The 72,089-nt window shown below is 43.9% G+C and overlaps 1 protein-coding gene across 6 annotated transcripts; it reads left to right on the forward strand.

The window, feature by feature from the left end:
- The first annotated feature begins 9,051 nt into the window (after nucleotides 1-9,051).
- LOC147620070 (pentatricopeptide repeat-containing protein At2g33680-like) lies at nucleotides 9,052-45,539 on the forward strand. Of its 6 annotated transcripts, none has more exons than XM_086772229.1 (3): nucleotides 9,052-9,904; nucleotides 41,788-41,966; nucleotides 42,073-45,539. In XM_086772229.1, the coding sequence occupies exons 2-3, from the start codon at nucleotides 41,935-41,937 to the stop codon at nucleotides 45,014-45,016; spliced, it is 2,976 nt and encodes a 991-aa protein (XP_086628355.1). In that variant the 5' UTR covers nucleotides 9,052-9,904; nucleotides 41,788-41,934; the 3' UTR covers nucleotides 45,017-45,539. The 6 variants fall into 6 exon arrangements, with proteins under 6 accessions (XP_086628355.1, XP_086628356.1, XP_086628359.1 ...); XM_086772231.1 differs by lacking the exon at nucleotides 9,052-9,904 and adding an exon at nucleotides 12,054-12,359 and having other exon boundaries at nucleotides 41,788-41,976; XM_086772228.1 differs by lacking the exon at nucleotides 9,052-9,904 and adding an exon at nucleotides 12,054-12,359.
- Nucleotides 45,540-72,089: the final 26,550 nt, after the last annotated feature.

Genomic DNA, 72,089 nt, shown 5'->3' on the forward strand with positions numbered 1-72,089 from the left:
AGGCTTCCTTTCCTGCTACTCGTTCTAGCACGTGTTATGTGAAAGGTAAGGGATAATGATCCTTTCCTGCTACTCGTTCTAGCACGTGTTATGTGAAAGGTAAGGGATAATGATCCTTGATGGTGGTAGCATTGACCTTTTTAAGGTCTACGCACACTCTGACTTTTCCGTTCTTATTGGGTTGACTTTTCCATTCTTCTTGGGCACTATCACAATGGGTGATACCCATTCCATATGCTTGATCTCATAGATGAATCTAGCATCAATCTCTTCGCATACCATCTTGGAGTATTTTGGGTTCATCGGATAAGCCCGTTGTTTGATTGGCCTAGCTCCATCAACCATTGGAATGGTGTGCTAGACTACTTCAGGAGGTACACCTTTCATGTCCGTGTACTTCCCGGTGAAGCAATCCTCAAATTAAATCAATAGAGCAATAAGCTCGGTCTCTTCTTCTGTAGAGAGGTCAATATACACTGGCCTCAGGTCCTCGCTCGGGCCTGCCAAGTTTATCTCCTTGACCTTGGCTTGGACCGTCCATCAGAGGTCCCTGGTTGCCCATTGTCAGACCTTAGAGCCCAATCATATTGGACAAATTGGTCGGCCATATGGAAGGTCTTAAAATGTTTAGGCACCTATTTGGTCTCTTCATCTTTAGCACTTTCTTCAGCCTTTTAGCTTCTTTTTCAGCCAGTGCCAAGGGCTAAGAGGCAAAGCTTCTCTAATTCTGGTTTGGACTCGACAGGCCCTGCTGGCTATGGGATGGTCATGTGGATCAAAAGGGAGCTATTAGCAAACTCCTTTTGCCACATTTCATTGAAGTGGTAATGTGCTTCCACCGCCCCAACATACTTTAGCCAGTGGGTACCTAAATTGTCTAGGAAGACGTATCGTTCCAGCCCAAGGAATCCCTCAAGAGGACTGTGAGTTCTATGGGAGTGTGTGCCCCTTTATGGCTTTGCTCTAATAGCATGTTCAAGTTCTTGGGTGAGTGACGACATTGGGCAGGTATGTTGAACTAAGCATGTATAGAGTTGTAATCTCATGCCCGTCTGCCGCCATAGCAAACCTTGTACCAGTGCACCTTGGCAAAATGTCCAAGGTAGTAAGGATATGCATCCAGTTCTCAGAGTCTTCCGGCTCTTGAAGAGGTGCACACTCTTCACTATCCTTCTCATCTTCCAGTGTCTTCTAACACATCTGACACAGATGGACTGTAGTGGATCACGTTGTTGTGATAGAGTCCTATGCGAATGGTCTGCCCCCACTCATGGAGGGTGTACCTTCCACTCATGGGGGGTGTACCTTCCACGTGCGTAGATTGATCTTGAATGTTTGATCTTTTCTCCAAATGTATATGTGGTCGGTATCCCGATCATGTATCATTTTTTATTCTCTCATGAATGGTCTGCCAAGAATGCAATCATAAGAAACTGGCTGACGTCCAAAGTTCATTACCACACAAAGGTGTGGCGGTAAGTAGTTCAAAGGATCTTAATTTTGAGATCCCTTAGTAGATTGATAGGTCTATCCGTGGCTCCATCAGCAAGTTTGAACAACAATGTGGTGTCATCCAAGGCAGGTGCTTTCCATTTTTCCCTGTATTGTTTTGTAACAATGCTCACTCTTGCTCCTCCAAATCCAAGATTGCTATAACCTGGAGGCTATCAAAGGTTATTGGTAAAGCCGCATTGAGTTCATCTCCTTCAAAGTATTTTCCAAGTTTATTCACTCGAACCGTAGGGGTATCAGTTACCTTATGGGGTATAAGAAATTCTTCTTCCGACTGGTCTAAGAGCTCCCTAGGATATACTTGAGCTTCTTGCGTAGGTCTCAGATTTGAGATCGATGGGCATGGCTCAAGATAGGTTATAGGAGGCTCATCTTCCATTTGTGTTTGGCATTCCTGGACCAACTCTTGGGCTGCCAAGAGTCTCTCTTTTTCCTCTATAGGGTTAGGATATTCAGTGAGCTTTTTTGATAGTTGGCACATGTCGAGGGGTACTCTGGCTCGAGCAGCAAAGCGTAGCAAATCTTCTTCTTAAGATGAAGAAGTTGACGCATGAGTTGTCATGCCATCTTCTGAACCACTTTTGATAATCACCCTGGCACTCACCCTTGCCAATCTTTGTGGGTTTCTTTCTTGAGCGCCTAGTTACTCGTGCTTGTTCAAGGGCACTTACTTGGCCCTGGCCTTGTGAGGTTGATGCCTCCGCTACAATGTGAGTTGCGCCCCTCTGACTATTTTACGGTCTAGTTACAGCATTAAGTGGGACCACTCTGATGAAGCCATCTCTAACACTCAGCAAGTTCAGGCTAGTGTTCAGATTGGCTTTGTGAGCCCTTCCCCTGTTGTTCCAGTTCTTAGCGGACAATCCTTATACATGTGATCAATACCACACCCTACACATAATGAAGTCAAGGCGGGAGCACCTCCAAAGGTACTCACCATCCCTTTCCTGTTGGGACACTCAGCCACTCGGTGAGGTCCCGCACAATCATTGCAATGTATGGGTGGTCGTTTAACCATCCTATTCATGTCTCTGGCACGTAGCATTGGGGCTACTAAGTACACCGGGTATATTTAGTCTCCCTCCATAACATAGCGACTTAAGATTTGAGAGGGTGGGGCTTGTTGGCTCTAGGGTTTCATGTGGGAACTTCCAGAATTTCCCCCTTGTACCCATCTTCAAAGATTTCAGTCAGAGTTAGCTGACGAGCTGGTGCAACTCTTGGCAGTGGGGGTTGACGTGGAAGAACCAGGGGTGGTAAGTGCATTTCGAGCACCCTGCGGATTCTTCTCTAGGCTACTTCTTGGCCTGGTTGAGGTGTGTTATGGAGTGTTGGTGCTGGCAAAGCTAGTGGTTGCTTGGGATTAGCTGGCCAAGCCTGAGGTAGAGCCCAAGCTAAGGCAGCTCTCTGATGATAGTAGTTGGAGACTTCATGATTTCCCCATTTTACACAATAGGTGCAGTAGAGGTTAGGACGAGGTCTTAGATGTGGACACTTCATGCCAGTATGGTTAGCTTGACAGACCGGGCACCATACAAGCTCCCTCTTTGGATAGAGATGGGGTTGACCTCCTTGATCCCGACCTTGGCTGGTTCTCCGTTGTTAGGTCATTTGCTGCATTAAGCAGTGGCCAACTGCTTGACTTGTTGTCCTCCAGATGTGGACTCCTTACCTTTCCCCTCTAACTTAGTGCTAGTGATCTTAAAAGAAGCTTCTGATGTGCCCTCATGAAGTTATCAGGAACGTGTTCCCTTGAAGTTGTCCTCAAAATCCATAGCACTCCTACAACATTGCTCAAAGGAGTCAAAGGAGGTATGGCCCAAGGCATACAATGAGTTGTGTACGAGCATATCATCAAGTCCCTCTAGAAATCTCCTTATTAATCTTTCATCAGAGAACTTATCTCTGGCACTATAGTGTGAGTGGAGATCTCTAACTCTATTGATGTAGTCTCTGATGGTTTCTCCTTCCTTCTGTCTGACGTTATGCAGTTGCTCCATCGGGCTCCATCTGGTGCCTTTTGGTGAGAATATCCTACCTTGAAGGCCTCTTTCAAGGCTTCAAAGGTGGCCTTGTCCTCGGCTTTCAAGGACCTAGACCATTGGCCTGCTTTTCCATCAAGGGTGAGGCCACCCAAAGGCACTCACCTTGACTTGATCATCTACATGGCCAAAGGCTTCGCAAATCTAATTAAACATCTCCCAGTGTGGGATGGAATCTCCATTCCCATAAAACTTAGTGATAATATTTGAGATGTTAGCAGGTTTACTCCGCTCTAATCTTGGTGCACGTGCAGGTTGTACTAGTGTTGGGGGTGTGATGCCTATTTCCATGGCTTATCTCAACATTTGTGGTGTCAGCAGTGCCATGGTTGGATCGGGTGTAGTTTGAGGAAGGGTTGGTGGAGGAGTGGGGCCAAGAGAATAATATACCATTGTAGGCCCTTGCCTGATTAGGTGGGTTAGCATGTACCCCTTGTGGTCCCAGGTGGTACCTAGGGTAAACTCCTTGTGGTGGGCACTACTGATATACAGGCAGACCAAGTTAATGTGAAGGGCCTGGGTAGACCCTTTCTCTTTGGTGTGATGTTTCTGGTCCTTAGGATGATGGACCTGGTCCTACGTTTTGTACAGGTCGTAGGGCCCTATAAGGATCGGCCATACCTGAGATAGGCACAGCTCTCCAGACTAGTGGTTCAGTCTAGGTCTATTGGCTTCCACTTTGCCCTAGTTTTGCTCTAGGGTCTAGAGATAGACTGGGATCGCTTTCTTGGGGTTGGTACATACCTCTCACCCTGGGTTGTGGCTCTTTCAATTGTGTATTTCCCAGGATAAAATTGTGGAGCCTTGAAGCAAGGCTTCTCTACGAATGTGTGGGAGAGGTAGGGGCTTGCTCTTGGACAAATAGTATGTCCATGCACTGAAGTTCAGGCTTCACTATGTGTAATTCTTCTCATGGAGTCCATATGTACACCTTTTCTCATGGGACATTCACTCACCCACCATTTCACTATGTGTACTCTTTCTTACGGGGGAGACATGTAACCATTCACTCATATACATTTTCACTCAAATATTTATAATCATGTATCCTTTCTTTCACATATTCTTTCACTCATGCACTCATTTAGTCATGCAACCTTTCATGGAAATACCATTTCATTGACACATCTACTCGCTCATGTACTCTTTCGTTCACATAACCTTTCACTCACATATCTTTCTCATGGATTGGTACGACAAAATCATTCTCTATATTGATATATATACTTTCACTCACATATCTTTCTCATGGATTGGTACGACAAAATCATTCTCTATATTGATATATATACTTTCACAGGATCGAGCGATAAGAACGTACCCCATTCTAGTCCTAAGCAAGATTCTTTTTTTTACATGGGTTGTAATTCCAATAGTTTTATTTTCTCCACAAGGCTCACCCTAGATTTGTATATCCCCAACCTTCCATATTTAGCTTCCCAATGGCTTCAACAAATATTTATTTGCTAGATTCAATTTATCTTAATATTTTTCTCATAGCATCAGTTTGCAAGCAATAAAGTTTTAAGAAGGAAGGGTGGTGGCCATGCAAATCTTTGAAAGTGATCATATTTGCTGCATTACACTGGCCTAATTTCAAAGGGTGTGATTTATGTGTTTCACAAATAATACTTTCAAGGGGTTTGATTTACGCGTTTCACAAATAATAATTTCCCTTTTGATGTAGAGAAGATTACAAAGTGCAAAGCTTTTCTAAGGTTGTATGCAATTTTCCTATTAGATAAATATGAAGCAAGTGATTCTTGCTAGGCAAGACATTGGTCACTATAGCTTTGGGACAAACATAGACTCTAACATCACACCATGATGAGATAAAGAGTTTTATTAAGAGAAAGCTATGGATCCATTAGGGTACACAAGCTTGATAGAATTGGAGAGTAAGGATGGCATGCTATGTTTTCTTGGAGACACACAAAAAAGTTTTACCATATAGATCATCTACACTATTGTAAAAGAAAAAAAATTCATCAATAAATAAATTACTTTGCCCAATTTGTTTTTTGATTTAAATAAGATTTAAATAAACTATAATGTTCTTATATATATATATTGCAACACAGCGCGGCAGCCTTGGTCACGGATGCTAGTGGCCATGTGTGTTAGAATTAGATCATCGGGCTTTGGTGACTAGACTACTACACACTAAGAGGTCATGTTTGGTCGTTTTATTGGAAAGATACTCGGCTTCCCATACAACACGCACATTATTCAAGATTGGAAAAAAGTATTATACCATGTGACATGGAATGGCCTTGACATGGTGCAAGGGAATTCGTTGAGGGTTGAAAGCATACATTGGACTGCAGCTCTTGCCCGCCTATTAGCTTTCACACAACCAAGGAAAGATTTCTTCTTGGCAAAAAAGGGTATAATTGAGATCCATGATGTGGCAAACCAGGCTCGAAACATTAAGTCCTTCCCTATGGCTTGACATAGTTTTGGATTGGGTATGCATTATAAACCTTTATGGCATGAGATATTTAAGTTGTTGTCCCCTTTTGCGCCAATACCACCGCTTCGTATGCATGACCACCTGGCTGTCTGGAGAGTTTTGGGGGTGCCTTTGGATATTATATCGGCTAAGAATTTATATGTGAGGTTGCAGCACCACCATGGATTACGCATGTATATAATGATATATGGCATAGACTTTGTCTGACCATTGTGCATGACCAATGGTACACTTCCAACATGTGTAATGACATGCTGGGTATCATCACCTGTTTCCACATAGCCTTTTACATCCATAGGCTTCATGTGCTCAAACCATTCACCATGACATGTCATATGGTTTGATGCTCTTGAGTCCATATACCATGGACACTGCATTATTGTAATGCAAGCCAGGATGTTGATTTGTAGACTTTCTCACTTTTCTTTCACTGTTTCTGAGGAACTCTAGTATGGGTCCTTTTTGGACTCACCATTGTACAATGTATATTTCTTCATGGGTTTTCACCTCGCACTAAGGTTTCCCACTAGTAATATATCATTACTATAAAAAAAAAGCATGTGTGTGTGTCTATGTGTTTGTATATACATGTAGACACATACGTATTTGTGCGCACATGTGTCTATGTGCAACTCTCTCACATAGACGTCTCTCTCTCTCACATGCATTCTCTCTATGTCTATGTCACATGCACAGACACAACCCTATCTCACACACATACACGTGTACATGCACTCTCTCTCTTCTCACACCCATCTCATATACACACTCTCTCACACACACAGAAACTCTCTCTCTCTCTCTCTCTCTCTCTCTCTCTCTCTCTCTCTCTCTCTCTCTCACACACACACACACACACACACACACACACACACACACACACACACACATACGCACACTCCACATGCACGTTTATTAATTATGTATTTATATTATATATTTATGTATTACATTATATTATTCACGTTTATTAATTATGTATTTATATTATATATTTATGTATTACATTATATTATTTATATTACATAATCATATAATATATATATGTGTGTGTGTGTGTAATATTATATTATAATATATTAGTATAGATTTATTTAATATCCTTACTTATTATATGTTTACATATTGTTATTATATATATTTATGCTTATTTATTATATATTTCATAATTCTCAAGGGAAGAGGTGGATATGGTCCCCAATACTGCAATGCAATGATTGTAAAGATGGGGGGGAGTTTTATGGAATATGAAGGGGATAACGGATAATAGAAATGTTAGGGTCTTCTAGGGTCATGTTGTAGAGAATAAATTCTCCATTTGGGCCATTCCAGAGAGCACAACATGTTTATTGAAGGTTCTAAGCGGAAAGTCAATTTTGAGAAATGGTTGGTTTTTTTAAAGCTTAGAAAGTAGACATAGTGGGTTAATGACTGCTATCATTAATAGAGCTCTACAGCTTGCTTTAATTACTAATTATCCCAATGGAGGGCCCTGGTGGTTGAGATATAGCATGGGGATCAACACCTCTGGGTTGTGAATGGTTGGCATACTACTAAACTGAGATTATGGGCATGGCTAAGAAAGCTAAATGAATATACCACCCTTGGATACTCATGGGAGACTTCAATATGGACCTCGCTAGGAAAGTTGAATGGACACCACCCTTGGATACTTATGGGAGACATCAATATGGTGGAAGAACATGTGGGTAGATATGGGGTAGCTTTGTGCTGATGGGCTCAAAGAAGAGACAATGGGGAGAACTCACTTTGCAAGAGAGGGCTAGTAGAGCCTAGATGATTGGTGTTCAGAGAGGGGGAGGGGACATACTTATTTTAACATACAATATTCTAACGGTTCTTCTAAAATTTCTTCAAGGATGGACATGACAAACTTTGGAGAGATATGCGATGTAATATCCAGTCTGCCTGTGCATTAGTAGTAGTGTTCCTTGCCAGCGGGCGGATATCCCAAATAACGCACAATCTGTGAAGGCTCAATTATTTGCCCTGGCCATACATGAGCATGCTAAGCTTCAATTTTCATTGGCAAGAGTTTGGATTTCCTAAAATTGACTTTGAGGCCTACCACACATGCGAAGAGGTCAAGTGCTTCTATTATGGACGTAAGATCATCCGGATCATTTCTAGGCAGAAAGAAGGAATCATCTGCATATGCCTGTCTCACAAATTGCTCACCTGATGGCAAAACCAGCCTATGTAAAGTATGCATGGCCGAAAGGTGATCCATATATAAAAGAAGTGGATGTGTGGCAGTAACATATAGTAACACACTCAAGGGACAGCCTTGGCGTACCGATTTGCCTAAGCTCCATGCCTCTGTTAGTTCTCCATCCACAATGCTAGATGCTCGACTATCTTAATAAAGCCAGTAAACAATATTTCTCATTTTGCGACGATCAAAGCCCATACGACACATGGTTTCTACCACAAAGCTCCATTGGATTGTGTCAAAGGGTGTCAAAGGCCTTTTCAATATCTATTTGCATCAGTAGCACATCTTGTTCTGTGTATTTAGCATACTCAATGCCAATGTACACATTCGCAATAATGTCCGTAGTGTGTTTGCGAGCCACAAACCCATATTACGCCAGATGCAAACCCGTATAGAAAGAGACCTTGAGGCGGTTAACCAGCATTTTCGCAACCAATTTGTACGCCAGTGCAATGAGTGTGTGATGGGTCTCCAATCTGTAAAAGACACACACACGCACACACATACACACGCACACATGCACACACATGCACACACATACACATGCATAGACACGCACATATGCATAAGCAATTGAGACGTCTTGAATTCACCTGCTTGTGATGCATGCATACTTGCTGTTGATGTGGGCGAAGCGATGATCGTCCAATCCAGGTGAGTTTTGCTTCTCTCTTGTTAAATTTTTATGCAACTTATGTAACACACCAATTAGTTGAGTATTACATGTTCAACTGGTTAGTTACAACTGGCTAGAGTAGGAGGCTTATTGGATGATAATATGGTTTCATAATGGAAAGGCACTTGCTTGCTTGTTGTGAGGGTAAATTGTATGAACATGCTGTATCCCTGTGGAAAGAGTAACTCACCATGGATTTTCTTGGCGGGCTCTTGCCTGAGTGGTCAGCTTGGTCCTCTCCACCCTACTCAAGCGAGGTCTAGATGTCGCTTGGAAAAAAGAAACTCATCATGGATTTATCCATTTCTTGCAACGCATCGGAAAGTCCTTTTGCATAGTGCCCTTTGAAAAAGAGCTTCACCCATATCACTGTGTACATAGCTTCGACTTGTGTGCCTTCAAATGCTCCATTGGAATCGATTGGCATTGCCACCAAAGGAAGTATTGGCCATTGGGTTCATGTTATATAATGATAGCTTGTAACTGAAATTGGATTGTATAGCCAGCAAAGGAAATAAAGACCATTGAGCTGCATGCTATGCCATGACATCGTGCGTACAGCCAGCATCAAGCATATCAAACCTTCTATTCTCCAATTTGATCGAACACTTCAAGAGCTTGTGCATCATCTGGCATACAGGACCAATGCTTGCAGTTCTCCCAATCTGGACCAGCCTTTGTCATGGATGGGATGCTGTCAGACAGATTCTTTTCATAGGTGTTGCACTAGTAGGGGCATCCGGTTGCATGCTAGAGTAGGAAACTCCAAGGTGCCCACTTATGACCAGGACTCTTGCTATGGTGCACACCTTTCGCAAATGATGGCATCCAGCTGCATGCTAGAGTAGGAATCTCCAAGGTGCCCACTTATGACCAGGACTCTTGCTATGGTGCACACCTTTTGCAAATGATGGCACTTCTTTATAAGTGCTAGTTCAAAATCTACATTCACCAGAGTCTCTCAGGTATTTATTTGCTCACCTGGTTTAAGCAAGGTCTGTCGCCTCACTGGTTGAATTTACTTTTCTAGTTTATCTTTCAGTTTGGAGTAAGTACATGGAGAGGAGAATGTGGTTGAGGATGTCCTTAGGAGTCATCGCCATCTGGTGCAAGTAGAGACATGTTCTAATGAGTTATTTATGCCCATGAAGGAAAAATATGCATCGGGACACGTGGCCCATTGAAACAGTTGCACACCTTCAGAGGTGGGTGGAGGGTCTGACTTGGACAAGCTCACTTGGTGTTATGTACCTAGCACTAACCCTTGGGGTTAGAGACTAATCCCCTAGGATTAGGGGAGCCCTAGGATTAGGGAAAGCAAGTGGATTCAGGTGGCTAAGGTTCAGCTTTAATAAATCCAAGGTTATTGGCTATTTATGTCTAGACTGTTATTTATAGCAACAATAAGCACTATATGAGTGAGTCTTAGGTTATTATTGATTCATTGTGGTCTAGACCTGGACCAAGAGGCTTACTCTTGCCATGGACATTGTGGATGGTGGGGTAATCTTGCCGAGGGCCCCTATGGGCACGCATTGGTGGTATGAGATGCCATGGTTGACCTGGCATGAACTCGTGGGAGTGGAACCTTAGCCCCTGGCTTGGAGGAGGTTTGCAGAGGCGAAACTACGGTTGGGTGGGGAGCTTGCTTGCACCCCTTTTATTTGGTTTCTCTAATCTTGTTTATGCTTGTGTGATCCTTGGGAAGTTGGTATCAGAGTAATCCTAGTCGCAGAGGTGGAAAAAAGCAAGGTTTGCGTGCCGTCGTGTTTTTATCAAGGTTGCCTAAGCCAGGTATCTCTCGGTCACCATAACTAGGTTTTGAATATGCAAGAAGTAGGTACTTTTTTTAGGTTTTTCTTGTAGGATACGGCTCATGTGGATTCTTAGAGAAGGGGGAGAACATGGAGATTTGTATGCATGCATGCGGGTGAGGTCCATAGAGTCGAAGTACAAGCGGAGCTTGTACAACCATTGGTCAAGTGTGCGCTTATTGCACTGGCTGAAAAAGGACTTAGGAGGTTTAATGTCTAATTTCTTAGTTTTTGATGCTTGTAACAAGCGATAAATAACTTTTAAGTCATCGGCTTCTACCTCGGGGGGGGGGGGGGGGGCCATGTCGGTGTCTGGAACTGGTACATCGATTGAAGCCGTTGAACTTGCAGTTTGAGAATGTCAGGATTGCATCTATTGCATGTGATGTAAGAGTCCCTAACGTCTTTTGGAATTGACTTTGCATAGCTACCATCTGGGTGTGCATCTCCTGCTGCCATCGGGTGAGAGCAGGTTCATCTGCAATGATTGGTATATCCACCATGGTAAGAGATGGAACTGGATTGTGCTGCTGCAGCTCTTGTTGGCGTTGTTTTGCTCTAGTGAGAACCATCGCTGGGAGGGCAAGTCGATGTCATGGAGAAAGGTCGGGGTGAGGTTGTCAAGGGGGGAGCAAGAATAGACCACTCGGTGTAGCGGGGGGGAGCGGGAGGGGTCAGCAAGTACCGTGGTCGGCCGGGCTAGACTCTCGGGTACTGGTTTAGGTGTCCGCGAAGAATAATCCGGTGAGGCAGCGCGTATAGTAAACAAGGATGGTGGTCCCTTGGAATAGAGACCAAGATTGTGGAAGAGGATTAGACACACCGGAATGGAGAGGCCCACGTATGGAAACCGACAAAAGAAAGGAATAATGGTGCGGATATTTCTCGGAAGTTGTAACTGTAAAGATCCACACGTCCTACTGGTGAGGCTCTGAGGCAGGTGTAGCTGCTTGTACTCGAAAGATGCGAGGTGGAGGGTCAGGTACAGGAGAAGGCACCGGAGGTGTTGTCGGAGAAGATGTCCGAGGAGGAGAGTCCTGAATGTAAATGAACTCGTAACTCTCTTTGTCCATAAGCTACTGCAAGGAAAGAGGATTTACTGGAAAATGGTAAAATGTGTCCAGTAAATATGAGTAGGTGTCTTCAGCCCATAGAAGGTAATGTTGGCTCCCAAAGAGTGATGTGCCTAGAATGTCGGGTTTCTTGAACACAAAAATAATACTATACATGTTTTTTTTGTATTGGAAGTGTGATTAATTTATGAAAAGATCACACCTGTGGTATAGATGTTGCAGTAAATGTGCCCTTGTTGTAGCGAAGGAATCTTGCTGTGAATACACACGGAGAACGCCGATGGTTTGCCGTTGCTACATATGTTTTTTTTTTGTGTGGAGATCTGGCCGTTTTTGTTCTTTTGTTTTTTTTATATTAAAATGTTATCGAACCTGGAAGGCTTGTGTGAAAGCCTTAAGTGATAAGGCTTTAAAAAAAATTGTTTAATATATATATATTTTTTGTTCAAACGTGTGAAGGGGTGGCGACCTCCTGAAGTGTTGCCGTTTCCACCTAGAGGTGCATGAAAGAAGCTTGCTAGCACATGCCTGATGTGAGTCTCTGCTTCCCATCGTTTTTTTTTCTGTGTATAAAAAAATTAGGGAGAATGACTGATCATGCAAAATTGGGCAAAGGGTTCAAAATTGGATGGGACATTCTCTCTTGCTCTTCCATACAAACCCTGCTATGGCTGATTTTGAAAGAGTGCACAGAGCGGAAGCAGAGTGGCACTAGAATGTGCTGAACAGAGAGTGCAAGAGAGAGAGAGTGCAAGAGAGAGAGAGATATGGAGAGGCCTATGCGACCTTCGCCTGTGTGTGCCTCTGCGAGCTGCCACCTGTGTGACCTTCGCCTATGCGCCTGTGTGGACCTGTGTGACCTGCACGCCTATGACTTGCGACCTATGACCTGTCGAGCTGCAACTTGTCCGTTAGATGTGCGACCTGCTGTGCACCTGCATCCTCTGTCCTGCGACCCCGGTGATCTGCAGCATTTCCCGTCTTCTTCTTCCTTTCATTTCTCTTCTCTGTACATCCCTTTCTGAGTGTGTGTGTGTGTGAGAGAGAGAGAGAGTGTGTGTGTGTGTGTGTGTGTGAGAGAGAGAGAGAGAGAGAGAGAGAGAGAGAGAGATCATGACTGCTGCCCGTGCAGTGCCGCCTACTGCCCTTTGCTGCCTCTGCAGCGCCGGCCGTGTGCCGCCTGTTGCCTGCCCTCACTGTTTGCCTATCCAGCCTCTCGTGGTCTTTGCTGTTCAAGCGCCTACTGTCAGCCCTCCTGTGGTGTGTCCTCCTTTCTTCCAGGTGCGACTGTGTGTGTGTGTGAGTGTGAGTAGTCTTGCAACCTGTTCGCTTCTGGCCTGCAACCTGCTCGCTTTTGTCTTGCGACCTGCTCGCTTCTGTCTTGCGACCTGCTCGCTTCTCACCTGCCCGCTTCTCAACTGCGTACTGCTTGCCTATGTAAGCTTCTCGTGTGTGTGTCCTGATTTGACTGTGTGAACTGCAGATCCAGCCCTTCGTTTCTTTTTGCCTTTTCCCTCTCTTCTACGCGTGTGTGAGTGTGTGTGTGTGTGTGAGTGAGAGAGAGAGAGAGAGAGAGAGAGAGAGAGTCGTATTTCAATCATGGCTTCAGGTTTGGAATTTTGTACATATGCTCGAAAAGAAAGACCTGCAGATGCTAAGCGTCGCCTATTAGAGCCTGCATCACAAGATGATGAACTTACTATGGAAGCTTAGTACGTCTTTGACACCCTTAAGGATGACTTTCAGCAGTCACGACAGGAATGGGGCAAACCGGTTCCAGAGGTCACGTCGTACAAATTGAAATTGCCGTCCCTCGTGAATCCTCTCAGGAAGTTGTCTCAAACTGTAGTTATAATTTTCTTTCCAGGAAGAATCCCAGTGGCCAGTGATGTCGCGCAGTGGATTAAGTCCATCCTTGGAGGATGCTTTGTAGAGGGAGTGTATTTTGCTTCCAAAGGCTTTTATGAGGTGCATTTATCAGATGCTTCGTGCAAGCAGAGGCTTCTTGAATTCTCTCCCCTGTTTTACGCGGGAAGCAGATGGTACATGCTATGCCCTGGTCCCCAAACAAGGATTATCAAAGTCTTATACGTCATCATTGTCCTGTATGGGTTGAGGTTGTTAACTTCCCGGACTACATGCGTGAAGAGTTGCCTGGCCTGGCTGCTTCTTTGGGACAGGTCATTTGTCCTCCATGCCCCATGGGAAACCGTAACAGGTTCTGCATTCTCTGGGACACTAATACACCTACCCCTCCTTCTATTGCAGTGGAAGTTGAGGGAGTACAATTGGGAAAAAAGTATTTTGAATTGAAGTGGGGTGTGTTTGCAGGAGCTTGTTTTGCCTGCCACAAGTTTGGGCATCTAGCCTCTGAATGCCCAATGGTTCTGCATCAGCCCCCTCTCCCAATGCCTTGCCGCCCCAGACACGGGAAAAGAATAGAATTTGTAAGCTAAGACAGCAAATAGAAATGGAGCAAAGAATGCCAAACCAATCAATCAGGTGCAGTCACTTGCTAGAAAAGGAAAAGATAAAGGAAAAGAGAAGATGAAGGAATCTGCGGGGATTGATTAGGATGGTTTTCAACAACCTAAGAAGGTGGTTGTATTGAAGCAACGCCCCCTTCAATCTCGTCAATGGGATGCTTCTTCTCCCTTACCAGGACAGGCTTCTACTTCAGCTCCTGTCCTTCAAAATTGGGTGGGGGTTTTGAAGAAGGGCATCCCCATATGTGATTCAGAAGAAGGGGATAATGCTATGTCTTTCATGGGTCATGATGGAATGCAGCCCATGCAGGCAGAGGCTTTGCCTCTCTGATGTCTTGTTTTTTATATCTGATACTTTGCTGTATATACTTCTTTCATGCCTCAAACACTTAAGTGCTTTACCTACAATGTACAGAGCCTCTGCAATGTCTCAAAGTGGAGGCTTTTATGGAATTATGTACATAAAATGCAGCCAGATATTGTTTGTTTGCAAGAGCATAATCAACACTCCATGGTTGGTCATCATGTTTATTTTGGCGGTTATGATATATATTATGCTGGTACCACTACCTACTCAGGTGTATGCATACTGGTTAGATATGAGCTGGAGCCTCAGTTAGCCTTCAATGACAGCAGTGGCAGATGGATGGTCATACAATGTAATGTCAATGGTGATATTCTTGAGTTTGCATCAGTCTATGCTTCACAGACCTCTGCCATGAGGGCTTCATTATGGGATTCTTTATGCAGATATTCATGGAGATCCAATGCATTCATCTGTGGAGATTTTAATAATTCCCACCACTTCAAGATCTCATATGCTATCATTGGAAAGGCAGAAATGGGACAGCATGCTTCTTTCTGTGCAGGCTGAAGATTTATGGGTGCTTCTCCAAGGGTCAGTGCCTGGATATACTTTTCATCATAATGCACTTACTACATACTGGGCAAGGCTTGACAGATGGTATTTGTTTTACCCTCCACAATTTGCAGATTTTAGCCCTCATCTCCTTATAGATTTCTCATTGGGATTGTCAGATCATGCCCCATTGTGGATGAATTTGCAGCTTGGCATGCCTCTGGATGATTGCCACCCCTCTCCAATAGATTATTGCATGTTAATCAGGCTTATTTCTGACATCACTATTTCCAGCAAATGATCAGACTTGCAATTCATCCCTTGCCTTTGCATGCCCAGGAGGACATGAATTATGCTTGGGACAGCTTTGTCTCTCGTATGCAGAATGTCATTAGGGAGTATGGCAACTGGCATATGACTGAATGGAGGAATGAGGTCAAATGGGCAAAAAGGACAGCACAACAATTGATTGAATTTTCTCAGTTAAGGCCTCTCTCTGATTTAGAAAAGGATTCCCTTTCACATGCTCAGTTTAAATTGACTGTTAATGATCAGAGGAAATTGCACAAATGGCAGATTAGGGCAAGAATGAAGTCCCTCATGGATAAGGGCTACTCATCAAAAGCCTTTTTTCAGGGCTTGCATGCTACTCGAAAGAAAAACTCATGCCTAAGAGTAAGGAAGCTAGATGGCTCTTGGACGCACTCTTTCTCTGATCTCCAAGATGAATGCCAGAATTATTTCCAGAAATTATTCTCCGCTCCTGGTTCCCCATCAAATCAAATGACTGAGGCTAGGACTGAATTTCTCCAATATGTTTCTGGAATAGTGGAAATGGATGAAGATCTTACCTTGGAGAGACCTTTTACTGACACAAAACTTGATAATGCATTGTTCCACCTCAGCAAATACAAGTCCCCTGGCTGGGATGGCCTTACGGTGGAATTTTATATTTCTTTTTGGGATGATTTGAAAGAAGTCCTCTTGCAAATGATCAATATTGCCGGGCAAGAAAATCAGTTGCCGCACTCTTGGAAGCATGGCATAGTTAAACTTGTGCCCAAAAAACATGTGTGACCATATGTCAGATTGGAGGCCTATTTCTTTGATGCCTGTAGTTTACAAACTCATTACCAAAATGATTGTGCATAGGCTTCACAGGATACTGGATGCGGGACTTCATCCTCATCAGTATGGGTTTGTGCCGCGAAGACAAATCCATGACAATATATCCAATGCCTTGATTGCAATTGAATATGCTAAGTATTCGCATCAAGATGTGCTTATATTGCAGGTGGATATTGCTAAGGCATTTGACACTGTTCAATGGGATTTTATCTCTCAAATCATGACCAAGTTGGGCTTTGGTCCCAAGATGGCAAATGCAGTTTACTGGCTTTATTCTGGCTCTACTTCTCAGTGCATTCTTGGGGGTCATCTGTCTCGGTCATGGACATTGGGTCGATAAGCTAGACAGGGCTGTCCTCTTAGTTCTCTCTTATATGCCATTGCGACCCATCCCCTTTTAATGTATCTTGATCATCTTACAAACACAGGACAGATGACTGGTCTTAAAATCCCTGGAGCTGCATCTTTTTTGGCACAAGCATATGCTGATGATTCCTTCTTTATGCCACAGAATTCTTCTCGGGAAGTTCAAATGCTTATGGACCACTCTTTCATTGTATGGCTTGGCAGCGGGATTGCATGTCAATTTTGACAAATCTAAATTACTTCCCCTCAAACAATGTGACTGGCATTCTATTCTTTGGCCGGGTCAGGTGGTGCATTCCAAAGATGTAGTTAGACATTTGGGTTATCCCATAGGATGGCATATCACCAGGAAGCAGCATCTAAAATGGATCTTCCAAAGACTTCAACATAAACTGGAATATTGGAAGATTTCTACTTGGCCTCTTCATGTCAGGCTTAGAATAGTACAGTCCATTGTAATGTCCTATGTCCAGTTCTATTTGCCTTTGCTGCATTGGTCCTCCAGGGATATTTCAGCCTTTATGTCTCAAGCTATGGAGATGTTATGGAGGACAAAAACTGCTGTGAAAGCATTGAGATTGATGAAGATGGAAATGGTGTGCTCTCCTAGGATGCATGGTGGACTTAATGTCCTCAATATAAGATATCATGTACTTGCAAGGAAGGCGACTATGCTGCATACTTTTTTCCGCCAACAACAGCCATGGACTTGTATGCTAGCATCCATGTGTGTCAACATGAGGACTTGTGTTTATGGTCATTGGATTACTGATCATTGGGAGGTTGTCATTGGGAGATTTGTAGGGAAGATACCTGGCTGTCCCTTCTCTACTGCTCTGATACTTGACTTGAAACAAGTACTTTCTAAGGTCAAATGGGCTCCTGATAATTGCTCGGGGACAAACTCAATGAGGAAAGAAAGTATTCATTGGAGTGCCATCTTTGACATTCCACTCGCTTTACAGGAACCTGTTCGGGCATACAATCTCATGAAATTGGGAATTAGATACATACATGATGTGGTAGATGATCAGGGCTATGTCTTATCTTTTCCTCAGGCCACTGCTTCCTATGCATTGGGAATGCATCATAGGTCTATATGGAAGAAAATTGCTGATTTATTACATCCTTTTCTACCTGTTCCTCCTGGCTGACACAGACAGGCTTACGGATTGGCAATTGCAACCCTTTGCTACATGCACTCATCCTGTTCCTCTTCCCGCCTTAACCTCCATCAAAGCTTACAGGCTTCTTCAGCCTGCTCCATGGATTCAGCAACATGCTAATTCTCTGTGGCATAGAAGGAAGCCCCACTCATGGTGGCGGAAGAATCTCGGGATGTTATGGAAGTGTAAAATGCCATTGAAACAAAGACTTTTTCTTTGGAGATGTATGACAGGCACATTGTCAGTGGGGGTCACACTTGCTAAACGTCGCATTGCACCATCCACATGTTTAAGATGTCAGGCTCCTTCAGAGACTGTTCTTCATTTGCTTTGGCACTTCATGGTTCTAGGATCCTCCTCAGGAGAATTTCAGATTATCTTCGGCTCCGTTTCCCGAGTCACAGATTTGGGAAACATTTCTGGCTCTTTGGCAGATTTATGAGGTCTTTGTCTCAATACTCACTATTTCTCTCTTGGTATTTCTCTCTTGGGTGAGATATTGGGCTCTTTGGACAATCTGGAGTGAGCATAATTTGGCATACTTGGGTCGGCAGATTCACAAGTCATATGAATCTTTCCGAGCCTCATTGCGGCAATCCTTATATGATGCCTGCCATGAGGGTGATATGGATGCTTCTTGCATAGAGCTTTTCTTTTTATGTTTCTGATCTTTGGGATACTCTCCATTTCGGAGACCTCCCATCATGTAAATTTATGAGCATATAAATATACTGCACTGGATATTACCAAAAAAAAAGCGTGTGTGTGAGAGAGAGAGAGAGAGGGTCTGTGGGAAGCGTTCCTCAATTGGCTGCGCAGGTGCTGATTTAGGGTTTGCAGCTGCTGATTTAGGGTTTGCAGGTGCTGAATTAGGGTTTTCAGGTGCTGAATTAGGGCTTGAGAGAACGGGTTTTCTTTGCTTTTGTACATGGATTTGGATGACCCGGCTGCTGCTGTTGGTGGCATGGCTGCCAATAGCCTTAACATGGATCTTATTGAGGAGATGATCGAGAAGGATGTGGGTTATGCTTCAGATGCCTCGGAGCAACAAAAACGTCAAAGGCTTGATGTTGATGCAAGCTACACTCCGGTGAATGTTGGAGAGAATGCAGAGGAAAGTTCTTAGGTACCTTCTCCGGAGTTTGCACGTTTGCTACAGATCACTGGTGAGCTTCTGCAAAGGCAAATAGCGTGCAAATGGCTGGAGTAGATAATGGTGGTGTGGCTGATGTATGCATGGAGACTCCTTTGTTGCTACAACAGCTAGCAGATTTTCATGATCGTGCTGCTATCTTCTTCTTTACTGGGCGTATTCCGTTGTTGCCTCGTCTTAGAGCATGGTTGGGCCGCTTGGTGTCGCCTGAGGCACTTGAGGAGATTTATGATGGTCCGAGAGGCTTTTATGAAATACTTTTTCGCACTTCGGAAGCCCGTAGGGCAGTCTTGGAGCAAGTGCCACTCTTTTTGGATGGGCAGTTGGTTCATGTGGTTCCGCGGAAGCCTATGGCAGAGTACCAAGATATGTTGCGCCAGGCTTGCCTAGTTTGGGTTGAAGTGAAACAATTCCCACCAATGTTTTGGCGTGTTTTACCAGGTCTCATGCGAGGTATCGGTGATGTCTTGGTGGTGCCTCGAATGACATCTAGAAACCGAAATCGTCTATGCATGTTGTGGGATACTGGAGGACCTAGGCCGGCACATTTGCGTGTCAATATGGCTGGGTTGCAACCTTCAATGTATGAATTGAGGTGGGATACATTTGCTGGCCACTGTTTCAAATGTGGTGAGATGGGCCACTTTGTCTCCGAATGTCCTAAGAAAGAACAAGTTGTTGCTACTAAGGATATCGTTGATGGGCAGTTGCCCGTGGAAGATGAGCATGATGCTCCTTTACATGATGCCCAGCACATGGATGTACATGTGGATGTTCAGAATGAGGTTGAGCAGCCATGGGCGGAAGTACGTGGTAAAAAGACACGATTTGTTGCCCTGCGGGGGGATTTCTTAGATGCTGTTTGGCGGGGGCCTTTGCGTACTAATCAGGGGCCCTTACATACATATGCTCGTCGCCCTTTGGGTTCAGGTGCCCAGCAACAGACCAGGATTGAGAGGCCGGGAGGCCAACTTTCTCAGGGTACAGGGGCTCTTGGGGTGGATAGAGTAGAACGCTATCCTATTAGAAGTCGCCTAACAAAAGAAGCACAACAACAATTGCCTCTTGTGTTTGGTTCGAAGGGTGAGGTCATCTCGCCATGGGATGGTCATTACCCTTCGGCACGTGCTCGGGAACTCCAAGGGCAGTCTGAGATCACAAATACCATGTCTAAAAATGCAATGCTTCAAAAGGTTCGTGATTTGGCAGATTGTCCTGGGCCTAGTACACGGCCTTGTTGATTCCTTTTCTGGGAAGGCTTATGAAAATTGTACAATGGAATGTAAAGGGTATTTCTTCGCGCCAAAAGCAGTTCAGGCTTTGGTGTACAACTTTTTGTCATGGTTGGGATGTTTTGTGTGCAGTTGAACATAAGCAGCATAAGTTGGCTGGCAAAGCCTATGTATATAAGGGATTTCATGTTTTCTACAGCGGACATCCTGCTTCGCGGTCAGGTGTTATGTTTGCTGTTCGTTCGCAATTTCAGCCTTCTCTTGTGATTCAAGATGTTCATGGAAGATTTCTAGTGATACAGATTGTTTGGGATGATACGCCTTTATGGTTGTTAGGGGTGTATGCTCCAAATAATGCTCGTGCATGCCGTTTGTTGTGGAATGACTTGTGTGCTCTTTCAATCTCTCATCCTGGCTTTGTGATGGGAGACTTTAATATGTGTGTCTCCAGGGAGCAAGCCACGTCGCCTCATTCTGTAATGGATGGCCCGGAGAGAATGGCGTGGGAAGCTTTTGCAGCAAGGTCGCTAAAACAAGACATGTGGTCCTGGTTGCATCCAGATAAAAGGGGTTACACTTATGCCTCACAACAGTTTCAGGGCACTTGTCACGTGCACACCAGTCAGGTGTACAGTGACATGGCATCATTATGGCTTCATTAGCATCATCAGGTTCATCAGGCATTTAATCATGATTTAGTCAGGCATATATGAGGGTGTTTTATCACCAACATCAGCACCGTAGACTTCATAAGCATGTAAGGTATTCATTATGGGCAGCCGACAGCACATGGTAGTCATGATGGGCAGCCGACAGCATTTATGCTATTTTGGCATCCAATCGTGGGCTTCTGACATCTGGCCGACTACAGCTAAGCTGACCGACCAGCCCTCTCACCCACATATATATAGGCGCCTCTCCATTCAGCCATGGAAGCGCATCCTCATCTGGATCATCAGCGTTTCAGGCTCATCATCAGCAGCAGTTACAGCTAACGCATCATCATCAGCAGTAGTTACAGCTAACGCATCATCATCAGCATCATTTTCAGCAAACGCATCACCATCAGCCCTCAGATCTGCAAACGCATCTGCGTTTCATCTCAGGTCAGCATTCAACATCTGTTCCAAAGCCTCCCTTCAGCGTTTCCTTCCCAGGAAACAAGGGAAAGATAGTGGACAGCAGTTCGTTCAGTTCATTCAGCATATTCAGCATATAGGCAGCATATTCAGCAGTACAGATCCATTTGGATCTCATTGTAACATCATTCATTCATCTAATATAGCTGAATTGCATTGACACATATCTGTCTATCTCTTGAACATCATTAAGTGCAGTTTAGTCAGACTAAGGTTGTGATTACTACGGTCATAAGCTCTCACATGTCACATTGGTATCAGAGCGTTACAGGGTAACCAGCCTTAGAGCATGTTCAGTTCATCAGTCATTCAGTCAGTCATCATTTTTATCGCTTCCGCACAGTTAAACCCAGTTCTCAAAATTTTGCAAGCCACCCTTAGGGATTTTCCCTTAGGTCTGCACCAGTAACCCATCCATCTGCATTCTTGCACAGCATATAGGGTTGCACATGGCTTGCATAACAGACATCTTAGCAGTCATCTTAGGAGTCAGTCTTGCATACATGTTGCCCATGAACTCTCAGGGAAAAATGACATCCATCATCAAAGGAGGACATAAGTTTTGGACTTCAACTGGCAACAGCAGGGGGTTTCTCTTCCACAGAAGACGGAAGTTTGCTCCAACATCGCCTCAAGAGGTTCAGAGCTTCAGGTACGACGGAGATGGTAGGTGAAAGGTTTCCACCTGCCTCTGGAAACAGGGGTGACTCAGGTATTTGCCATTCAGTTCCCGCAGTACATAGAGTCTTGGCTCAAAGGATTTCACTCCTGCAGACGGCCTCAGTCCCAGCAGAAGATAGAAGGGGGCAGTGGTTCGGAGGAGAAGGATCACAGAGGAGTCGAAGGTTGCCAGGTATCCACCCAGCAACAGTTTAGCAGCGGGGAATGTCACGTGCACACCAGTCAGGTGTACAGTGACATGGCATCATTATGGCTTCATTAGCATCATCAGGTTCATCAGGCATTTAATCATGATTTAGTCAGGCATATATGAGGGTGTTTTCTCACCAACATCAGCACCTTAGACTTCATAAGCATGTAAGGTATTCATTATGGGCAGCCGACAGCACATGGTAGTCATGATGGGCAGCCGACAGCATTTATGCTATTTTGGCATCCAGTCGTGGGCTTCTAACATCTGGCCGACTGCAACTAAGCTGACCGACCAGCCCTCTCACCCACATATATATAGGCGCCTCTCCATTCAGCCATGGAAGCGCATCCTCATCTGGATCATCAGCGTTTCAGGCTCATCATCAGTAGCAGTTACAGCTAACGCATCATCATCAGCAGCAGTTACAGCTAACGCATCATCATCAGCATCATTTTCAGCAAACGCATCACCATCAGCCCTCAGATCTGCAAACGCATCTGCGTTTCATCTCAGGTCAGCATTCAGCATCTGTTCCAAAGCCTCCCTTCAGCGTTTCCTTCCCAGGAAACAAGGGAAAGATAGTGGACAGCAGTTCGTTCAGTTCATTCAGCATATTCAGCATATAGGCAGCATATTCAGCAGTACAGATCCATTTGGATCTCATTGTAACATCATTCATTCATCTAATATAGCTGCATTGCATTGACACATATCTGTCTATCTCTTAAACATCATTAAGTGCAGTTTAGTCAGACTAAGGTTGTGATTACTACGGTCATAAGCTCTCACATGTCACAGCACTTATGCTAGATTGGATAGGATGTATATTTTACATCAAGATCTCTTTTTGCTAGAGGTTCTTACTATGATGGTTGATCAGCAACAGGTTTTCTCGGATCATTGGCCGCTTGTGTTTGAAATGGTCTATCATCCTGTGGATGCATATAAAGGCTTGTTGGGACGCTTGCCTTTGCGCTTAAATCACACTTTTTTGGAGCATGAAGTTTTTGATGTTTATATGCGTCAGTTGATACGACATTTCTCCACAAGAGTGTCCATGGCTGATTATCATGCTTGGCTAGTGTTCCTTACCAACACTCGGAAATTAGCGCGGCATTATGGTCTTGCTAATGCCTCTATACAAAAACAGCATGTGGCTCTTCTTGAGTCGCTTTTAAGGGGCTTGCAGGTGTTCATGTTTACTGACTCTATGGATTCTGAAGTTGTGGATGCCATAGAATGGCTGAAAAAGGAGCTATCTAGGGTGCAGGAAGCACAATATGTTCGCTTTAAACTACTTGCACGTCTTGATGCTTTGCAGGATGCTAACTATCAATCTCATCGCTTCTATGATAAGTTGCATCAAAAACATATGCGTGAGAATATTGTTAGGTTGATGGATGCCCAAGGCAACCTTATTACTCAACCTTCTGAGGTTATTCAGCATTGCATCAGGTTTTATGAAGATTTGCTTGCCCCTCGAGAGGATGTCTCGCCAGCTGTCCTGGCTGCAAGGGAGTCATTGTTTGCTGAAGCACGATATCAAGTTGACCCTGATGTGGCGGTTCAGCTTGATGCTCCTGTTACCCAAGGGGAAGTGGAAGCTGTTCTCTCCAAACTTCCCATGGGAAAGAGCCCTGGTTGGGATGGTTTGACAAATGAGTTTTTTCGAAAATATGCTGATTAGCTTGCAGAGCCTTTGACGCTTATTTGTCAAAGGGTTTGGGATGAGGGATATATGCGTGCCGATTGGAAGTTGGGCATACTTCGTTTGTTGCCCAAAGTCCCTTCGTCTACTTCTTTGGCTCAATGGCGCCCGATCTCACTTATGGGTATTATGTATAAAATCTTTACAAAGATTTTTGCCAATCGCTTGCAGAAGGTGCTTCCTACTCTTATTCATCCATATCAATATGGATTTGTGCATGGCAGGAATATTTTGCATAATATGGATCTTGAAAAAGCTTTTGATCATGTCAGCTGGTCTTTCCTTTCTCAGTTAATGACAGCCATGGGCTTTGGTCCCAAAATGGCTAATTTGGTGCATTTACTTGGCTTTGGCTCTATCACGCGGATTATGCTCAATGGAGGACTTTCGGATGGTATTTCTCTCACCCGTTCTCTCCAGCAGGGCTGTCCTCTTAGCCCTCTTTTCTTTGCCATTGCCACTCATCCTATGTTGTCTCGCCTAGATGCTATGGCATCGCATGGTGAAGTGGTTGGTTTGCATCTCCCTCATGGCAAGCAATTGGTTGCTCAAGCCCTTGCGGATGACACTTTTATGTTTCTCAGGGCCGAAAAAACCAATATAGATCGAGCAATGGAAGCTTGGAATAATTTTGCATTGGCTTCTGGGCTGAAAATAAATTCAACAAAATCAGCCCTCATTGTATGCACGGAATTTGACCTTGAGGCATTAGGGTGGCAAGGCCGTGTGGTGCATACAGGAGACATTGTTCGTCATCTTGGGTATCCGGTGGGTGTGGATGTGGACCCCCAAGCGCTTCTTGCTTGGATTTCTGCTCGGATCTCGGATAAATTTGTGTATTGGAAAGCTCAAGGGTGGCCTATGCACGTGAGGGTTAAGGTAGCTCAGGTTATTATGCTTAGCATTATTTCCTATTTTTTGCCTTTGCTACCTTGGACGCACAAATTTGTGTATTGGAAAGCTCAAGGGTGGCCTATGCACGTGAGGGTTAAGGTAGCTCAGGTTATTATGCTTAGCATTATTTCCTATTTTTTGCCTTTGCTACCTTGGACGCACAAATCTCTTCTCCGTTTGGTTTCTCCCATTCGGTTTATGCTGTGGAAGAGGCAAGGAAATATTATGGGTCAAACATGGATAGCTTGGAATCACATTACGACGCCCAAAAGAATGGGTGCACGCAAGACTAGTTTCGAGGCTTGGGGAAGCTTGGAACTAGGCAGGCTGATTGATGAGCTGAGTTAGGGAAATACTAACGGGCGGGCACTCAAGTATGGACGGGCGGCGCCCGATGACCGGCCAAGAGCCTATAAAAGGGTGGCCAAGGTTAGTTATTGGGATATAGAGAGTCTCGCGAGTTTGTGAGAGCTCTATGGTCTTGGAGCCTGGATCTAGTGCAGACGTGCACCTGCTTTACGCAGCCGAGGCCGGCAGCAATCTCGAGGCCCGCGAGGGCAACTTCGTAGCGGTATGGGACGTCACGAGGAGGAGATTGATCGGTACGTCAACCTAGTTAGCTCAGCTCGTGGCCCGGTGGGGACAACCAAGTCTGTGGGCTTGCCCACGGCTGTCATGGTTGGGAGGTGAGTCAGGCCTTCACCCCCTTGTTGTTTGTTTGCTCGTTTGTTTGCAGGTTTCGAGTCTCGAGCCAAGAACGATCACGAGGAGATCCGTGGGGATTTGACAGTGGTATCAGAGCATACCTCGTGAACGAGCAAGTCGGTAGGTAGAGAAGATGAGGTCGAAGAAAGGTATGTGTTAAAAAGCTTGCTGTTTTTTCTGTGCATACTGCTGTTTTCAGATTCAGTATGTGCTTTTCTTCATCAAAGAGACCCATGTTGATGGGGATGGTAGTTTAGTAAGGGTTGATTGCTTTGCAAAGAAGAGGAAAGACAGTCGCATGACCGTAGAGAGAAAACAGAGAAAAAAAAAGCATGTTCGTTGCTTTTGGCGTAAGAGAGAGAGAGCGAGAGAAGTGCTGGATTGCAGATTCACGTTGGCGAGTGAGCATGCTGACCGAGTGTTGCTGGACACGTGTGGTTGGCCGTGTGCTGCGGGTGGTTGAGGGCGCAAGTGCATGGGCGGCCAGGCCAGTCGGCTGGTAGGCGCATGGGCCTGCATAGCCAGGCGGCCAGGCTTGTGTGGCCAGCCCAGGCAGCGCCTATGCTAGGCGGCCAGGCTTGCGTAGCCAACCCAGGCAGCGCCCAGACCAGGCCAGCAGGCGCCCAGGCCAAGCCGGTAGCCCAGGGTCACGCTGCGGTGATACCCAGGCCCACGCAGGCGCTGGCGCAAGCGCAGGCTGCACACAGGCGCCGACAGCACTTCAGGCACCGGCAACAGTTGGCGACGGCAGCAGGTCGACGTCAGTAGACAGTAGCACGCCGGCGGGTCTAATCCAGGGGGGGGGGGGGGGGGGACAAGGAAAGACCACGTTTTTTTTTAGAGCTTTCGTTTTTTTTTTGAAGTTTAATTTTTAAAACCCCTCCTCCAAGGTTTCAAAGGTGTTTTTTTAATTTAAAGAACCTAGAATATATATATATCCACACACACACACATATATATATATATATATATATATATATATATATATATATATATATATATATATATATATATAAAAGCAAAGCAAAAGCTAAGCCTAGATTTTGGAGATTTTTAGCTTTTGGGGCTATCTTTATAAACCCCTTAAGTGGGCTTCTTGCCACACATCTCTCAAGTTTTCAAGCTCTCAAGCTCTCAAGTTCCCTTGCACTTTCATTGTGCAAAGATCGAATTTTCTCTCCACGTACCCTCTTCACGATGTCGACCCAAGAATCAGAGTCGGAGCCCCTTGTGGAACGCGAAGGCTTGCCGACTACGGAAGGTACCAATGCTGATCTTTTTGACGATTTTGTGTCAAAATCAGACTTCCAAGAGTTCAAAGTAGCTCTCGAAGCTTCTTCAACGGAACGTCAGGCCTAAATCGCAGCCCAGATGCAAGCTTTGCAGAACTCCATTGCTCTATTGACCACTACCCTCTCTACTTTCTCGGGTATGGATACCTTGGCTTCAGCTTTGGGCCCCAACATTACTCCGGAACCGTTCGGGGGCGAGCAAAAGCAGCACACCAAGGAGATCGTGGACACCTGGCTACATAAGTGGCAAGTTCACTTTCAGTTTCATCCATATGATGACGGAAAGAAGATACAATTAGCAGCAGGTTTCCTGTGTCCGGCAAAGCTTTGCTTTGGTGGAAGGAACTCAACCCTAAGCCAACGGCTTGGGCACAATTCGAAGACGTCTTCAAGAAAGAATTCCTCAAGAAAGAGGATGATTATGATGTTGTTGCCCGGTTTTCAGCTTTGACCATGACCTCGCAGCACCTCACTTATGAGGTCTACCTCCAGAAGTTTCGTGACTTGCAGATGAAAGCTACAAAGATGGATCCCACTACTCTTTTGGGGTTTTTCGTAGCTGGTTTACCAGACTCGTTCCGATTACAGGTTAAAAATAACAAATGTAAAACATTGGACGAGGCCATTCATTCAGCTTGTATCTATGATGATACAATGGTCTCTTCCAAGTCGAAACCCGTTACCGAGCAGGGGAACAAGCATAAAAGAGAGTTCTCTGCACCTATGGCTAACACGACAGAAGGAAAGTCTTCGGACCAACCTTCGAAGAGTTCCAGTTCGACACGAGCGAAGAAGAAACGACTCCTTAGGGCTTTAAAGCTCAAGAAGGAAGGACGTTGTTTTATCTGCGAAGAAAAAGGACACATGCGTAGCGAGTGCCCAAAGCAAAAGGGTACCAAGACAAACGCAGGACCCAAGCCAAAGGTAGCTAATCAGTTGTCTTTGACTGGTACGTCAATTACTGTACTTTCTCGCCCTAGTACTTGTTCTGATTGTCTGTTCAATTCTAAAGTATTTGGCTTGCATGATCTTCTCCGAGTTTATGGAGAAGTGAATGGCCATAAGATTCACATTCTTTTAGACCCTGGTAGCTCACACAACTTTGTTAACTACAAACTTGTGCAGAAATTGAGTCTTGATACGACACTCAGCGACCATACCTATGAGCTACGCCCCACCTGCGAGAAGGCAAGTTTGGGATCGCAAGGTGGAGATGCTTCCAATCCAGATTCAGGACTACAAAGATACTATGGAATGCTATGTAATGCATCTAGAAAATGTAGACTTGTTATTAGGGATTGAGTGGTTTAAGACTCTTGAAGTCCAGATAGATTAGTCTAGTCATATTTTTCTTTTCAGCATAGGGACACCCAGTATAGTATTTTAGGTGATTGTATTCATCCCTCTCAGGGACCTCTTGTAAATACAATTGATTTTGGAAATATAATATATTCTTCTTTGTATACCGCTTTCCATTGTGTATTGATTCCACTTTCTTCCTTTCTCATCCCTTCCATGGATGTAAATGAATTAAGTGTGTTTGAAAGCAAAGAATTATAGAAGATACTTGATTCGTTTCAAGACGTATTTCCTAAGGAACTGCCATCGGGTTTACCACCTGAACGGGCAGTAGATCATCGTATTGACTTGATCCCTGGTGCTCATCCTGTCAGTATTCCACCTTACAGGATGAGCCAAGCTGAGGAAGATGAGTTGGCTAAACAACTCGAAGATTATTTGAGGATGGGCCAGATCCGTCCAAGTAAATCACCTTGGGGTGCACCTGTGTTGCTTAGGAGAAAGAAGGACAACACTTGGAGAATGTGTATAGATTACAAGAGATTGAACAAGCTGACCATTAAGAACCGTTATCCTCTCCCTAGATCAGATGACCTGATTGACCGGTTAGCAGGAGCGAAATATTTCATGAAGATAGATTTACGTATTGGCTATCACCAAATACATATTCATGAAAGGCATGTCGAAAGAACCGCCTTTCAGACTAGGTATGGCCATTACGAGTTTCTCGTATTACCTTTTGGGTTAACCAATGCTCCAGCCACTTTCCAGCAAATGATGAACGATCTTTTTCGTGAACATTTGGGGAAATTTGTGGTGGTGTTCCCGGATGATATTTTGATTTATAGTCGTACTCTTGAGGATCATGTCAGACATCTCACGATTGTCTTATCTATTTTAAGACAGAATCGACTATATGCTAAGTTAAGTAAATGTGAGTTCTTTATGACCGACATTATTTACTTGGGACACAAGATCACTAGAGATGGATTGAGCATTGACTATGACCGAGTTCAGAAGGTTCTGGACTGGCCTATACCGCGAACAGTGAAACAACTTCGTTCTTTTCTCGGTTTTGTTGTTTTTCTTCGGAAATCTGTACGGGAGTACTCTCAGCTCACACTACCGATGACCGACTTATTAAAAGGTCGTGGATGTAAGCCAAATTAGCCTATCACTTGGAATAACGATTTGGATATGGCCTTCAGACTTTTGAAAGATAAAGTCAAGGAAGCACCTATCTTAGCATTACCTGATCCTAGTCGGCCTTATGTTCTTGAAACTGATGCCACTGACTATGCTATCGGGGTTGCTTTATTTCAAGATGGTAGACCGGTTGCTTTTGAAAGTAAAAAGCTAGACGACACTCAATCTCGTTGGCCAACCCTTGAGAAGGAGCTTTATGCTGTGATTCATGCTCTCAAGGTTTGGAGACATTATTTATATGGCTCCAAGTTTGTGGTATTGACTGATCATCAGTCAATCAAGTATGTGTGTGATGCGGATGATTTGAGAGGCAGGAAAGCTCGTTGGGTGGCAGAGTTAATGTAAGATTTTGATTTTGAGATCCGTTATCGGAAAGGGTTCATGAATAGTATTGCAGATGCGCTTAGTCGGATTAGAGAGGTGAATACTTTGTTGTTCACCGAGATTTCTACTGACTTATTTCAGTCATTGAGAGGGCTTTGTAGGTCTGATAGTTATTTTGGTCGATTTTGGCAGAAGATCCAGGACGGGAGCTCATTGATTGACCAAGACTCAATGACTGAGCAGTCTACCATTCAGGCTGTAAGAGGCCAGTGGATGATTCGGAATGGTTTACTATTCCGTAATGGCAAAATTTGTGTACCACAGATCCCGGACATTAAGTCCAAGATTCTTAAGGAGTGTCACGACGCCCCTTCTGCTGGACACCCTGGGGTACACAGGATGTTATCATTAGTGAAACACTTTTTACTGGCCAAAGATGAAAGGGTATGTAGAAGATTATGTTCTCAAGTGTCAAATTTGTCAAGCAAATAAAACTGAACGCTTTAGACTAGACAGACTGGGTTGTTACATCCTTTTAGGTGATTGTATTCATCCCTCTCAGGGACCTCTTGTAAATACAATTGATTTTGGAAATATAATATATGCTTCTTTGTATACCGCTTTCCATTGTGTATTGATTCCACTTTCTTCCTTTCTCATTCCTTCCATGGATGTAAATGAATTAAGTGTGTTTGAAAGCAAAGAATTACAGAAGATACTTGATTCGTTTCAAGACGTATTTCCTAAGGAACTGCCATCGGGTTTACCACCTGAACAGGTAGATCATCGTATTAACTTGATCCCTGGTGCTCATCCTGTCAGTATTCCACCTTACAGGATGAGCCAAGCTGAGGAAGATGAGTTGGCTAAACAACTCAAAGATGAGTTGGCTAAACAACTCGAAGATTATTTGAGGATGGGTCAGATCCGTCCAAGTAAATCACCTTGGGGTGCACCTGTGTTGCTTAGGAGAAAGAAGGACAACACTTGGAGAATGTGTATAGATTACAAGAGATTGAACAAGTTGACCATTAAGAATCGTTATCCTCTCCCTAGATCAGATGACCTGATTGACCGGTTAGCAGGAGCGAAATATTTCACGAAGATAGATTTACGTACTGGCTATCACCAGATACGTATTCATGAAAGGCATGTTGAAAGAACCGCCTTTCGGACTAGGTATGGCCATTACGAGTTTCTCGTATTACCTTTTGGGTTAACCAATGCTCCAACCACTTTCCAGCAAATAATGAACGATCTTTTTCGTGAACATTTGGGAAAATTTGTGGTGGTGTTCCCGGATGATATTTTGATTTATAGTCGTACTCTTGAGGATCATGTCAGACACCTCACGATTGTCTTATCTATTTTGAGTGGTTGCGCAATGTATGTTACTCGGGGAGCAATTGCTTGGTTTTCCCAGTCTGGTCCACAGCTTTTCTACGAGGGCAGTCACAGAATCGACTATATGCTAAGTTAAGTAAATGTGAGTTCTTTATGACCGACATCATTTACTTGGGACACAAGATCACTAGAGATGGATTGAGCATTGACTATGACCGAGTTCAGAAGGTTTTGGACTAGCCTATACCGCGAACAGTGAAACAACTTCGTTCTTTTCTCGGTTTTGTTGTTTTTCTTCGGAAATCTGTACGGGAGTACTCTCAGCTCACACTACCGATGACCGACTTATTGAAAGGTCGTGGACATAAGTCAAATGAGCCTATCACTTGGAATAACGATTTGGATATGGCCTTCTGACTTTTGAAAGATAAAGTCAAGGAAGCACCTATCTTAGCATTACCTGATCCTAGTCGGCCTTATGTTCTTGAAACTGATGCCAGTGACTATGCTATCGGGGCTGCTTTATTTCAAGATGGTAGACCGGTTGCTTTTGAAAGTAAAAAGGTAGATGACACTCAATCTCGTTGGCCAACCCTATGTCATGTGCACAGTGTGTATCTACCGTGTGCTACACGGAGGCAAGACTAGTTTCGAGGCTTTGGGAAGCTTGGAACTAGGCAAGCTGATTGATGAGTTGAGTTAGGGAAATACTAACGGGCGGGCACCCAAGTATGGACGGGCGGGCGCCCAAGTGTGGACGCTCGATGACCGGCCAAGAGCCTATAAAAGGGTGGCCAAGGTTAGTTATTGGGATATAGAGAGGTGAATACTTTGTCGTTCACCGAGATTTCTACGGACTTATTTCAGTCATTGAGAGGGCTTTGCAGGCAGGCATCCCCTTTTTTCAGTACACAGCGAGGCTGGGGCGGCGGATTCAGAGACACAGGATAGCGAGCACCCCGGCGGCGGCGGCTGAGCATTGGCGGCGACAGGGGCTCTCCCCTGCCTTTCTTAGGGACTTCTGGCAGCGCCTTTGGGCCAGCTTCCGGCCCCGGAAGGTGACGCTGTTTCTTTGGCTCACAGCGCATAGAGGACTGGCTGTGGGGGATTGGCTAGCTTTCGGCAGTCACCCAGCGTCCTGCCCTCGGTGCGGCCATGCACAGGAGTCGCAGCGGCACTGCTTATGGGATTGCCCACAGGCACAGCAGGTCTGGCAGCGCGCTCTCAGGATGGTTTTTGCAGGCTCACCAGGTGAGATGTTGGTGACGTGGGGTGCGGTGGCTTGGGCCACGGACAGCGGCCCGGCCCTTGGATATGAGGACGTCCCTGGCAGTGCGACCATCCAGGTCTCTGACAGGGTGATGGCGGTGGTTCCGACGCCAGACTTCTCTTCGGCAGCCCCTCAGGAGGGGGTCGGGCACAGATGGGAGATGATCAGCAGCATGACGGCTTGGCACATTTGGAGAGCCCGATGCAGGGAGGCCATTGACCGCCAGGCGACTCCACCGGCGGAGGTCATACAGGCCCTCTGGGTGGACATCATTCACACCTTGAGAGGACATGGGGGAAACTCCAGGGCGACTCGGATCGCATGAAAGGGCGCCGCAAGGCTTTCCTCCGCACTTGGCAGCCTGGCCCTTTCCTCACCGCGAGGGGCGAGGATGTCACTTGGCACTACAGGCCTCCAGTTTGGCTTTTCTCACCTCCCACATGTACTACTAGGTAGCCCCCCCCAAAGAGCGGCCAGCCACCACGGGGGTGGAGCTCAGGTGTTCACTGTGTTTTTATCCCTCCTTGCGAGGTGAGCTTTGTAGCCTTATGGCGTTTTCTCATTAACTAATAGAAGGATCAATTTTCCGAAAAAAAAAAAAGAGGGGGCTTTGCAGGACTGATAGTTATTTTGGTCCATTTTGGCAGAAGATCCAGGACGGGAGCTCATTGATTGACCAAGACTCAATGACTGAGCAGTCTACCATTTAGGCTGCAGGAGGCCAGTGGATGATTCGGAATGGTTTACTATTCGGTAATGGCAAAATTTGTGTACCACAGATCCCGGACATTAAGTCCAAGATTCTTAAGGAGTGTCACGACGCCCCTTCTGCTGGACACCCTGGGATACACAGGACGTTATCATTAGTGAAACACACTTTTTATTGGCCAAAGATGAAAGGGTATGTAGAAGATTATGTTCTCAAGTGTCAAATTTGTCAGGCAAATAAAGCTGAATGCTTTAGACAGGCTGGGTTGTTGCATCCTTTGCAAATCCCAGGTAATAAATGGGAAAGTATTTCCATGGATTTTATTACCAGATTGCCAAGAACACATCAAGGCCACGATTCTATTTGGGTTGTGGTAGATTGCTTGACAAAAATGGCTAGATTTTTACCGAATTAGCACGGCAGTTTATCGAGCAATTGTTTAGACTGTACGGGTTACCACAGGACATAGTCAGTGATAGGGACTCTAAGTTTACGAGTGAATTTTGGAAACTTGTTTTTGAGAAGTTGGAAACAACTTTGAATTTGAGTTCCTCAGATCATCCTCAATCTGATGGCCAGACTAAAAGAGTGAATCAGATTTTGGAGGATATGCTTCGAGCATATGTATCCAAAAGACAGAGTTCATGGGAGGATTATCTTCCTATGTTAGAATTTGCATATAACAGTACTAAGCATACGAGTACAGGGTTTAGTCCTTTCATGCTTATGTATGGTTTTCAACCTAGATCACCTGTTACAGTAGGATTCTCCGGACTTCAACATGATGCAGCACGTAATTTTTTGCAAGATATGCAGGAAATGTTACAAGTTGCGAAGGAATCTATTAGAAGTGTTCAAGACCGAGACAGGTTTTATTCTAATAGACATCGTTCACCGAGAGAGTTCTCTGAAGGAACGATGGTGTATTTGCGAGTTCCGAAAGATTCCGAGACTTTACGGACAGGTAGGTCTCTGAAATTATTCCCTAGATACTGTGGACCATTTCGTGCTACACGACGGATTGGTTCAGTTGCATATGAATTGGATTTGCCTTCTCATGTGAAAGTTCATCGTGTATTTCATTTCAGTAGACTTAAGGAAGTACTGGGTGGAGCAGATCAGTTAGTTACTCCTCAAGAAATTATAGATGTCGAGGACATGACATTTGTTCCGCACGAACCTGAAAAGATTCTTGGATTTCGTGAATGAAGATTGCGTAATACGCTTATCACGGAATACAAGATCAAGTGGAAGGATCGTGTTGAGGAGGACGCTACATGGGAGACATTGACTACTCTTCAGAGAGATTACCCTGGCTTTTTAGTGAGCTCAGGAGTGAGCTCTTAGAGAAAGGGGAGTATGTCATGTGCACAGTGTGTATCTACCGTGTGCTACATGTACGCAAGACTAGTTTCGAGGCTTGGGGAAGCTTGGAACTAGGCAGGCTGATTGACGAGCTGAGTTACGGAAATACTAACAAGCGGGCACCCAAGTATGGATGGGCGGACGCCCAAGTGTGGACGCGCGATGACCGGCCAAGAGCCTATAAAAGGGTGGCCAAGGTTAGTTATTGGGATATAGAGAGTCTCGCGAGTTTGTGAGAGCTCTATGGTCTTGGAGCCTGGATCTAGTGCAGACGTGCACCTGCTTTACGCAGCCGAGGCCGGCAGCAATCTCGAGGCCCGCGAGGGGAGCTTCGTGGCGGTATGGGACGTCACGAGGAGGAGATTGGTCGGTACGTCAACCTAGTTAGCTCAGCTCGTGGCTTGGTGGGGACAGCCAAGTCTGTGGGCTTGCCCACGGTTGTCATGGTTGGGAGGTGAGTCAGGCCTGCACCCCCTTGTTGTTTGTTTGTTCGTTTGTTTGCAGGTTTCGCGTCTCGAGCCAAGAACGATCACGAGATCATCCGTGGGGATTTGACACCTTGCCTTCTTCAGTCCCCGCCTGCCCCTCTGCTGCCCCCGCCTGCCCCTTTGCCCTTGCTTCCCCAGCTGCTCCCCGCCTTTGCCCCCTTCCTCTGCTCCTGTTTTCCCAGCAGCTATTTTATCTGGATTCAAGTCGGCCGCCCACTTTTCTTGATTGGTCTTATGGCTTTTTCTGCTGCAGCCAATCTCTCATCACCCCCACTGGCCAGGAGAATCATCAATTTTTCACAAGACGAGCTCACCTCTCTTCAGCGCGACATTGACCTTGAGGTCCAGACTACCCTTGTTGCGAGAGTTTATGGTTCCCACCCTTCTCGTTCACAGGCCCGTGAATGGCTTCTAGCAGCTCTCCCTTCGGAGCTGAGTGTGCACTTTCAGGATACTCGTTTACTTGGTTGAGGCTTCTTCCAGGTGGACTTTCATTCTTCAGAAGCTACTTCTCAGGCTTTGGCTAGCAGCCCCTTTCCTCTTGGTCCTAGGAAGATTTTCTTCTTTCTGTACCAGGTGGGCTTTGATCAGTGGTGGAGGATCAACGCCTTACCCCAGTCTCACTACGGTTCCCTGCTCTTCCTCGGTCCTATTGGAAGCTTTTAGCTTCCATAGGGGCATCCTTTGGCCGGGTTCTAGAGGTACGAATCCTCCCGAGCTCTCCCGCCTCAGCTTCCGTGGCCGTTACCGCCACTCTTGATGGTGTACCCCGAGTCCTTGTGCTTGTTCCTGATCCATCGATTACTGATGATCATGTTATGCTTCAGAGACCTGACGGATCTCATTTCCGCTAGAGGATGGAGATTGCAGGCAGACCTGACCAGTGGCAGATTTGTCGTCAACAAGGTCACATTGCTAGAGATTGTCCCAGATCGAGGGGCCATGCTAGGAGGCGGCGTGGTCCTGCCCATCAGAGGCCTTCTGCAGATGCCGAGACTCCAGTTGCTCCTTTGCCACAGCAGACCACACAACGTTGGGTTGTGGTTAGGGATGGCAGGCACCCTCGGACCCTCGGACCCTCGGACCCCCGTACCTGCCCCTTCACCCACACTTCCTGTGGAGCACCCTAACCCATATGTAGCTCTTGCCTCACAGGATGTTGATCCTTTTTTGGAGGATGAGGCCTTGCAGGCACATGATCTGGATCCCTCACAGGAGGATGCTGCATTACAGTTACAGGATGATTGCACCCTTGAGGATGATGTTGCACATTCACATTGTCATGGTACCTCTCCAGTTCTGAGGACTAGCCCTGGCTTTTCCCCGGAGTGGGAGAGAGAGGTAAGGTTTACATCGTCAGATTTTCCCTCCCTTACCTATGCGAGACGTACTTCCGCCTCTAAAGGGGGTCCTTCGTCGACCACGAGATCTGGTCGTTCCTACTCTGAGTCTTTATGAGGATTGTCTCTTGGAACATTCAGGGTCTTGGGGTTTTTTTCCGCGTCGACGGAAACAAATTGTAAAAACCCAGCTTCATTGTGCAATCACAGGTGGACCTATGGATATATTGCTCTTGCAAGAGCATAAACTGGATGCTAGTCAGTGTGGGAGATCAGGCAAGCTTCTCTCGGGACACACCTTTTGGTCACCGGCTGTTGGTACCAAGGGTGGTGTTTGTATCTCTGTTTCAGCTTTGATCTTGCCTTGCATCATTGGACATGGTGTCATTTTGCCTGCGAGAGCGCAGTGGATCCTTCTTATGCAGGGTACTACAAGCATCTCTTGAGCAGCACGTGGAGTATCGTTTCCATGCCCAGGAATCCTTTTGGACACAGATGGGTGGCAGATGTAACAAACATTTCTTTGCTTCTCACGGCCCATCTCATGCCAGAGATAGTGTCAGGCAGTTGCAGGATTCACATGGCACTCTTGACTTAGATCCTCTCATGGGTAGACAGATTGCCACCGATTTCTATTGCCAGCTTCTTAGTGCTGAGCTGCATTCTGATCTGAGACACAGGGCACAAAGGAAGGTTTGGAATGCATTGCCACATTTGATCACCGAGGAGATGTGTGCCGCTCTAGATGCCCCTTTTTCTATGCAGGGGTTCAGTCATGCTCTTCATGCCTTACCTCATGGTAAGTGTCGAGGGGAGGATGGCCTCTCCCCTGTTTTTTTCACTACTTTTTGGGATGAGATTGGGGCTGAGATAACATCGGGCTTTGCAGGAGATGTGGGACACAGGTTCTATGCCTTCTTCTCTCACTGAGGGGCTTATTTATCTTATTCCTAAGAGCGCGGATAAGACATTGATTGGCTAGTGGAGACCTATCACCTTACTTGGGATTGCCTACAAGATTCTTGCTAAGGCAGTGAGCATCAGATTGCAGCCAATTTTGCAGGATGTTATTCATGATACCGAGAATGGATTCTTACACGGTAGGAGCATCTTTGATAACATTTTCTCGTTTTGGGAGGCCGTCGAATGGGCTAAAGCGAGCAATCAGCCCTTAGCCATTCTGCTCTTGGATTTTGAGAAGGCCTATGATAGAGTGGATTGGGACTTTCTTGAGGGTACTTTAGTCATATGGGCTTCTCTCAGAGATGGATCAAGGGAGTTTCATGCATGTATCGTGATGCCCACAGTAGAGTTCTTGCTTGCGGTGATAGAGGAGAGTGGTTTCAGATTTCTTGCTCAGTACGACAGGGCTGCCCATTAGCCCCTTTATTATATATCATAGTTGCAGAGGCCATGAGCATCTTTCTCCGCTCCACTGCTGGTATTTCAGGATTGAGGTTGCCTCTTCGTAGTCATGAGGAGTTGGTTGACTCTGAGTTAGCTGATGACACAGCCCTGTTTTTGGAGGCTTCACATATATGCTTATGTTCCTTCCGGGTAGCACTAGAGGAGTTCTATTTTGCAGCAGGGGCACTCATTAATTGGCACAAATCTGTTGGTTTTTGGGTTAGTGATTGACCGAGAGTTGATTGGGGTGCAGAGCTTGGTTTTACTTGGATCAGCCAAGAGGATGTACTGCTAGTTATTTGGGATGCCAAGTTGGGATTGATATTTCTCCTGCACAGCAGTTTGCCCCAATACTTATGAGTATCTGGAAGAAGCTCCTCCATTGGAGCTCCAGGAGATTAGATTTAGCCTCCAGAGCTTTGGTGGCTAATCAGGTTCTGCTTGCCTCAGCTTGGTTTATTGCCTCTTGTTGGTACTTCTCTGGTGCTTCTCTCGTGCGTGCATTGGCCAATTGCGGAGATTGATCCGCAATTTTCTCTGGTCGGGCTTGGATGGCACCTCAAACACTCGTGCCAGGGTAGCTTGGCTCACAGTTATTCAACCCAAAAGAGAGGGGGGCTTGAATATTATCGATCCGGATGTTCAATGCAGGGCGTTGCTTTGCAAACTTGTGGTCAGAGGTTTCCTACTAAGCACTGAGCCTTGGAAGGATTTTTTCTTGTCTCAGATTTCCAGATGTACACCCAGGGTCGGGAGAGACTGGATGCCCAACACACGTTTTTGTTCACATAGGCTGATATTAGGGCACCATCTTTCCCTCTTATTGCAGCCATTGTCAGAGCATGGAGAAGCATGAGATATTTTTTGCGACAAAGGCTTCCTAGGTCTTTGGACGAGGCTGACCGACAACCTATTATGTGGAACGAGTATTAGGGATGAGGCTGGTCGGCCACTTGGTGCATCTCGTTATATGCAATGGTCAACCGTCAGGATGGGAGAGATGCGCATACACAGTTCTTGCTTGGAAGACCTTTAAGAGTCTTCCGGAGGATCGGAGAGTTGCATCCACTCAGCATCTTAGGAGCTCTCGCATTTGTATTGATCAGATTGATGCAGCTATTCCGCATGAGTGGCTTTCTGGGACCTTTCACGAAGACTATCATCCGAGTTGGCTGGAAGTTTTTTTGAGGATAGGCATACCTCTGCAGGTCATTGCTCTGCCAGGCTAGGAGGATACAGATTTCCTCATGTATTCTATCATGCATGGTGGGAGATTGAGGAGATGTAGTATGGAGGAGATCATACCAAACACTAGGCTTAGTCCAGTGAGGATTGTTGGTCGCTCGGGGAAGCACTGGTTCATTGACCCTTCTCCTCAGATAGTGACCCATGGCTCTTAGTGTTTGTGGCTATATGGTGGCAGTCCTATCAAATATCTTCAGTGGGATCCAGGAGAGTGGGAGTGGATTGATGCCTTCGATCCTTTGAAAAGCCTTCCTTTTTTCAATTTCACTGTTCGGAATGCCAGGCTTCTCCTCACTCGACAGATGCATAGGATCCCTACTCTCAGGCCTCATTGAGAGAGCTATGATATTTCTCCAGTGATACAGCGCAGATATTGGCATAGACTTTGGCACTCATACAGAAGGAGCCAGATCTCTCATTTCTTTTGGCTATTCTTACATGGTGGTCTCCCTACCAATCAGTGGAGATCAGTTTTCGGTGTAGCACCTTCCTGTCCTAGATGTGCGGCAGATTCTGAGTCCGTACAACATTGTCTATGGGGGTGCAGCATTGCACAGCAGATTTGGGGTCCTGTAGCCCAACTTATGGGCAAATTGAGTGGCCGAGCCATGCATGTGACTTGGGGGGTAGTTGCTTAGCTCTCCCGTCTGCAACTTTTTTATGAGGGCAGTGGTACAGATTCTGTTTTTTCATTCGTAGAGGTATTGCCCAGCATGGTCTATTGGAGGATGTTCCTCACTCTGATTATACACCCCCTAGACAGAGGATTGACACCAGTTGGGAGATTATTGCCAGTATTACAGCATGGCAGATCTGGAGAGCTAGATGCACGGAGGCTATTGAGGGTGTCCAGATTTTTTGGTCTCAGTGCATTAGTACTATATGGGGTGATATCATCCACACTCTTATGGCTACTTGGGCTTGCATTCAGGGGCCCTCTCGTTCTGCGCAGGCGAAGCGTGTGATATTTATGCGGGAATGGGACCATGGCATCTTCTTTTCCTCTAGTACCACAGGTCTTACATGGCATCATGATGCTCCTCAGTGGTTGAAATCACCTTACATATTGGGGTGATTCTATTCTCTTCTGGCTTATAGCTGTGATTGTTGTATGTTTTTCTCATACTTAATAGAAGTCTCTTTCTGGAAAAAGAAAAAAAGAAAAAAAAGAAAAAAAGGGAAGGAGGTGGGGGGGTCCAAGATGGCTGGTACCCATATCCGTAGTGTAGAGGGTTAGGAGGAACTCCAGAAAATCCACTAATACCCGGCACAGGTGTAGAACCTAGGGAGGGTATTCCATAAGATGAGATATAAGGTTGAGGACTCTGCATAGGCGGAATACCTGGCTGAGGCACAAATTCTTGAGGAGGCACATATGAAGGAACAAAGGTAGTGCCTGAGATGGGTTGGTAAACTACTTGATACCCTAGTATGCTAGGTGGCGACACAGTACCAGGAGGCAAAGTACCGAGAGGTCCCTGTGGTGGGTACCCATACAGAGGTCCCTGTGGGGGTGCAGCCGGTAATGGCTATATGCCAACACCAGCAGGGAAAAACATGGGTTGGGTGGGAGGGTTTTGTACTTGTGATTGAGCGGTATTCCAAAACACATTAGGAGCAGGAATAGAAGGTGAACCAGAAGAGAAAACAGTGTTACCTCCTTGAATACTAGGAAACTGGGAGTGAACTGTGCTCCTAGACCCTCCTCTATTCGGGTTCACATAATTCCAGGGATCGAGGGTAGTTGATAGTACCATATGCTGAACCTGTGCTGTAGAAGAAGACACCCAAGTAGAATTAGGAACATAAGCACTCAAAGGTACATACTAACCTGACGTGGTCTCTGGCAAAGTTGATGACAATGGAACTCCGGATGACCATGGTGGTACCTGTCCTCCCTGAGAGAAAGTCTCATACCAAAGTCGAAGTTGTCGGCTAGACTGAGCAACAGGATTCTCTAGATGGGGTTGAATGCTAGGGTCCAGTACTGCCACACTGGCAGTAGGCATGTATCCTCCTCTGGAAGAAAAATTTGATAAGCTTGGAGAAGAAGGACGAGATGCCAGCAGAGTAGAGGATGAGTAAGTATAAATAGGACGGTCATCTCCCAATGAAAGGCCACTAATGGGGCTCTCCAATGAGAAGGAAATCCCATCCTCCATGTGGTCTATATCAGAATACGGAGAATCAACAAGCTGATCCTCAGGAATTGAGGGTAAACGATCCATGCTGAAAAGCTCTCAAGATCTTGATTCATTTTTCTCACGGTAGCTCTGATACCATGTGAGGGCAAAAGAACGAAAAGACAGTATGTATGAAAGATTCGAGCAAATCAATACAGCATGGAATAGATGAGTGAGTGTATGTATACTAATGAATGAAATCCAGTACAAAGTCCCTCTGATGTGAGGTGAAGCACGGTCGGTGTCGAATGAGCAGAGAGGGCTGCTGTCCCCAAGATGTCTAGCAGAGAGGGCTGCTGTCCCTATGATGTGTAGTGGAGAGGGCTGCTGTCCCAAATCTGAGATGTAGGCTGCTCCAAAGGGTAGTATTGCTCCTGCTGCAGATCCAGAGATGTAGGCCGAGTCTCAACGATGGCTTCAGGTAGAGAATGCTGCATTGCAGAAGCCGACAGCAGCAGCAGAGTATAATGATGAGCAACCTGTTGATGTTGATGCGCTGGCAGCAGTAGGATTATGTCGATTATCTTCTGATGATTGTGTGCTGTTGAATAATGAGGCTTTTTGTATATATATGTCGAAGGGGTGTTGGTCGGCCAGGGATAGCTGTCGGCCAGCAGAGAAGACAAATAAATGCCAAAAAACAAACCCTTTTGGGCTGGATAAAATATCATTGGGTATATTTTCACACAAATCTACTTTGAGTGTTGTGATTCCATCTCTCTCCTTGCTTGCTGCATCTATGTGTATGTTGCTAATTTGATCTCCACTCCAACAATTAGGTAGCCCCAGACCAGGATGCCCACATGCATCTCTTGGGAGGTTGTGGTGCATGGACAAAGGCAATGGATTTGCAAGTCAATGAATGTGCCACAAAGGGACCGGTTGCCAGAGTTAATTGCATTTTCAAGTTGCATTTGTCCAATTAGATGCCCCATTATCTTCTAAGAGACCCTCTAAGGTGATTGGGAGTACGTATTTGATTGCCTTAAATGACAATGTCTTGCTTTGGGTTTTCTTTTGCTTATATACTTGGTTGTAATCTCACAAAAGGTGTTGGCATGTAGTGGCTCTAGATCTTTTGGAGACATGAGGGAACTGCACAAGGAGAAACAGCCACATGGGATGGTTCAGAAAATAAATTTGTTTGATTATCGAGGGGCTACCTTATCGAGAGATACTGTCCACTCTCTCCTGCAGGGTTGCTTTCAAAAGAAGGACCTTGTTGCTGCCAGGCAAGTGCATTCTCTGTTGAAAAGAAGTGGCCTCAGTTCAATGGCCTTCTGGGGTTGCCACCTCATTCGCCTGTTTGCCTCGTGTGGTAGTTTGCCAGAAGCAAACCAAGCATTTCATGAGGTTTCAAATCCAAATGTGTTTAATTGGAATGCAATTATTTCAGCACATGTTCAGCTAGGTGAACCTGAAAGGGCCCTTGACCTGTATGAGAGAATGCAGCGGCAGAGGATAGAACCTGACAAGATCACGTTTTTATGCTGTTTGAAAGCTTGTGGCAAAATTGGAGCCATAGAGCAGGGTCAAATGATCCATCACCAAATTGCCAAAAACCGACTTGAATCAGATGTGGTTGCTGGAACTGCACTTATTAACATGTATGCAAACTGCAAATGTCTGAAGGAGGCATGCAAAGCATTCAATGAATTGGCAGACCAAAATGCTGTGTCATGGAGTTCTATGATCTCAGCATACACGCAGCTCGGATGTAGCCTGTCTGCCCTTGATTTTTTCACAAAAATGCAGCAAGAGGGGATTTGGCCAAGCAGGGTCACATTTCTGTGTGTTCTTAAAGCTTGTGCCAGAATAGGAGCCATAAAGGAGGGCCGGCTGATACATAGTATGATCATCAGGAATGGTTTGGAAGTTGATGTGAACATTGGGAGTTTATTGGTGGATTTGTATTCAAAATGCGAGAGCCTTGCAGATGCACTCAGAGTGTTTGATAAGTTGCATTCTCAAGATATAGTGTCATGGACTGCGTTGATTGGAGGACACGCCCAGCATGGGCATGGAGTGCTGGCCCTAGAGCTTTTCGAGAAATCACAGCAGGCAGGCATAACACCAAACAGAGTCACCTTTCTGAGCGTTTTGAAAGCTTGTAGCAGCATAGGGGCTACCTTGCAGGGTAGACTTATACATGATCAGATTTGCAAAAATGGTATGGAAGTAGATGTCACTGTGGGGAGCACCCTTCTGGACATGTACGTTAAATGTGGAAGTCTACCAGAAGCACGCAAAGTGTTTGATATTTCTCCTAGCCGAAATGTAGTTTCATGGGATGCAATGATTTCTGGGTATGCTCAGTATGGACACAGTCTATGTGCCCTTGAAATGTTTGATAAAATGCACCAGGAAGGTGTGAAACCCATTAAGATGACTTTCCTTTCTATCTTGAAAGCATGCAACTCCTTAATGCATGGAAGGATGATACATGATGGAATTGTGAGGACCGATCTCAGCTCTGATGTGGCAACTGGCAATGCCCTTGTTGACATGTATGGTAAATGTGGCAGCCTAGAGGAGGCGCACCGAGTGTTCAACACTCTGACAACGCGAACTGTGGTGTCTTGGAGTGCAATGGTGGATGGATTTGTTCGGCATGGGCAGCAGCTTTCTGCCCTTGAGTATTACATGAGAATGCAGGAAGAGGGCATATTCCCAGATGAAGCTACCTTTTCATCTATCTTAAGAGCATGCAGAACCATAGGGTTTGCAGAACAAGGCAAGTTGCTACACGATCAAATCATCAAAAGTGAACCTGAGGTAGGTGTAGTAGTCGGAAGTGCGATTGTTGACATGTATGCTAAATGCGGGTACCTACGTGAAGCACAAAATGTGTTGAACAAGCTGCCAAATAGGAATGTGGCATCGTGGGGTGCGATGATATCAGGGTATGCCCACTACGGCCATGCTCATTTGGCCATTGAATCTTTCCAAAAAATGCAGCAGGAGGGGGCACAGCCAGATAAAGCCACGTTTGTATGCACCTTGAAAGCATGTGCCAGCATCGGAGACATCAAGATGGGTATGTTGTTACACAATCAGCTCATATTAAACAATTTTGATTTAGATGCTCCCCTTGGGACTGCTCTAGTAGATATGTATGCGAGGAGCACATGTCTAGAGGAGGCCCGAAGAGTTTTTGATGGATTAATTGATCGAGATGTGGTGTCGTGGGCAGCACTTATTGCAGGATACACCCACTGTAGAGAATTCAACATGGCCAATGATTGTCTGAAGGAAATGCAACAACAAGGCTTGAAGCCAGTGGATGTAATATACACAAGTGTCATCTCTGGCTGCAGCAATGCAGGTCAACTTACAGACGGGCACTATCACTTCCAGCGTATGACAAAGGATTACGGCATGAAGCCTAGTATTGAGCAGTACAGCTGCATGGTTGATCTTCTTGGTCGTGCAGGATCTTTGGATAAGGCCAACGATGTGCTCCATACTATGCCGACTTTGCCTGATCTTACGGGATGGACATCTTTACTCACTGGCTGCAGAACTTATGGCAATGTAGATCTAGGGCAACAATGCTTTGATGAAATACTTCAAATTGACTCGACTGTTACCACTAAGTGTCTTCCCATGACCAAACATCATGTCAGGACTCAAACACAATCTTCTGCCAGTAAGAGTGGAAGCCATTGGGCTGAGAACAGCAACAAATCACATGAGCTCATTGCCGGAGGCAAAGGCCTGCAACAGAGTGTTGAGGTTTATTCCAAAATGAGCACGCCAAGTGAACCATTGAAAGAGGTAGCCTCTGTGCCACAAATAGATGCGGTACTAGAGCAAATAGTAGATGAAGCCCGGGCACCTTTGTTGTGTCAGCATTGTGAAAGGCTGGCCTTAGCCTTAGGACTTGTCAACTCATATAAACATGAAACAACTCATTCTAGCTGTCATGTTTGTATTTCTTGCCATAACTCTTTCAAGGCTATATCAAGAGTTGGAAGAAGAGAAACATTAGTGAGAGTTCCATATTGAATCCATGACTTTAGAGATCATATCCAATCTTGTAAAGGTAACCGCTTATCAGGCTCGGGATGATGATTTGTCACGCTTCAGTTGATTGTGTTCTTTTTCAGAAGTGCTATGGAAGCTTGATTGAAGCTTGCCCAATGCTGAGGACATTATGTATATTTGAGCTTGTTGTCTTGCAGTATACACCCTTCGATCATTGTTGACTAAATGGAAAAGGAATAAGGGTTTTGCTTACAAGCCAATTAAGGAGAGGTAAAGGCAGCTAGCTGCATAAATAGGACTTATTCATGGAGTAAAAGGAGGAATACATGGTGCCTCATAGAAGCAGCCATCACCAACGGAAAGCCAACTGAGCTCCATTACAAGATTACATTGCAAGTGTGCAGATATCTGTATTCAAGAATGGGACAGATTGGGGGAGTTTGCCCCAACTTATCCCATTCTGCCCACATACCTCCTAGCTTAAACACATTAAAAGACAAAGATGTAGAAATGATAATCAAATTTATGTATAAAATTTGGAAAACTGAAAAGTGTACAGATATTTGTATTCAAGATTTTGTAACTCGTTGACATTAAGAGACCTCACAAGCAGTATAAAACTCCAAACACCATATTAGGAAATTTGGAAAAATCTTGATACTTTGGGAATTTTGAAAGTTGTCCTACAGAAAAAATAAAATGAGCGGAGTTAGCACTCTCACAAAAATTACGAACATAGCTCTTACATAAAATATGAGCATGTATAAACAAAAGGCCTATATAAGAGCTACTCGTCGTGATTACATCAATGCCTGCTCCGAAGATCCCTCCATGAATAGAACCATAAGTTTTATCAGGACAATTTAACATACAAAAGACAGATAACATAATCAAATTTATACATAATTTATGCATAAAAGTTGCATGCAAGACTGTGCCTATTTGTGGGGAGAGATGTGCAAGACTTTGTATTCAAAAATGAAAGAGAGAGAGAGAGTGTGTCACCTCCTTGCTTTTGATGGCCAATACAAAACAAAGGCATCAAGATGGGCTTTTATACACACAAACTAACCATGGTTAAATTTAACCCAACCCAAACCCTAACCGAACCATGCACTTGTTTTTCTCTATCTTATGGAACAGGTTTGAGTCTTCCCTTGATATAAAAGTAAGATCTGATGGATCTATAGCTGGTGGTTGTGTTTTGGGATCTTGCAAGATGTTTTGGGAACTAAAGTACACAAGTCAAACAATGCATACTCTCTCTATCAACCAAAATATGCAAATTTCATGCAAATTCTTCTATCATCACACATTGTGCGAGCCACCAAAATGAGGTCATTATAGTGTAGCCAAATGGGTATTGAGATAGCTTAAAGGTATAAGAAGCTTTGGAAATGACTATGCTATTGGTCCAATTAACCTTGTTGAAATATTGTGATAGTGATCATACATGTGATAGTGTGGATGAAAACTTACTAAGGAATATGCCTTAATTTTAGCAAAGCTGCCATTTTATGGATATGAAAAAGCCAAAACCATAGTATCTTTGTCACATCCCAAGTGTTTCCAGTAGTGTATTAGCTTCAAGCCTGATAAGAGGCACTTTCATGATCCTTCCAAGGAAAACTGATCTTACAAACAAGAAGAAAATGCCAAGTGCAATGCTGAGCACCCTAACATATTTATCACAGATGGCACCAAGTGGCTTGAGCTTCTAAGCCAGATAGTAGAGATATCCCAAATTATTATGACATGCCATTACAAGAAGAAGATGCCAAGTGCAATGCCGCGCACCCTAACATATTTATCACAAATGACACTAAGTGGCTTGAGCTTCTAAGCCAGGTAGTAGAGATATCCAAAATTATTATGACATACCATTACAAAGATATTGAGGCCAAAACTAGCCGCTTGCACTTAAGTTGAGGTACTTGTATTTTAATTGGAGCAATAAATGGAGGCTTCAAGAGCACCTGTGTGAGGCCAAAGGGAAGAATAAGATCAACCAAAGGCTAGCAATGGTTGAAAGGATCAACAAGGAGTGAGAAGCTCAAATTCAAGCACCTAAAGACAAAGTCAAAGTGAAGGTGGATACTCTCAAAGGTAAGTGGAGAAGTTGATCCTGTAGCAACCACCATGGACAATTGTAGTGTGAGACTTATATATTTATTACAAAGAAAGCAACCAAGTTTCTCCTTTTGCTATTGTTAAGTTTCACACCCCTTGGGCTCCTTGAAGCGAAGGCTTCCTTTCATAAGTTGGTGAATGTGGACAGTGAATGCGACAAAACTCAAATCCTATCTTCTTAGACTCCATATTGCATTTGTCTTTCTTCTGGCTTATCCTGGGAGTTTTATATTCATTCATGCTACACACTTACTGTCCTTACTTGAGCCTTTCAATCTTTGTATCAAGCTTTATGTAGGCCTTTTCATGTGAAAAAAAACAGAAATTCAACAAAAAGAAAGGTCCAATAGACCAAGATGTAGGAGGTGAAGTTGACACAAAGAAAGGTCTCGGGCTTACACATCCAATAGACCCAGATGCAAGAGGTGAAGTACTCAACCCAACTATTGAAAGATTTTTTTTTTTAAATTAGAAAAAAATTTAGGCTCGGGGGAAAAACATCGAAAGCTTAAAAAATCATGGCACTTTAAAAAGCATTGACAGACTTGACACTTCAAAAATCATCGAAAGGTGTATTGCCAACCTTTGTTTTTAGAGAGAAAGTTGTTGCCTTCGGATTTCCCAGAAAATCACCCCAAAAAAAAAAAATAACTAACTAACTTAGAGGATAATAATGACGCTAGAAACGTCATTTTTAGCAACTACCTGATGAGTCAACTGCATGTCAACTACATGATGTGTCCTAGTCAAATTGGCTGATGTGTCAGTTAACTGCCATGTCATATTGGTGATGCTCGGCAATATGATGTTGTAGTTAACTGCCATGTCACCTGCCACTTGGCATACACACGGTTGCATGGAAACAACGGTGAACAACCTCCATGTGGCATACGCGGTTCATCCTGACGTGGCCGAGAGAGGAAAAACATTTGCAACAACCTTGATGATGTACCCATATTTGTATGCCATGTCATATTATCGATGCTCGATAATATGACGTGGGTAGCTGCCACATGTGCAACCATTTCATATTGTCGATCGTTAATATGACATGGCATACAAATATGGCCACATCATCAAGGTTGTTGCGTAGTCATCCTTGCCAATTTTGCCACATCATTTGTTGTAAGGACTATAAAGGAGATCCTGACCAACTTAAGCATGCCATATACAATGAGAAAAACATATTGGTAGATAGAGTATATAGGCTCAACAACTTTTACATACAAAAAATAAAAGGTATTTCAACGTATAATGTAGAAATTCTACATCATGGCGACAATGTGTCCCTCAATCTCTTTGTATAAATTGAGCGAGATGAAAGCAACAAAATTCTCCAATTGTCCATGGATGAGTTTAATGTTGGATTTATAATGCAATCTTATTAGCCATACCGATAAGAAGATTAGATGGGCAAGGAGCTACACAACTAGCGGTTTGAAGCCATTGGTTCTTTAGTTATTCGCGATTTGTGTGTGTGTGTGTGTGTGTGTGTGTGTGAGAGAGAGAGAGAGAGAGAGAGAGAGAGAGGTGAGGTGTGTGCGCGAGAGAGAGAGTGTGAGGTGTGTGAGTGTTTGAGAGAGAGAGAGAGAGAGAGAGAGAGAGAGAGAGAGAGAAAATGAAATGAAATGATATATTACATGATATATTAACGTCTTCAGAAGGCCAAAATGACCCATGAGACCAAAAAGGTTACAACAATTGGTGGATCTGATACAATGTCTGTGTAAGAAAAGCTAAAAACAACTAAACAACTAATTGAAACTGAAACAACTATGAGGAAAAGTACGGTACTATGAGGTCCTAATGGATAACATCTGGGAGGAAAACTCCAGCAACAAAGGTAAGCATCATACACATCACTATCCAAAGATGTCTCTCATCGGTCGATGGCGGATATCCTCAATGTCCTCCATGGTGAGTACTCTGACTGGACGTCTCCCATGCCGCGCTAGTATGGTCCTGATCCTCTGTTGTAGTCTCCGCCGGTGTTGAGATGGGCCTCTCATCTTGGGGTGCCTGGATCGCCCTAGCTCTATAGCCCGATCAATTAGTGTACCTCTGGTGTGGTTATACTCTGGGGCTAGCTGCAATGCCTGCTGGCCTGACTGCTCAATCTCTGGTCGAAAGAAGTCAGTAATCTGCCTCTGTAGGTGTCTCTCGCTCTCTGATCCCCTCCCTCTCAAGAGACCCTCTCTATGTCTATGCAGCTCCAGCAAGTATAATCCGAGGCATCTCTGATCCTGGTATCTCATGACTCTAGAAAGTGGTCTGAAACCCTCTCTAAACAGGCAGTGAAAACGGCCTCGTATCTCATAATATACTGGACAATGACATATGTAATGTAACTCTGTCTCTGGCTCCATCTGGCACAACTGACAAATCCTGGCCTCAGCTGGTACTCCTCTGAATCTGCCAGTCTCAATCTCTAGCTGGTGTGAGGATGTGCGCATCTGACCAATAGCACACCGTACCCCATGAGAAAGATGAGTATCCATGTAGCTGGGTCTAATCACAAACCCATCCTCCATGAGCTGGAGAAGATGATCTCTATAGAAAGCCATCTTTGTACCAAGCTCGTGTGTTGGCTGTATCCATGTCCTCCTAGTGTCCAGCTGAGTCAAGTCCTACCTAATAAGTCTGGTAATCTCTGTCCGTGTGAGAGAGAGGGAGGGTGCATCCAGGGAGTACTGTGAAATGGAGGTAGCCTGTCCATACTAAAGCCATGCAGTTGGAACCAAGCTGTCATCTGTGCATACCAGCATGATCCGTCTCCCTGTGATGCCAACTGTCGTGAAGACTCCAGGGCTAAGCGAAGGCCTCACATGGGTCATGATCCCCTGTCACTTATGAGCCCTCAACTGGGTTCCAATAGGGAGAGCCCAAGTGCTATGTATAAAGGAGACTGATCGACTGAGTGCCTCTACTACCAATGGGGGGGCAGCCATCTTTGCACGGATAATATCATGTGGTACGGAGGCCTTGGCCCTAATCATCCGAGAAATCATAGAAACCAAGGGCCTCTCCATACGTCTCCATCCATTAGTGCTACCAGCTCGGCTGTGGTGATCCACTGAGGGTCCCCATATCTCCACTCCATACAGCATGGCTGAAGTGACCAAAGTGTCAAAGAGCCAAAGCTTTGTTCGAGGTTCCTGAAACTGAACCTGCAAACACATCCTCTCTAGTCTCCCTGATGCTGCATAAGCTCTGGTCAATCTGGTCTCCGCCGCCGCTACTCTCCTCAAGGAAAATAGTGGGCCACTAAAAACCACACCAAGGTAAGTATATGCATCTGTATACTCCACTGTCGCCTGACCATATGTAAAGGTGGGTACTGACCTCCTAACCCACTGTGCTATGGTGTTAAACACCATCACCTTGGTTTTACCAAGGTTAACAGACAATCCACTGTCCTTTGCAAACGTGTGCAATGCATCCAAATGACATTGCATCCCCTCTGGAGAATTTGAGATCAGCACAATATCATCAGCATACAATAACAGCGGAATCCATGTCCTTGCTAACTGTGCTCCTCTGTCACCCTCCCGCTCTACATAGTCCCAAACCTCATCTACATACATCCCAAATAAGGTGGGAGAAAGGGGGCAGCCCTGTTTCACCCCAATAGTGGAGTGAACCATCTCAGATATACCCTGAGTAGTACCTACCTGCCCCACAACTGTCCTGTATAAAGCCATGATTCCCCAAATCAGCTCTATGGGCACTCCCATCTCCTGTAGTCTACGCATCAGTCTGGCTCTCGGTACTATGTCAAAAGCTTTGCGGAAATCCACAAAGCAACAATAAATCCTCCTGCCATATAATCTGTCCTCCTCAATAATAGCTCTGAGTGTCAAGATATGGTCAAGAGTGGAGAAACCTCTCCTGAACCCTGCCTGCCCTGATGCACGTATGCCCTCTCTCTCTGCCCATCTACTCAACTCTTGCTCAAGAATAGATGCATATAATCTAGCCAATGTGTGACCAATCATGATGGTACGATAATTCCTAGGAAGCATGGGATCCCCTGACTTGAAGATAGGCACAATCGTGGACATATTCCAAGTCTCAGGAAAACCCTCACACATGGCTCGGTTAAACATCATAGCAATAAGCTCTGCAAGCATATCTCTGGCATGAATAAAGTGCTCTACTACCAAACCATCATGATCATATGCTCTCCCAGTCCTCATCCTGTCAATAGCTTTCCTTACCATCTCAGCAGTAAAGAAAGCACATGTCTCTGGGCATGGCTGCGATGGGTCTGGCAGGGGCGGATGTCCTGGTGCTGTGTATAGGGATGCTGCATACTCACCCCAAATCTCTGTGGAGGTAATGGCTGGTGATGGTGAATTCTCATGGAATAGTCTCCATGCCTCGCCTGAGTCCCGACTCATAAATAACTGATACAAATCCCTCTCTAACTGAGCAAGATAAGCCCTCTTCTTCCGTCGCACTAGGTGCCGGAAGGTAATCCGTGACTGTCTGTGTTTGAGTGGTAACACCCATTAGCACCTCTCTCTGTAATCTGATCCTCATCTCTCTGCACTCCTCATCATCCAACTGTTCTGGGGCATGTTCCCAGATCGTCTCCGTGTAGGCTGACTATGGGGATATGCCTTTGATGCTGCAGCATGAAGCATCTCTATCAATATCTGAGTGAGCTCATCTAATGGGTCCTGGCTCCTTGGCACATAAGCGTCTGTATATATCATCCGTGTACACGGTGTCAGTCTGTATATATCATCCGTGTACATGGTGTCAATCTCACTCGTAAAGGTATAACGAGTGTGTGTGGAGACCTGTCCCAATGGAGCGGTGCTGAACTGAGATGTGAGAGTGAAGAACAAGATAGCATGATCCATTGCTATTCCAACCGGCCTAGTGCCTACCATAAAATCCTGAAAAGAGGGAATGAGACTGGGGGGGGGAGAGAGAGAGAGAGAGAGAGAGAGAGAGAGAGAGAGAGAGAGAGAGGGGGGGGGGGGGGGGAGAAATGAAATGTTATAATATTGTCTTCAAAATGTTTTTGAGAGAGGAAGAGAGAGAGAGAGGTGAGGTGTGTGTGTTTTTGAGAGAGGAAGAGAGAGAGAGAGGTGAGGTGTGTGTGTTTTTGTGGGTGAGAGAGAGATAGAGAGAGGTAAGGTGTGTGTGAGAGAGAGATAGATAAAGAGAGGTGAGGTCTAAAGATAATCCCTAGAAATATCACAAATATCACAACAATCCACATATTGTTCTTCAGAGGATTGGTAGTCATGTTAATCTTGTCTTAGGAGATCTTTTTGCATGAATTCAAAAGGCCACCTATATGTAAAAAATCATCATTATCACTACATATTAGTAGTATTATGAAATACATTCTAATGGTGGCTTCTGGGCGATCCTGTTTTGTGACAAGAGAAGCTATATACATTCTCATATGCACATGAACTCCCCTTATCTAACTAAACCGAGGGTTAAGTTCTCAAATTGTGAGTTATATTGACAAATTCTTTGGCCTATATTGAGGCCTAATAAAATTTCCAGAGTCCGTGTAGTGCTAATGTATCAGTTTATTGAATTAGCATTGAGTACCATCAGCCATGCATGACCGGACATAAGCCTATTAACAATATGTTGGGCACCGTAGATTAAGGAGAAAGTAATGCGCATCCATATTTGGTGTTCTATCAATCCATGTGAATGAGATTTGGGGCGGAATTAGATTAAGGATTTATCTCCATATGCCTAGATCAATCCGCATCTACTGCTTAAACAGTTGGTATCTCCATATGCCTAGATCAATCCGCATCTACTGCTTAAACAGTTGGTATTAATCATAAAAGATTTATAGGATCATCACAAAAAAAAACTAGAAATATATCATAAATGATATTGAATCCGTATTATAAGCCCTAGTTAAAATTTCTGAAAAAACAAAAAATGCTTAACAAGACTAGCATAGCATCATGACCTGATTTTCATAAGAAAAGGTATGCACAGCCTTGTATCCTCAATTAAATTCAAATATTTATACTTGATTCTAGCATAAAGACTGAGAAACGTTTCCAAAAAATAACTGAGACTCGATTGTGGCATAAAAACTGAGAAACCATTTCCAAAAAACCAGCATGTATATTATCCAAAATCGAATGTCCATTGCGTGTAGGATTCTCCAAAGGTCATCATCCAATCACACAATACAAGTCAGAAATTTCCAACACACAGTCTATGTAGGATTCTCCAAAGGTCATCATCCAATCACACATTACAAGTCAGAAATTTCCAACACACAGTCTATGTATGTAATATGAACATAGCACAATACGGGTTTCCATACAGTTATTAACCCATAAATATGTACTAAGCACACAGAGTTTCCATTGATAGTTATCAAGGGATTCAATAATCATAACTAGGATATGCGAGGTAAATCCACAAGAGTTCCCTGAGAGAAGGAACTTTGACTGATGCTAGCTCAAGAGACATGGCAAACAACCACAAGACATGGGCTAAGTGAGTGTATAATCACTCACCTTAATCCATTTATATAGGTAGAGCCGAATAAAGCTTCCAAATTGCCATCACAGCTCCTCGCCCACAGCGCATTTGCAGAAGCATAACCTGCCTTCGTTGGCTCCCCACCAGATTATGTGCAGGATCATAAACCATAGCCAACTAAAGCTGGCTCATCAGAAATGAAAGCCATCAGAAATATGTGCAGGATCATAAACCATAGCCAACTAAAGCTGGCTCATCAGAAATGAAAGCCATGTCAGCTGGCTAGAGTTGGCTCAACAAAAATGAGAGCCATGTCAAGCGAGTTAACCTTGCATGCATGAGATTAGGTATAATTTATTATTAGAAAGGTGCCATATGTGAATGGTCCCTAGTTACAAGGTAGTTATGTGAATCAACCTTCCAAGGATTAACACCACTAACAAGGGATGCACCCAAATTAAAATGTGCAAGTGAGAGTGTTTGTGTTTGTGTGTGTTTGTGGGAGAGAGAGGTAGTTATGTGAATCAACCTTCCAAGGATTAACACCACTAACAAGGGATGCACCCAAATTAAAATGTGCAAGTGAGAGTGTTTGTGTTTGTGTGTGTTTGTGGGAGAGAGAGATAGAGATGAGGAGTATCCATTTTTTAGTGAGTTTATAAAATATTAGACTGCCCTTCATCCCCAAGCGCATGTAGATGCATTACAGGGGTGGGCCTCTGGGAATGCATTCGAGCCGTATGAAGGGAAACTTTCATGTACGGTTCTAGGGGGGAAAGCCGGACAAAGGGTCCTGCCTATCCCAATCGGGAGTATGTTGGGATTTGTGAAAAGCAGCACCTCACGATGTTCATGACTAATCGGATTCCGACGTACTAGTGGGTACCATGGGAGATTGCTACGATCGTTATTGTATTTGTATTGAAGAGACGTGATAAAGTATTTGAATCATTGTACAACGTCTCAATTAAATGCTCAGCGGCACGATTAAAGACAATGATCATAAGCCATGTCCATCATGACCTTAAATGAAACAATCCATGGAATCTCCAATTCACCATTTCAAACCTTATACAGAAGGGTTTTTTGTACAAGCTCTTTCTATCAATACCGCAACTGAAACACCTAAAGGAGAATCTAGTGTGTTCCCAGTCAGTAATGGAACCAATCGTCCCTATCATTTTGTAAAATAAGAGCACCTAGCTTTGCCTATTTACAAGGACTCGACTTTACGTTCAAAAATCACGTGCCGGTAGATGTGGTCACCGTCATCATCGGTACTTAAAATACTGTGTCTGGAGAGGCGGAGAGACGAAACTAATCAAAGCACGAATAGGAACCCAAGAAATAGGATGGAAAGTAACTTGTACGGGTGAAAGGAAGAATACCCATAGATCCCTTTGAATGTGCAGAAAGAATGGATAGGTGCATGCTGGCCCAAGCCTACAACACTTCGGGATGGGGGCTTAGTGAATCCCCCCTCCTTTTTGGTTTTATTGAATTCAGCGAAGAGGATTTGAACCTCTCTATCTCTAATAGTAGCCCTGGTGCTATTGCTGATAAGAGGCCTACTTTTAAGTAGGTGGAGCTCTAATCCATATACTATTAATCATCATTCGTCTCATCTTAATTACTTTCTTATGTCCGGATTATATCTGTTCTTTGTACCATTCGGGATTCGAAGGTCGGAGCCTTATGAAAACAGAAGGGTTCTTGGGCAGAATATTCATAATATCATCGTTAGGCAAGCTCTCCTTGAGAGGCGTGATATCATCGTTAGGCAAGCTGTCCTCGTTAGGCATAATCTCTGGATTATCCTATGGTATTCCTAGGTTGAGACGTGTTCGTCATGTTCGTGATTCGACACTACTACTTTTTGTGTGAGAGAGAGAGAGTGAGGTGTGTGTGTGAGAGAGAGAGAGTGGGGTGCGTGTTTGTGTGTGTATGTGTGTGTGTGTGTGTGTGTGTGAGAGAGAGAGAGAGAGAGAGAGAGAGAGAGAGAGAGAGAGGTGAGGAGTGTATGTGTGTGTGTGAGAGAGAGAGTGCGGTGTGTGTGTGTGTGTGTGTGTGTGTGTTTGAGAGGGAGCGAGAGAGGGAGAGATGAGGTGTGTGTGTTTGAGAGAGAGAGAGAGAGAGAGAGAGAGAGAGAGAGAGAGAGAGAGAGAGAGAGAGGTGAGTTGTGTGTGTGTGTGTGTGTGTGAGAGAGAGAGAGAGAGAGAGAGAGAGGGAGGGAGGGAGAGGGAGAGAGAAAGAGAGGGAAAGAAAGAGAGAGAGAGAAAGAGAGGGAGAGAAAGAGAGGGAGAGAGAGGGAAAGAAAGAGAGAGAGAGAGAAAGAGAGGGAGAGAGAGGGAAAGAAAGAGAGATATGTGTTTGTGTTTGTATGTGTGTGTGTGTGTTTGTGTGTGTGTGTGTGTGTGTGAGAGAGAGAGAGAGAGAGAGAGAGAGAGAGAGAGAGAAGGGACGACATGATAAGCAAACAAATAATTACAAGAACATTCAAAAGAAAAATTAAAAGAATAATAAAAATATAATTAAAAGACTTAAAAAAGAAAATATATTTTTGGGGGTAAAATTTTTACTATTTTTTACACTAAAGATAAAATTGTTAGCACTAACCCTAACCCTAACCCTAATGCAAATGGTAATGTAAATGCTATTTGGTAATAATTTATTTAGGACCTCCTGAGAAGTTTTCATTCTTTTTCTTGTATTAATGATTCTCTCTCTCTCTCTCTCTCTCTCTCTCACACACACACACACACACACACACATAATGCTATTTGGTAATAATTTATTTAGGACCTCCTGAGAAGTTTTCATTCTTTTTCTTGTATTAATGATTCTCTCTCTCTCTCTCTCTCTCTCTCTCTCACACACACACACACACACAATATTCACACCATTTCACTTATGGAGGCCAAGCTTATTTTCCCCCACAATGATTCTCTCTCTCTCTCTCTCTCTCTCACACACACACACACACACACACACACACACACACAATATTCACACCATTTCACTTATGGAGGCCAAGCTTATTTTCCCCCACAATGAAACATGTGAGATGAGGGTGCCTTTGAGCAATGGTAAAGGCTTTGTGAACAAGGATTTTCTTATTCGAAAATGTTTACTATCATAGTTCAAGGGTTTAGAGGCAATCACAATCATAGCAGATAAAGAGACACATGTTGCCCTTGTTCCACTAGATATAAAACGTAAGGACCTCTATATCCTTGGATGACCTAATCTCTCTTACAGATGAGGTATGTGTAACCTAAAAATCCAGTTAATCAATTTGTGCCTCTAATTATGTGAACCATGAAAGTTCCACCAATTTTGATTATAGTCTGCTATACAGAAGACATATATATTAGATGCAGTGCCTCTATGCACCCAATTTCCTAACTAAGAAGTACATAAAGTCTGAAGTATGGAAATGTCTTGATCAGGTATTTATATTCTATGAAAAAAAAACTTGGACCAAAACTGATCATAAGCCATTTGAAGAACAAGTGAAGATTTTTGGAAAGAACATGAAGGAGGCTTGGAAAGATTGGAACATAACACATTACATAGTAATAATATTAACCTAGCCCTATTATATCAATTACATTATGAATGTTTAAACCTTTCTTTTATTAATGCAGCATATAATTCACAATCATCTACCTTACTTTGTAAAGAGGTATGGATGTCCTGCAATCTGGAAAAGTCCCATTATACAACACGCAATGCATTCTTTCAGCACACATAACATTTTGGAGGAATAAAGAAGGCAAATAGTATGAAAGAAGTTTTTTAATGGTTTTACAGAAGCATACTACGACTTAACAGAACACGAATTATACACAAAATCATGCAGAGTGGAGATAAACTGAAGTGTTTGTAAACCATCGTTGGGTAGGTGAACAGTAGGAAGTACAATACATCCGAATATAAAGTAACCTTTTGAGTCTACAAAGACATATATTATATAAGAAAAACCAAATATTTTTTGTGATGTCCCTACACCATAATATACAATTATGGTATTTTTATATATCTCTTCCCATAATCTACGAGCAAGAGCCTTGATGATTTTTGTTGGTGTTCGTTTTTTCTTCAACAAAACCTGTTCTTTAGGTGTTTCAACACTAGGCTCTTCTTGGGCTTTGGATCTACCTTCGTGAACCTTATCAAATAGTGCTTGTCAAAATCATCAAGCTCTGAAGGATTTCTTATACCATTTGCAAGTGCAAAGGTAGCGTAGGTGAGATAGTATGTTTAACTAGATAGTAGCCAAAAATATTCATAGCACTTACTTTCTCAATAATAATTACTTTGTCATAGTTAGTAGGAATTAAACTTCCTCCAAAGAAACGAGATAAACTTTTGAATACAAGAATAGTAGCTTCCCCATCAATTCTCAGTAGCTTGTGATAGACCAAAAGCTTTGCATCTGACAATTTGTTAATGTAATGAAATAAAGCTACAGCTCTTCCATGTCCTCTCTCTCTTTTTCTAGATGCTTGAAGCAAGAAGTCATCCTCTTCAAAAAGCAACTAAAACAAAAAAAAAAACTTTATGAAAATACATACAAGAAAATAACATTCCAATGATAATATCAATACAAAAGCCTTCCCTGCATATTCCATCTAGTTCTAATTGTTTGTCAGTCCACAAGTCGATGGTATTATCAGCTTTGTCTTCCTTCTTTTCCTTGCTCTTGCCAAGTTGGTCAAATCCGAATTACTGTTGGACTTGGTGAAATTTTGCATCATCCATCTCTTCATCCTCTTCAAACTTGGCAGCGTCATCAAAACAGTGTGCCAGAGATGCTTGTGGATTGAAATTATCTTCCAGTTGAATGAATGGATCATCTTCATCAATGAACTCACAGTCTAGAGTACATGACTGAGAAATTATTGCTAGTGCATAATCTTCTCTTAAGTTAAAGATTTGTTGTATATCAATTAGAAGAACATACTCTGAATCTTCAATCCTAAAAGATGAAATCAAAGGAATAGCATGATTACAACTCTGAATATCCAATGACCCAATGTCCTCAGCCGTCTTCAGTGTTTTTGACTTTAGACAAATTAGATTCAGAGAAACAACCTCATTCTCTTCTTCTTCATGATTGAATTCTTCTTCTATATCATTAATCTCTTTAGCAGATGTGAGGGGACTTTAGCACTAGATTCCTACTCCTCTTCATGATCCTCCTGCTGGCACCAAAGAAAAATTGTAAAATCAAGGTTTTCTTCTAAAAGTCTGCACCTCCTTGGATTAATGCCATATTTTGCTTTGACTATCTGTGGAAAAGTATCAAACTTCTTATTTACCATATTTTTCCCCCTTCTCTACCATATAGATATCTACGATATGCACATAGCCTCTATCACTTCACTGTCATCAGCCGACTCTAGTTCCAATCCTTATTATTAGTCTTAATGCATATTCTTTGAGATAAAAATTGTACAAAGACATCATTGTAATATTTTGAGACCATCATAACCTTTTTTAGTATTCTTCCAAATTCTTTTTCATTTCTCTTTAACTCACCCACTTTGCCAAAAGAGTAACTTCTATGATTAATGAAACATTCTTAACACCATAACTTGTAGCTTATGTTGAGAAAAGTCGTGCCAAGTGTAGCACTAGGAGATTTCCACAAAATGGATAGGCCAAGAGAGCTTTTCTTTCCTTATTAATGAAAATCTTGGTGCGCATGAGTAAAAATAATTATCTTAAATTTAGGTCTTGTTATTCCTTCTTTTATAAATAAGAAGTTGGAAATTGGATGTGGCGGCCAAGTCGCAAGGGAGGTCACCCATCCCAGTTGTGTTCACATCAATGTCCATTTAATTGGAGGTTTTCATAAATTGGTCTAGCCATTCAGAACCCAAAATCTTAAGGTGATAGAGGACCTTTGGTCTATCTATTTTGTGGAAATATCCTAGTGTTATGCTTGGCACCACTTTTCCAACTTGTTCACTTTTTCTTAGCTCAGAGGTTCAATTTTCCCATGTTTTCTTGGCTCAAAGGCTTACTTTGGCTTCTCTCGTGGCTTAGAGGTTACACTTTAACCCATGGCTTTGACACCATGTTGGAAATTGGGTGGGGTGGCCAAGTCTCGGGAGGTCACCAATCCCAGTTATGTTCATGCCAATGCATGCTTAACTATAGGTTTCCACAAATTGGTCTAGCCATCCACACCCCAAAACCTTAAGGTGATGAAGGTCACCCATCCCAATTATATTCATGCCAATACACGCTTAACTAGAGGTTTCTACAAATTGGTCTAGCCATCCAAACCCCAAAACCTCACCCATCCACGGCTGTGGAACTAACAATTACTTCAAGGATTTTCCTTTGCAATCCGTTTCTCACTCCACAGTCGAAAGGCATGCCATCCCTCAACATGTTAAGTGTTTAACATGTTGGGAAGATATTCACTATCCTAAAGAATGTTGTCACACGGTTTACAAGACAAACTCAAGAAGGCCAATAAACACAAGTAGTCCACCACCTTATCTACTGAATGTGCCCCAGCCAAAAAGAAACAACACTCTAAGCACATTGGCCACCACGGCGGTGACAATCAGGTTAGCATCCCCACTAGCTCAACAAAGACCACATCCTCCTCCTCCGAAAGCGACGATCATGCCGCCGAGATGCCACCCCCCATGTAGCCCCCAAAAACTCACCAAACAACAAAAATGGTTGGCCGCATATTGCAATGCCATTCTCGAGAAGCAACTTCTTCAAAGAGGCCCAAGCACTGGTAGAGTACTACCAGACTCAACTTGAACCACTGCCCAGTTTTGTGACCCTTGACCCAGCACCTGAGTGCGCAACGTCCTCCATTACCTACTCAATATCTGGGCCAAGAACCTAAATTTCTGCATCAGGTAAGGTAGGAGCCCGCACTTATGTTCTAGGCTAAGGAAGATCTGTTCGCTAACATGACGTTGACAAAACAACGATCTTGCCCCACCTGTGCCCCTGATCCTCCAGTGCCCATTTTACCAAAGCCAAGCCCAAATCTCACATTCACATCGAACAACTAGATGCGAACAGTGACAAAGTTTGACCAAGACTCACGAAGTGCCCACAAAAAATTTGCTGAGGTATTTTACCCTCGTACGACACCCAAATCTTGACCTCCACCCCCGTCAAATAAGGACCACATAGAACTTCCATATACCTGCTGGTCAACCTTATGATTAAGGCCCCACACCTGAGATAGCTCCTTATCAACCCAACCTTGTTGGCCTCTCAGTCGTCCTCTGTTACCAAATCCAAATGCCCATTGAAACCTTGTTAAAAGGAAATCCAAATTTATGGAATGACCTTAGGGATTAGATGGACAAAAACTACAGGCTTCTACAGAGAAGAGAGCTAACTCAGATTCCTTAGATGAATCTGAGCCCCATCATCTTGAACTACTTCATCACCACAACCCACAACCCAAAGGCGCACCAACAATTTGAGTAAATGCACATGGCCACCACTACTTTGAAGGTGATGAGACAAACGCAGCCCTAGCCATTTCCTATGATGGCCATACGGTCAAAGGCATCCTAGGTGGAGGTGCTGGCATAAGCATCCTCACAAGAACATGCTAGGAAAATTGTGTTGACAATCCTAAAATGGGATTGCTCATGGTGATAGACACAAGGTTAAGCATAAGATTAAGGTGGGTTATACCACACTAAAAATTGTGTTGACAATCCTAAAATGGGATTGCTCATGGTGATAGACACAAGGTTAAGCATAAGATTAAGGTGGGTTATACCACACTAAAAACTCCATAAGTAGAGACAGAGAAAGATTGCACACTCAACACTTGGTTCTTTTCTATTCTCTTACATTCACAATGAACCATACAATGATATAAGCTTTCTAGCCTTATCCCACTTTACATGTCATCATCCATGTGGCACTCCCTTTTCCACTCTTTTGTCATATACCATACAATATCACATGGGGCATTCTTATCTTACCACAATATCTTGCACCTCTAGGGTTCTTTCCCACATACACACAACACCACGATTACATCTCTCACACCCCCTCTTAATCGAGGTGTTCCATAACTCACCCATCACCCATCAATGTAGCATTGCACAACCGCCATTGCTACCTCTCAACACTCCCTCTCAATGATACATTGGAGTGTCCATCAAACAAACATGTGTGCGCGTGTCTACCATCTTAGACACCTAGTCCATTTTGAGCCGACTCGCTCCTAGAGCGAAACCACTAAGTCCAATTTGAACATAGAATTTTGGGTGGGAGCCAACCCATGCACATGCACCTCACATGTGCATCGCTCATACACACATCATGACAACCATTTCGAGCTTCTCGATGAGCTCAGGTAGGGCAACCCTCATACCAATGGGTGAATACAAAAAATTCTCGTTTTGAGCACGCAAGCTCAGGTATGGTTACCCATAATCATACATTGGATGAAAATCCAATTACAAAACATTTTGCGGGCAGTAAACCCAAGTGTGTGTGTGTAATGAAGTACAAAGTATATGCTTCTTAAAAATCATGTGAACTAGGGATTTATCAAAATAGACCCTTTGAAGTTTTGAAAGGTTGTGGATCTTTCCACAAAATTAAAAAAAAAACAATTTGTTATTGGCTATGCCCGTGGCATTTTCTCTGTCCGCCATTTAATGCAAATGCTGTAGATCTGTCACCCTTTTGTCTTCTGCAAGTTTCACTGCACATTATTGACATTAACTACCTATACTTGCACCTCTGCACCTCTGCAATTGGGACCCGTTGGTTGCAGGTCATCTTCCTACACAGTCCACTTTCATTTCCGCCACATAGCCATAGCTTCCTTACTGCTGCAGCTTCCATGGGCGTCTTCTGCTCGACTGCAAGTTTGCCTTCACCACATGATATCACGTTGTCTTCTTCTCTAGATAGCGATGTGCATAGGATGCCAACACTACAGCCGTCATTGCCACCACTACTCTTGCTATGGATGTTGGCTATCTCTTCGCTCTGTCTTTACAATGGAAAGATCATTATAATCTCTCCTATGAGATGCTATGCCTCTATTTGTTGCATGCTTTTTCTAGGGTGCTTTGATATAGTCTCTCATTGAAGACCACAAGATGCCAAAACATGTGAAAGACCAAATTCCTCCATTCCTTTCCCATCTTCTGTGAGCAACACACAAGTGCATCTTCCTCTTGATGCACACATGGACTCCCAAATGAGCCGAAACTTGCTGCCCATAGCAAAGCAACCATGCACCTTGATAGCCTCTAATTTTGACATCAAATAGGCTAAGAAGATGTAGCTTTTCTCAAATAAGAGTGATGTTATCCCATGTTTATTTTGTATCCAAGCCTAGACATACACTTGTTGCCCAACTTTGTAAATGCTTGGCAATTTAGCGGGTCCGCACTTGTAAAGCCAAAGCATGGAAACTCTCTCTAGCTATTTTGTAAGGTTAAAAGCCATGGTCTATGTATGCACAAAAATGAAAGCTAAGCCTAAGGTTTCAAAAAAGCTTATGTAACAAACTTTTCAAATTCAATAAAGAAAGAAAGAGAAAGGAGTCATGTGATTTGGGAGGTTTGGGAAGTTGGAAGTTGGTTACAACCTCTCTCTACCTTTATCTACCAATCACACGTTTCTTTTCAATCTCTCTCATTGGCACAAACTCTTGCTTTCTTGTTTCTTGTTTCTTCCATCTCTCTTGTGCTTCAACGCCATATCCATGGAGGAAGAGAGTGAAGAAGAAGATGGTGAGAATGATCTCCATGCTTATCTTTTGTGTGCCATAACCTAGGTCTGGTTTCCTTTTGTGTGTGCATGGCTGTAGTTTCTGAGAGAGAGAGAGAGATAGTGTGTGTGTGCCAATCTTGAGTGTATTTGAGTGTTTCCTGCAGTTTTTATGGCAATGGGCTGAGCCCATTGCCCAGTGCATATATTTTGCATGCTTGAGTCTGGGATTTGCTGTCTTTTTGTGTGCTTGGAAGGGTATTTCATTTGGTGCGTTCGCCGGGAGGGGCTAGCCATGGAACTTGCAAGAAGCAGCTTCAAAGGAGGAGGAAGCACTTGAAAAGAAAAGCAAACAAATGGTAGCCGAAAGGTACCTGCGGGAAGAGCAGCAGCTTGCTCAAGAGCAGCAACAACTGAGGCAACAACGAAGAGAAGCCATGAGAAAGGAGCAAGAGAGAATTGCCAAGCAAGAGGAGTTCAGGAGAGGCAGATGGAAAAGATACAAGAAGCTCAACAAGAGGTTCTAAGAAAGAAACAAGAGGAGATGCAACATAAGGATCTGGAAAGGAGAAGAATTATGGATGATCAGAATAAGGAACGAGTCCATCAACACCTGGAGGCTCGAAAACATGCTGATGCCAGGCATGCTAATGCAGTTGCAAACTTCCATGAGCTGATGAGGAAGAGAGAAGAAGACTATCAGAAGCGCCAGGAGGAATTGAGAATAAAGCTGAAGAAGCAAGAGGAAGAGCACAGGATGCTTGAAGCAGAGAAGAAGAGGAAGGAGGAGCAGAAGGAGCGGCAATGTCTGGAGGTGATCAGAGAAGCACATGCCGAGCGGGACAAACGAGTTCAAGAATTGCTGCAAAGAAAAAAAAAACAGAAGCAGCAGATCTCATCCTTCAGAACTTTATCATGAAGAGGCAACTGGAGCATGCTCGTAAAGTGGTGGAAAGGCATATGGAGTTTGAGGACAAGCACTCCAGAGCAGAGAGCATGAAGCGAGTAAAAGCGTTGCACAGGTATCAGATCCTGCAACGCATAGAGGCGGAGACAGACCGGGTGCACAAATTGCTGAAATCCAAAGTAAAACAGGAAGACAGACACCGTAAGGCCAACTTTAATAAGCATTAAATGAACTCCTATGAAGAGCCAGTTCACACACACAACTAGATTTGTTCTAAACAGTGGGCAGCGTGTTTTAAATCCTTACGCCGGAGATTTTTGGTGCAGCAAGGGTATGTAGATGCGGGTGGCAGATTTTCATGCAGATTTTGAGTGAGGGAGAGCTATGAAATTATGATCTTTTGATGGGGATTATTTTGGTGTTTGAAGTTAGGAGTTATTATTATTTCCATAGGATGTTTGTGGGTTTTTTGTGGGGGATGTGTTGATGATTTTTCACCTCATTCTATGTTTGATTGAGTATGGAGTAAGTGTAGGAGAGTAAGTGAGGAGTTTGAGGAGGTGTGATGAAGTTTGTGGAGTTTTTGAAGGAGTGATTAAGTATGTGAAAAGGGAGAAATTTCATTGATATTTTGTTCGCGGGAGCTCACAAGCTAAGTGTGGGAGGAATGATAGCCTCCAATTTTGACATCAAATAGGCTAAGAAGATGCAGCTTTTCTCAAATAAGAATGATGTTATCCCATGTTTATTTTGTATCCAAGCCTAGACATACACTTGTTGCCCAACTTTGTAAATGCTTGGCAATTTAGCGGGTCCGCACTTGTAAAGCCAAAGCATGGAAACTCTCTCTAGCTATTTTGTAAGGTTAAAAGCCATGGTCTATGTATGCACAAAAATGAAAGCTAAGCCTAAGGTTTCAAAAAAGCTTATGTAACAAACTTTTCAAATTCAATAAAGAAAGAAAGAGAAAGGAGTCGTGTGATTTGGGAGGTTTGGGAAGTTGGAAGTTGGTTACAACCTATCTCTACCTTTATCTACCAATCACACGTTTCTTTTCAATCTCTCTCAATTGGCACAAACTCTTGCTTTCTTGTTTCTTCCATCTCTCTTGTGCTTCAACGCCATATCCATGGAGGAAGAGAGTGAAGAAGAAGATGGTGAGAATGATCTCCATGCTTATCTTTTGTGTGCCATAACCTAGGTCTGGTTTCCTTTTGTGTGTGCATGGCTGTAGTTTCTTAGAGAGAGAGAGAGAGATAGTGTGTGTGTGCCATTCTTGAGTGTATTTGAGTGTTTCCTGCAATTTTTATGGCAATGGGCTGAGCCCAGTGCATATATTTTGCATGCTTGAGTCCGGGATTTGCTGTCTTTTTGTGTGCTTGGAAGGGTATTTCACACCTTCTCCCCTCTTTGCCCACAAGCAAAGAACCGTGGGATTCACCATCCCATCACATAGCAACCCTTCCAAATTGAGCAAATCCATGCTCAACCAAAACTAAAATGAGGTAAAAACTTCACAAAACTAACCTTATGGAGACATTTGTCTCCTTGGCAGCTTCTTTATTGACACCGAAGAATCCGTAGCCTTCATACTTGATGAAGTCTCCATTTTCATCTTCCATGGCAACTTCAAGGCTCTCTCTAATAACCAAAACATAATCTCTCTCCAAATGCAATACTAATGACAATGAGTGTGCTAATTTTTTTTCATAATAAACTAAAAAATAATGCTTAATCAATGAGCTCATAACCAAGAAAACTATACATAAATATTCACCATGACCAAGAGCCCACCCAAGCTCTGATACCATGTTAATAATCCTAAAATAGGATTGATCATGGTGATAGACACAAGATTAAGCATAAGATTAAGGTGGGTTATACCACACTAAAAACTCCATGAGTAGAGAGAGAGAGAGAGATTGCACACTTAACACTTGTTCTCTTTTATTCTCTTGCATTCACAATGAACCATACAATGATATAAGCTTTCTAGCCTTATCCCACTTTACATGTCATCATCCATGTGGCACTCCCTTGTCCACTCTGTCGGTCAACACTCATACACCATACAATATCACATGCGGCATTCTTATCTTACCACAATATATTGCACCTCTAGGTTGCTTTCACACATACACACAACACAACACTATATTCGTGAGTTTGGGAATTTCCCAACTCCCATTTTTTGAATACCAAAAAGGTGGGACCTGGATAACATGCCTATAAGTTTTTCAAAACCATATCATGTGACCTATTGTTGGAAAGCGCTTGGAAAATGGAATCCAGTGAGCTATAGAGCGCTCAATTTGGAGTAACGGTGTTCAAGTTATGATTAATCCAAAGATTTGATCACGTGTCCCAAACTTATGGGAAATTCCCATATTCCCCAATATGGTGTTACACTGTGATTACATCTCTCAACTAACTAGGGCCAGCCACACCTTGATCCTGCCACATTGATGATAAAGCTTGCAAAAATGAGAAATCTGCATGACCCCTGGGCCTTTTGCATGACCTCAAGATTAGAGTCTGTGACATGACAAACTCACATTTGCAGTCATGGAATTTTGTAACGCCACCTATGACAGCATCCTGGGCAGACCTTTCATGTGACAAACACGCATGATCCATGAATGGGACACACACCATGTCTACCTTTGCAAAGAGACTCAAGCTCTCAAAGTAAACTTACATACCTGGCACTCACATCCCATGGTCAAAGGTATCTTTGTCGATGATTCAGTGATGACCACTGCCACAACAGTGACGATCTCTTTGTTTGCGATGCTTGTCACCACTCATACACAGTTGCTTCTGTCTGATGACAAAGTCTACCACAACTAGATGAACATCCTCGCTACACTTGATACCATCCCCCAGATCACAAACTCAGCACGCATTTTGTGCTCCCAACCGGCCTGTACCTTCATGAACCCTACAAGGTCCTTGTGTCTCTTAACACCCTGAGTGCAAGCGTAGCCCCCCCAACACATAAATGACCACCCTTTGGGTATGGCTAGATTTCTCCTTGGGGAGATATATGCAAGGAAAATGTGCCTTGTTATTGTCACCCACAGATAGCCACAATCTTTTTCCATGGAAAACATGGGTCTCGCTATAGGCAAACCATCTCTTAACAGTGCCCATGCCAGAATTCAACTACCTAGTGGGCAACATATACAAAGCCTCGGGTCTTTTACACAAATGGTACATACAATATTTAACCCATTGTCTTGTAAATTTTATGTGGTTCTCACAGGTGAGACCAAAGAAGCAGTCATCCTTGGAGGAATATGGGTCAAGGATGCTCCAAGTACAATCAACTGAGCTGACAACACAATTGCCCTCGAGCTTCCCCAGGGCAAGGTAATGATGATCCTCTGGGATGGGGAGTGCAATGAATCCAATCCTCCTCCCCCCCCACTGCTTTCATAAAGGCTACTCTCTTACCCCCCACAATAATTGGTAAGTCTTCCACCGCCCCTAAACTTCCACCAGAACTAAACCCACCAAGAATATGAATTGGACTCCCGATTGAGTATGGTCTACAATTGTGGCTAGCCCACATCTACCCTATGGTCCACACCAATCTCATATTCTTGGAGGCATGGAATACTTTTGGAAAACCCACACTTACACATGAAAACACTCACATTCAAATTTCACATGAAATGTATGAAATGAGTGTCAGGTATTTCATTCCTAAAACTATCTATAAGAAATAAGCAGTTGGAGTGCAGATTTCACGTCATAGATGCACGAGCACTCCATAGATAGATTATCATTTGAAAAGAGTGGCTTGATGCCACTAATTGCCACATCAATTTGCACGATGAAATGGCCACCATCAAAGTCAATGGAGAAATGGCCATAATCCTCTTATGTCCCCACCAGGAGGAAATCATACACACACCCTCACCCTCGACTGCCCTTCCCCCTCATTTCCCATCCTCCTCACCGACAGTCTCCCCTGTTACGACACCCCATGCCTCACCCAAGCTGGTTGAAAGGACACTATCGACACCATTCCAACATTAACAATCAAACTTTGTCGTCACAATAATTCCCCTTAACTCTATATCCTCGACCACCCACACCACCCACACCCCAACCTTTTACCATTATCATGATAATCAATGGTGGGTGCCCAAAAATATTCTTGCAGCAGCAGCTCAAGGATTCTATAATGGTTACATTGAACTCTGGATCCCCAAACAGCCATCTCTGAAACAACCCAAGTGCAAGAAGCCAACTAAGCCAGCAACAACAAACCCTAAGCCAAAGCTTCAACGTTGGCTAGTCTCCCCCTGACCACATGTTATTACGAGCACAAGGATACTACGAAGGAGGCCACACTCACCTATGACTACCCACCAAGAACGTTTCCTGTGCTCCTCCACCATGAACGTTTCCTGTGCTCCTCCACCATGCTCCTCCACCACCACAACTCCCCAAAAAGCTTCGCCACCAAAAGGACCCATAGATGAAGGCTAGGCAACCCCAAGCACAACAAAGCCAATAACAGTGGGTGCCTACCAACCTACTCAAAGCTCCAGACTTCCCTGAAGGCAACATACACCTATGGATTCCACCAAAGATCTAATCAAAAGCTTTCGTAGATTAAAACCCTATGGAGACCACAAACCACGAAGCCTCATCAACCACGAAGCCTTCATCAACCACGAAGCCTCATCAACCACGAAGCCTTCATCACGTGGAAATGATGGGTGCCCAAACGTCTCTTAGAAGCCCAAGGCTTCAACGATGGCAACTCTATCATTTGGATCCCAAGGCATATCCCTCAATAGTCAGCCCAAACCACACCAACAAAGCCAATAAATATCCAATCGACACAGATGGTTTGGTGATAACGAAGCAAGTCCCCTCTTCATCAACTAAATCCTACGGACTTTCCCACACCCAACCCATGGGCACTCAAAAGCTCAATTTACCCAGCCCGTTCATCTACTAAGATGCTCCACCCCACCCTTTGACTTTGTCATCAAACCAAGGGACCGTGCCACAAATGTCATAGCTTATACAACCTCTCAAAGACAACCTCAAGGGTAAGCTCACAAGTCTAGCCAAATGGGCTAATCAATACAAAACCCTTTTTAGGGGTGCTGAGTACATGTAAGTCCTCACCCACACGAGGACCCAAAAAAAATCTCTAGGGGTGCTGACCAATAAGTACATGTAAGTCCTCACCCACACGAGGACCCAAAAAAAATCTCTAGGTGATTAGGACCACGCGCACACCTTTTACCCTCGCCCATGCACAACACCTCCAATTCTAATTGGGCTCTATCCTATGTGCACACAACACACAAAGCCTCATCATCGATAGTCATCCAGGCCAACTCTGTATGGAGGGACCATGGTGGGCATAAGCGTGGTCAATGGTACGACCCATCACCTGGATCATCTTAATCACCCCCGCTTCACCCAAATAATTATGCTTTATGCCTAATCCATCCTACCCATAACTTCTTCTTCTACTCCACATCTCTGGATCCTCACCCCATCAACTACCACTCTTATCAGCTAAGGATCCTAATTCCATAAGATACAATGACAGAAAAAGAGAAACCACAAAAAGAAAAAGAGAGAACACTACTGGCCAAACTATAAAGAAAAGCCTTGTAACTATGTTTTAGGCACCTCGGGTCACTTACTCCGAGAGGCCTAGTAAAAAAAGGCTTAGAACTATAAAAGCTAATTTCTCTTGTTTGTAACTCATTCTTCCTTTATGCAATATAAGTGGAGTGTTCTCTCTCCCTCTCTCTTGCAACTCTAATCTAGTATGTGTAGTATGCTTAGGGTTAGGGTTCAGGTTTGATTAGTGCTAATCGCTCATTCTCTCATGCTTCCCTCTTGCTCCTTCTCTCCCTCTTGCTTGAGTGATTAGGCTATCACCACGATTGTCTTCCACGGAGATTCTACATGATCTTCGGGGGAGAGGTTACACTACCTACTCTGCAGGATTTGGAACCACCTCGGTGTGACAACAAGTGTGGGAGGATCATGCGACAAGCGGCTATCCACACACGACGGTGAAGCTCTTGAGTATAGCTCAAGCTCAGAGGATTGGCAACTTCCCATTACACATTAGGGTGAGCTTAACACACATTTAGATGTAGTTGGGAGGATAATCAAGTACATAAAGTCCACAATACATTATGGACTTTTCTATGAGGTTGGAATATAGGTATAAGTACATGGATACTTAGATACAAATTGGGTTAGTAGAATCTCAAAGATCTACTGGTAGCTTTATGTTCTCTTTTAGGAGTAATACTATTTGCCAAAGTAGCAAGGAAGCAAATAAAAATTACCTTGTTTGAGTATAGGGGTGCTAGCAACATGTAGCAACAAGGCAAACAACAGTTACTTTATTGAGTATAGATGTTGTATATAGGGGTGCTAGCAACATGTGAGCTAGCTTGGTTATAGAAGCCACTTGCATACATGGATGAGCGCATGGATAGGTTAATTATCATTATTGTGAGAATGTGGAAAATGTGAGCAACATACATTTAGCCAATAACCTAATCTATCATGCTAGGACAAAGCATATGAAGTTGCATTATCATTTTGTGAGGGAGAATGTTATAGCAAGTGATGTGGATTTGGTTTATGTTAGCATAAAAAATCACGAAGCTGGGCTAGAACCTCCATAAAGGCATTGGGTACAAAAAAACTTTATAGGTTTATAAGCTTACTTAGAGGTGAAGGGCCTGAAGTTGAGCTCAAGGGGGAGTGTTGAAATTTCAAGCTCAACTAGTGCAAATATGGATGACTAGTGAAATTTCAAGCTCAACTAGTGCAGATATGGATGACATGCCGAGATGACACCTCCACACTTATGCCACTAGAAGTATTGGTGAGCTTATGGTTGATATGTTTTTACTAGCTACACCATCCCTCCCTTGATGCAAAGGACAATGCTCACCTTAAATTTTCATGGGGTACTTGCTGGTGTCCAAGCTCATATCTTGATAGTGGTAGTGGTAGCTAGCACCAGTCTCTTGCCTCCTCGTCAAGCTGTCACCATGAGGTTACCATGCTTCACACAAGAAAATTCACTCCTCTCAACTCTCACATCCAAGTACACAAGCATAAAAGGAACATGTACTAAGAATGTAGCTCTCTCTCTCTCTCTCTCTCTCTCTCTCTCTCTCTCTCTCTCTCTCTCTCTCTCTCTCTCTCTCTCTCTCTCTCTTTGTCACACCATAGACAAACAAGAGAGCAAGGAGATAAGACTAAACTCAATTGGCACAAAGAGGGATTGTTTTTTTCATTATGAGATAGCGTTATTTATACATCTTGCCCTTATTCACACTTGGGTGTCCAAAACTTAATAAAAGATGGATGTAATGGTTACAAATTACATGGTTTTGTAGCATAGCTAGATATTCTCATAATTAAAACCTTTGGAGAGTCGTTACATAACAATTATTATGCTATCTATCATGTGTAATGGAGAGATGCTAGGTTATTCCCAAAATGGGGTTAATATCCCTCCCTACCTGATCCAAATTCTGTCCTCCAAAATCTATTGCCGTAGGGCTTGTTGTCCCAAGTATTCCTTATAGCAATTTTTGGTATTTGGAAGACACATAGTGCACAACATAGGAAGTACAATGATTGCCAAAAGTTTTTTGTGATCATGTCTTCAAATTTTGTGTGCATATAAGAGGGAAGGCAGTAGAAGCAATGATAGTAATACATGATGCCTCTATTGGAGGGCTCGAAGGGCATACCTTCTCTGTTATAGATGTGGATGTAATTGTCCTAAATGTCCATGAGAAGGATTGTGAGCTTAAAATT

This window comes from Cibotium barometz, chromosome 32 (genome assembly GCF_041138505.1).
Source record: "Cibotium barometz isolate CiBa-2024 chromosome 32, ASM4113850v1, whole genome shotgun sequence".
NCBI lineage: Eukaryota > Viridiplantae > Streptophyta > Polypodiopsida > Cyatheales > Cibotiaceae > Cibotium > Cibotium barometz.

Coding starts and splice junctions, on each gene's coding strand:
- LOC147620070 (XM_086772229.1), top strand. CDS start 41,935: ATGCCCCATTATCTTCTAAGAGACCCTCTAAG. Junction 41,967..42,072: donor CTTCTAAGAGACCCTCTAAG/GTGATTGGGAGT, acceptor GTTGGCATGTAG/TGGCTCTAGATCTTTTGGAG.